The sequence below is a fragment of the Haliotis cracherodii genome, unplaced genomic scaffold, assembly GCF_022045235.1.
Source record: "Haliotis cracherodii isolate W230 unplaced genomic scaffold, xgHalCrac1.p SCAF_14, whole genome shotgun sequence".
Lineage (NCBI taxonomy): Eukaryota > Metazoa > Mollusca > Gastropoda > Lepetellida > Haliotidae > Haliotis > Haliotis cracherodii.
Window position 1 is genome coordinate 10,868,562 of NW_027266269.1, and position 72,089 is coordinate 10,940,650.

Below are 72,089 nucleotides of genomic sequence, written 5' to 3' on the forward strand. Positions count from 1 at the left end.
GGCGGGCTGTAAATAATCAATGCATTGATGGACATAACCAACGCCCAACGCCATCGGTGTACAATGACACGTTATCAGTCAAGGCCACCAGTCGCTTTAGTCGCTTTCAGGGACAAGCATTTAATATTCGCGGGGATGGCCAGTGATTGATTATTTCAGATATACGCATAAGACGAAATATATTTTATTACATGAAACAGGTTATCCCCGGTTTTACAAAAATCCCCATCCTGATTATCAAATGCTGAAACTCTTTCGAGAAGACATTTCATAAAGGGCGCCAGCTCTAACCCAGAACCCAAACGTGGATCCACTCTCCAACCGACCGGATTTAATTCCATAGTTCTAGTGATCTCTTTGTAATTTGAAAAAAAAACGGTAAGGAAGTTGAACTCCGGAACAATTCACACATAGGTACTATGGATCGTGTTCACTGCTGCTGTGGACCTGTGAAGATCCGGGTAGAGAATAGGTTTTCAGAAACCCATGTTTGCCGTAATGGTCGACTGACGGGATCGGGTGGACCAGCTTCTGGGCTTGGTTGATGCATGTCATTGTATCCCAATTACGTAGATGAATGCTCATGGTGTTAATCACTGGATTGTCTGGTCGAAACTCGGTTATTTACAGACCACCGCCAAATACCTGAAATATTGCTAGGTGCGTCGTTTAACAAAAAACAAAACACTAATAAACATTCCTGTTGTGCTCTGTCGAAATATTGCTGAACCTTTTCTGAAAGCGGTGCAAATTACCATCGTGAGATGAACGGCTTAGTGAAACGCACATAAAATCCTTGAATATGTTATCTTCATTGTTACTGGGTTACTGGGTTGTCCCGACATGACACGAGTGGTCACGAAACAATGGTTACCAGTCGCTATCCGGCCGGTCCCGTATTGTCCGAGAAACATGCAACTATGTCACTTCTCAATTAATGCTGTTCATATTTACAAGCCGCGATACAGAGGTAAAGAGTGGCGCCTTCATACCCAAACATTGGCTAACAAAGTGGTACGCCAATATACTCGGCAGATGGAAACACGAAATTCAGGTCCATTCTAAAATCCCAATAGATAGTATGTCTTCCCATGAGTACGAAAGGACAGATCAGCCGGAAGGCGACCTCCCTTGCACATAAAACAACAACACGAAGTGAAGCGGTCTCATCCTTGACCCAGCTTGGGTTAGACAAGGTTCTCCAGGGGCACCACCACCACCACTACCTCATGTGCTGACCTGGCACATAGTGGTCCTTGTATATATCTACATGTAAATAGTATTGCTTGTATATACCCCATCCTGCCGGACCCGTGAAGATCCGGGCTAGAATAGGTCTTCCATGCTTGCCGTAAAAGGCGACTAACGGGATCTGGTGGTCAGGCTCGCTGACTTGGTTGATGCATTTCATCGATCCCATTTGCGTGGATCGATGTTCATGATGTAGATCACTGGATTGTCTGGTTGAGACTCGATTATTTACAGACCGCCGTCATATAGCTGGAATATTGCTGAGTGTGGCGTAAAACAACAAACCAAAACCAAACAAAACCAAATCATACTGCTGACTTGATAGTGTCACTTCATAGTGATAACAGTACGTACGTCGATCCCTCGCATATGAATAAATGTATGAAAAACATTTAAGCAGTTGAAGGAATAATTTGAATGAATCATCATCATGTTAGATGAACAAGCGTTTTGGTTACCCTTATGGTGAAATGTGATTTTATGGTTTTGTGGTTTTATGCACATATTTATAAAGGCGGATTTCGATGACTTTCTCTTCCAGTTAATTCATCACATATTCATGAACGATTCGTTCTTTTTTTCAGAAAAATCGAAAACTACATCCCATCCACCCATACCACCCTAAAGCATGACCCCGCCCCCAACCCACGCCCAAACACACCGTCCCTGCTACAAATATGGTACCCTAGGAATAAGGCCGTTAGTCTGTCCTGTAGACCCTGATATGAATATATCCAATAAATCTCATGCAAGTCTAATTGTTTCGCAAGTCTAGGAAACTGCACTATCTGAAAATGAGGAATGTCTCTGGGCTCCTTTATTATATTTTGATAAGGATTCTTTTAGAACTGTTTTTTTCTGTAAGATACGTTCATTTCAGAGACCGGATGTCAGTCTTGGGTTGGAATTATGTCACAGACGGAGACTTTGAGAGCGCTCCCTGACCTCATCGCGCACATGTCGTTTCATTAGTGTCAGGTTGAGACTTACATTATTTGTGTTACGTGTGAGGGTGGTGGGGGTGGCGCTCTCGCTATGCTTTGTTTCATTTCCATCCCAGCTCAGTCACACGTGTTGTCTTAAGAAGAGCGGTTGATGCAATACAATAACCATTCATTTGGATCTGGCGTCTAGAATTATATATATGTGTTAATTATCGTTATCGTTACTCTTCGTCGACAAACATGTTTACTATGTTGGCGTCGTGGCAATGAACTCTAATGACCTGACGCACTGTATATTATGTTAACATAAGTTGTACCAGCCTGCAAGTGTAAATATAATACATCATAGCTAAAATGGATAGAATTATCATTAAACCGCCTGCATGTTATCAAAAATGAGCGGGCAACTCTAACTTGATAATGCCCTCATAACTTGACGACGGGCCTTTATCACGCCCGTTGTAAGGTGACGTCATAGGATAGGGATAGGTGACGTCACGTTCAATAGTGACGTCATCAGGTTTGTTTTATGACGTTTCCATATTTGCAAAAGTGGGTCAATGACATTCGTGTTGATTGCAGTAAATGTTTCAAAACCGATATTGTTATTTCTTTTATTTGATAATAATTCCATCCATTTTAGCTATAATAACAGTAACGCTATTTTTCAGGGCATTATCATTTGCAGAATCCCTCGGGCTTTTCAACGCCCTCCTTTGTCGGGCAGTAATGGAAGACCTCGGGCTTTTGCAAATGATAATGCCCCGAAAAATAGTGTAACCTTTATAATAAAAGTGCGATATTTCGTAGCATATTTAGTCATTATATTTAGAAGATAATGATTTATCATTCACTAGATTGTGAGAAATTCCAAATATTTGTTTTCAACGTATATGTATTTTTTAATTCTTTAACCTTTTCTAAGTCTGTACGTTTTCTAATGATTTTAGCTGAGTTATCGTCGTTGTCATTGCGTTCTTTAATCAGAAACAGTGGTGGACAGATGCAGATGGAATGTGTTACGATGATGTGAAGTGCCAGCGAAAAGGCTCGCATGTATAGAACGGCAAATTTCAGCACGAAAGTACACATTCCACGAGGCCATGTATGCACATAGCATGTGGTACACCCAGTATCTGCAAGGGAAATGTTCAAGAATCGAATTTGACATTACGCCTTGTAACTACTCTCTGCTGATTTAAAACTATACCTTAACCGCGCGGGATGCTATGAAGTATTCTGTTGCACTGTCATTTGATTATTTAGCATACAATTAGCCTCCCTGCTTCTATAATTGCAAGCAATATCAGAGACGAATTATCGGTATATGGTCTCTGGTAATATGTACCAACGGTCACCACCTACAAAGATAAGTTGTGGCAGCGGGCAAGGTATTCAATTGCACTTTACAATTTTTTCTTTACGTATTTGTTGGTTATACACTCTTCAAAAAGTAGTATGTACTTCATTGTACCTGACTGCATAAAAATCCGGTATAGCAATTGGATATATACTCTAAGAAAAAAAAGAGTTAAGCACACCCCTATTTCTGACCCATGACGAATGGCGAAAATCATGGCATTGGATGACAGACCACTGGAGCTGGGCGATATCAATGTCATCGGATAGAACAAACATTTGACAACAAATAAAGAAGATATTGGTAAGTTTGGTAAGATTGAAGTTTACTGTCAAAAATGGTACTGTTCTTGCGCTTAGAAAATACTTCAAAACGTATGGAGCTGCCGGATTAAGTAAACGAGTTACGTTTGATGTTTCAAGTGAAAATGTTCCTGAAAGTCTGTACTTGACATAACACGTGAAACAGATTTAGTAGAGGGTATAACCGGATGACACATTCCAACCTACGTCTCATGCCCCCAGTCAGACGTTGGATCTGTTGATGGTTCAACAACAACCGCTCCTGATTCAATGCTGCTTCCAATTGGCGTAAATCTTATGCAGGAGGATCTCGTGCCTGTATGCGCCGCCCCAGAATATCCCAAACATGTTCAAGGGGCTTTAAATCTGGGCTCATTGCTGGCCAGTGTAGAGTCGTTATTGCATTGGCCCTCGTAATCCACGACTGAATGCGAACGATGAGGCCTGGCATTGTCATCCATGTACTGAGGTCGAGTAGCATGAGGGTGGTTGTCAAAATGAGGAACGACGACTGGCCGCAAAACCGTCCCGGATGTACCCCTGTTATGTTGCCCCTTATGGTGACCAAATCCAACCTGCAATCATGAGAGATACACCCACAAACCATTACCGAGCCCCCGCCCTGTGCAACAGTCGGTTTAATGTGGGGTGGTGGGCCGTGTTCCGGTGCCTCCAAACTCATCATCAGTGACGTGGAGCAGAAAGCGACTTTCGTCTGACCAATGGATCCGTCTCCAGGTTCTCAGATTCCAGTCCTGTCGGGAAATACATCATGCTAAACGAGAGGCTTTGTGGGGATCTCTCAACAAGGGACTCTTTATGGCCTAGCCCTTAGTCTGCTGCTTAAGCCGGTTCCTGACGGTTCTTGTACTGAAACGACGATTGGGCAACCACAGCTGTTTCAGACGAGTACTTGTTAAAAAGGGTTTGTATTGGACGAAGAAGGTCCCTGTCTTCGCGATGTGCCGTCACAGGAGGTCTTCCGGATCTTGGACGGTCCTGTACATCACCTGTCTGAGCATGTTTCTTGACTAAACGGCTTACGACAGTGTGATGATACCCCACATTCATACCAATGGCATTGCAAGACATTCCTGCGTTATGCATGCCGATTATTTGGCATCTTCTGGCGTTTGATAATCGCCTTCGTGCCATGGTCACACAATGTCACGGACTAACTGTTTAAAACCGAGCTTAAGAGAGCAATTTTAACGTTTGGAATTACTGCCTTTAGAGATACTCGAGGGTAGCATGCTGCACGGGCATACCATGCTTGGCCCGTGAGATTTCGTCACGCATGACTGATTACATCATCTCGAGAAAACATAACCCTTCCCGTAATTATATCTGTCATGACTGTTACAAATACTGGGACCAAACAATAATGAAATATATAAGGGTTCCGACTTGCAATGTCTTAAACGGCATTTGTTCAAAAATGTCATGGAGAAAAAACAGTAAAGCAAAATGCACGTGCAAGTTATGGCATTCGTAACTCATTTTGTAAAATGACTCGGAACATCGCGATAGGACGTATCGAAAGAGGGGAATCGCAGTCTTCTTTTGCACGCAACTTCAACGTTCACCACAGCTCCATTTGCCGTCTTTGGGACCGATACACACAGTTCAATTCCACTGCAGACCGTCCGAGAACCGGCCGACCAAGAGTTAACACCCTTGCACAGGATCGCTACATTCGACTGTTCCACCTACGTTATCGCAATGACACAGCTACGGAGACTGCAAGACGCATCCCTGGTTTGAGGAGGATATGGGACCAGACTGTCAGGAATCATCTTAGTGAAGGTGGAATCCGATCCCGAAGACCAGCTATCATCCCTGTTTTGCATCAGATCCATCGACAGCGACGCTTGCGTTGGTGCCATACCTTACAGACTTGGAATTTGAGAAACTGGAGACGAGTGTGGTTTAGCGATGAATCACAATTTCTTCACCGACGAGATGGAAGACAATGTGTTTATCCTCGTCGAAATAAGCGTTTTGCCCCACATTGAGTACGTGAATTCGACAATTTCGGTAGCGGTAGTGTCATGGTAAGAGGGGCTCTATCCTACACCACGGGATCTGACTTGGTTGTGGTTCAGAGGAATTTGACAGCAAATTTTACCTCCAAAATGCCAACATCAATGTTTTGCCCTGGCCGTCGAGATCTCAAGATGTCCACCCAATCGCACACCTCTTGGATGAACTCGATCGACGTGTACGTCAAGGCCAGAACACGCCGCAGACATCCCCACAACTGGCCAATGCGTTACAAGCAGAATTTTGCAGAATTCTGCAGGACAGAATTCGTACACATATCCAGTCAGTGCTGAGGAGATGCAGAGCCGTGATTGCTGCACGGGGCGGTCACACGAGATACTGAGTTCAGCTCCACCTTGTTGTCTTATGTGACATGACAATGAACAGTTTTCAGTGCCTTTGTACAACGACAACTATCGAGCTCCAAAATGTCATATTTGCATCTGTGATATCAAATAAAAATATATCTACTTTATAAGGTACAAAAAAATTACTAATAATCTACCTGTGCGTTTCTTTTTTTGGAGAGTGTATGTGATCAGGAAACAGACAGTAATATTTACGTGTCGCCGTTTCTTCAACATTCCCTCTTCTAATAATGTTGACAGTATGCGGCATAAGCGTTGTCTTAGATGGATTACGTGTTGTAAACAAAGCGACAAAACCCTTTCCATATCCAATATAAATCTCTGCATAAAGCAGAGTCGATTGTATGATTCCGACTATATCATGAGCATGTGTTTATGAATCACTATCAAATAGTGATGATACCAGGTGTTCGCGAAAAGGTGAGAGTATCTTGCCCTACCGGTCACACCCGTCACAAACACAGGCAAAGGCAAGTAAATTGTTCATTAAACAAAAACCACAGGTTCATATGGTAGAAGTCGAAATAGGGAATTGCATAGGACATCATTTTGGTCACTGATACGTGGAATGTGTCAACCATATGTCTACCATAAAACATTTTGAAATTTTTACTGAGGCCTTGAATGTTGTAACCTTGATCAAACAACTTCTGAGCAAGAGTTGTATGACGCTCTTTGGAATCTACCGCGCCAAACTCAGAGCAGTAATCTAACACGCTAGAACTGGCCAAACGATCAGACATCATCGGTAAAATGATGACACCATGTGCAAAATGATATACGTGAAATATGTTATCCGTGGCTTTGGCACGTACATCTCGCTCTTTTAATGCTCAGGTTATGAAATGCAAGTCTCGGAGAAAATATACAATTTATGCAGGACAAACTCGAGCACATATATAAATCACATAAATATTGTTTGCAATGATGATGGGCAAGCGTGAACCTTATCAAGAAAAACTTTAAACAAAAAGCTACCAAGTAACACGTGCGTTTAATATACAGAATAACATACCAAACACATCACACATATATCCGTTCATAAATGGATCAGCTATTCGTCTTAATGTCAGTTAATATATCATTGTTAATTCCACATGGTTTCCTCCTTTTTCATCAGCTTTCGGTACGGGAAGCATGGGTTTGAATTCCGCCGGCGACAGGCGATATTCGTGAAGTTATTATCATGAAGGTAAATTAAAGGTTGAAAAAGAAGTTTCGTATTTGCTAAGTTGTGTTACACAAACAATTCAGTAAGCTGATGCAGGAATCGTCTGTCCAATATGCCTCCTGTTGGGGAAACACTTGAATATAATGACAGCGGTGTCTGTCCAATATCCCTACAGTTGAGGAAACACTTGAATATAACCACAACAATGTCTGTCCAATATGCCTACAGTTGGGGAAACACTTGAGTATAATCACACCAATGTCTGTCCAATATCCCTACAATTGGGGAAACACTTGAATATAATCAGAGAAATGTCTGTCCAATATCCCTACAGTTGGGGAAACACTTGAACACAATCACAGAGATGTCTGTCCAATATCCCTACAGTTGGGGAAACACTTGAACATAATCACACCAATGTCTGTCCAATATGCCTACAATTGGGGAAACACTTGAACACAATCACAGAGATGTCTGTCCAATATCCCTACAGTTGGGGAAACACTTGAACATAATCACACCAATGTCTGTCCAATATGCCTACAATTGGGGAAACACTTGAATATAACCACAACAATGTCTGTCCAATATCCTTACAGTTGGGGAAACACTTGAACATAATCACAGAAATGGCTGTCCAATATCCCTACAGTTGGGGAAACACTTGAATATAATCACACCAATGTCTGTCCAATATCCCTACAGTTGGGGAAACACTTAAACATAATCACAGAGATGTCTGTCCAATATCCCTACAGTTGGGGAAACACTTGAACACAATCACAGAGATGTCTGTCCAATATCCCTACAGTTGGGGAAACACTTGAACATAATCACACCAATGTCTGTCCAATATGCCTACAATTGGGGAAACACTTGAATATAACCACAACAATGTCTGTCCAATATCCTTACAGTTGGGGAAACACTTGAACATAATCACAGAAATGGCTGTCCAATATCCCTACAGTTGGGGAAACACTTGAATATAATCACACCAATGTCTGTCCAATATCCCTACAGTTGGGGAAACACTTAAACATAATCACACCAATGTCTGTCCAATATGCCTACAGTTGGGGAAACACTTAAACATAATCACACCAATGTCTGTCCAATATGCCTACAATTTGGGAAACACTTGAATATAATCACAGAAATGTCTGTCCAATATCCCTACAGTTGGGGAAACACTTGAACATAATCACACCAATGTCTGTCCAATATGCCTACAATTGGGGAAACACTTGAATATAATCACACCAATGTCTGTCCAATATCCCTACAGTTTGCGAAACACTTAAACATAATCACACTAATGTCTGTCCAATATGCCTACAATTGGGGAAACACTTGAATATAATCACACCAATGTCTGTCCAATATGCCTACAGTTGGGGAAACACTTAAACATAATCACACCAATGTCTGTCCAATATGCCTACAATTGGGGAAACACTTGAATATAATCACACCAATGTCTGTCCAATATGCCTACAGTTGGGGAAACACTTAAACATAATCACACCAATGTCTGTCCAATATGCCTACAATTGGGGAAACACTTGAATATAATCACACCAATGTCTGTCCAATATGCCTACAGTTGGGGAAACACTTAAACATAATCACACCAATGTCTGTCCAATATGCCTACAATTGGGGAAACACTTGAATATAATCACACCAATGTCTGTCCAATATGCCTACAGTTGGGGAAACACTTAAACATAATCACACCAATGTCTGTCCAATATGCCTACAGTTGGGGAAACACTTAAACATAATCACACCAATGTCTGTCCAATATGCCTACAATTGGGGAAACACTTGAATATAATCACACCAATGTCTGTCCAATATGCCTACAGTTGGGGAAACACTTAAACATAATCACACCAATGTCTGTCCAATATGCCTACAATTGGGGAAACACTTGAATATAATCACACCAATGTCTGTCCAATATGCCTACAGTTGGGGAAACACTTAAACATAATCACACCAATGTCTGTCCAATATGCCTACAATTGGGGAAACACTTGAATGTAATCACACCAATGTCTGTCCAATATGCCTACAATTGGGGAAACACTTGAATATAACCACAACAATGTCTGTCCAATATGCCTACAATTGGGGAAACACTTGAATATAATCACACCAATGTCTGTCCAATATAGTATATTTATCTTATGATGGCCAATGGCGTGTCTAATGCCTGGGCAATACCTCTTTTCCTACGTAGTATGTGTTTAATCCCCTTCCTAAAATCTTCCATTCTGTAGGTGTAAATGAGAAGGTTGAAACACGTTCCAAGTAGTAGACACACACTCGTGATTAGGGTCGGGGGAACTTCTATTTCAAACATGAACTTCATGATTCTCAAACATACGATTGGACTCCAGCACAGCCCGGTCACTGAAGCCGTTAATACAGCTGCCATTGCCTTGCTAAGTCTCACCCTCACGCCGTGCTCTAAATCACGCGCAATCCTCTGGCGACGATATAGATCCGGGCGTAGATCACCACCACCAGCACCAGCCAGGTTACGGCCAGCGGTAATTCTACATACCTAAGGTCATCATACTGTCGTATTGCCGACATAATCCCAGAGGAGACCCACATTCCAATTGCGACTGCAACACATCGCGAGTAATTAACATGGGCAGTATATCGATAGGGAAACTGAATTGCAATGAAACGTTCACATGCCACTGCAGAAGTGTTCAGGAAGTTGAGGTAGGTGGACATAAAAAAACACGCTGTTTTCGCCGTAGTGAAGCCTGTGTTGTTATGCATTTCAATGCAAAATAAAAACACAATCTGAAAAGCACACGCAAAACAACTGAACAAATCTCCTAGTACAATGTTAATTATCAACACATTACATGTCTTTCGTAAATCCTTCACACGAGCAAATGCTGTGATGATGATGATGTTACAAATAACACTACAGACTTCAAGGGCGATGCAAGTTCCCCCTAAACCATACCGCAACGGCTTCGACAACTGCCTGAGTGGATTACTGTCGTTCATGTCGTGTTGGTGACCTCTGACATAAAGATGGGCCGCGGTGGCGTTTTACTGATGCGAAACTGCTCTCATTTAAATATCAGGTGCACTCATCGGATACATCTTAGCCACAGATACACACATCAGTCTCACAGCTCATTACATAGTAGTTCATCTTAATAGTAGACACACGGATCATTATCACACGACCATCACAGGTACATCATAGTCACAGTTCCACAGGGTCACAGGGTACAACTCAGATACATGACACGATACCATCAGAGGGTACATCTCAGCCACACATATACACGTCAGTGCCACAGTACCATCAGAGAGTATACATCTCAGCCACAGATCTACACATCATTGTCACAGTACCATAAGAGGGTACATCCCAACCACAGACACACGTCAGTGTCACAGTACCATCACAAGGTATATTTCAGCCACAGATATACACATCAGTGTCACAGTACCATCACAAGGTATATTTCAGCCACAGATATACACATCAGTGTCACAGTACCATCACAAGGCGTCTTGGTACTAGAGAAGATGTACCTGCCTTTGACAAGAGCAAACGTTTCTGAAAATAGTGTGGGCTTCACACAAATTAATAACAGACCCCCACCTCTACTCTCCCCTGAAACATGAATCCGTGTATTACAGCATAAGGAAGTAACTCTAAACCGTATCATTGTCTTCAAGATGTAAAGGAAACTTCATCTAATTGGCACCATGATATAGTCGGAATCGTACAATCGATTCTGCTTTATGCACAGATTTCTATTCTATTTACGCAGCACTCAGCAATATTCCTGCTGTATGACGGGGTTCTGTAAATAATCGAGTCTGGACCATGCATCATAAGCGATAATTCAGGCAATTGTCATACGATGACATCCATCAACCAATTTAGCGAGCCTGCCACCCGATCCCGCTAGTCGCTTTTTACGACAAGCATAGTCGCCTTTTTAAGGCAAGCAAAGTTTTCTGAAGATCTGTTCTAACCCGGATCTTCACGGGTGGACCAATGAGTGAAACCGTTAATGTTTTGCTCCAGAAGCAGTGGGAACTAATTTGTAAACAAACGTTTGTCGTCTTTGCGTTCATAAACTACAAAATAAAAGTGAGACAGGGACTACCAGCTTACGCTACCATACTTTTCATTGACATTAAAGTCATCCAAGAGACGTTTTACGTCATGAATGTACAGAAAGGTCAGTACCTGTTATAGATCGCTATTTGATAGTTCGCCAAGTCATCTCGCCAACAAGATTTATACACAAATCCAAGCCCCTTTATTTACAAAGAAATGATGTGAGGTAAAAGGAGGTTTAACGTCGCGTTCTCGTGCGTGCGTGTAAAAAAGTCTTACTATACCCGATAAAAACATCAAGATGACGTTTGCCCTAAATTCGATTTATTCACAAACAATAGAATCTGTCGTATCAGATGACAACGTGACGGCAAAGAACCTTCTGACGTGGAATCGAAAACTAAAAGGCTTACCCCATGTGTGTTGCAAGTGACTGCACAGCCTGAAGTCGGCTGACTTGGTTGACTGCTCATAGTATCAACCCCTGGTTATTTACAGTTGGACATAATGCAGCAAAAATGAAGTAAACATAACATGTGCAGTGTACAATTGACTGGGGCAGTACTGGTTCGACAACGAGAGGTCAGACATGAAAGCCCTGATTTGATGAAAACCAGATCGAGTCATGGCAGTTGCAGTTTGAGGTAGCCAAAACATAGGGACATTGACTACATACTATTATTGACTGTACATATGCTGTACATATTCGGGTAAAGAGTATCATTTATATACGACAAATGTGCATACCAGAAACTTAAGAAGATTCTTATGAAATAGAGATTACTACACGAGTGTCTATCAGATACCATTGATCTTACAACGAGTTGTTTTAAACTGTATCTAAAGAGGCACGAAGTTTGGTAGTTCCAGTTACCTACGTTGTGACGAGCATGTCTTGCCCTGTCCAACTGCTTGTGTATTTAGAAATGAACTAAAGTTAGGTAGAGTTTATGTGAGTATCAAATCTTGTGTTGTGTTAATAATGGTATGGGTGTGCGCCGGAACATGATGCTTAGGTAGGTAATTATGAGCAACGATAGTCGGACCCCTCGCTCTTTGACGTAGCGAGGTCCCCTGACCAAAGAAGTCAAAGAACTCTGATTAAATGCATCTGAGGATCCATTTCTATCACCACCGCCTCTCTATCTACAGCAAACTGTACAACGATTACTGTTAACTTTTGTCATTGTATTTGTGTATGATTGTGTTAGTATATCGAGTGACATGTTTTAGGCGATTTAGGCATTGAATTCATGAGCTCTGGATATCTTTGTGGCTTTGATGCACATCTTCCTCGTTTCAACCTGTACTAAAATTTAAAATCAAATCGGGGTCGATGACATGCATCAACCAAGTCAGCGAGCCTGACCACCCGATACCGTTAGTTGCCTTTTACGACAAGCAATGTCTCCTCTTACACCAAGGAGTGGTTGCTGAAGACCTACTTTACCTCGATATCTTCACGGTTTTTGAGGTGAAAGAAGGTAATATTAATGTTTTTACGGTACAATTATTGGTAATATCTAGATTAGATGAAAGAGAAAATTACGAAATTTCGATTAAAGTAGTGTTCAATGTATATACGTATATTCACTATGACCACTAGAAAAACATACATCCTTGTATTTGGCTGCAAATTAGACCTATGCCAAAAATATACTTGTATGGCCAGTCCATGAAAAAGATTTATTGTCTTTCATATTGTTTTATAAATACGACTTTAGAAGTGTATTTACACCTAGGCATGTAAATGTATGTTTATTTCCACAACAGTTTCCCGTTTCACTCCGTTCTACAAAAGGAAAGTTTGAAATAGGTCAATTAGAGTAATGGAATAATATGTCATAAAAGGAAAAATATATTCTTGGTTTTGAACTTCGAAAATATGACTAGCAATTCAATTTCTGTCTTTCTTTTTTCTTTTGACCCAGCTGAACTACAGTTTGGAGGATATATTTAAAATTGTGAAAACAGAACCACAAGAATGCATTTATTTTGCGCTTAGACAAGATTTGTTTTACAAATTCTATTTCTTACTAAGGATACAAATCAAAGTAATTATCACTAAATACATATATGCAACTGATCGACGCATTGTCATTCTTATACATTAAACCATGCGAGGTTCTGATATATGAAGCTAAGATATTTAGAAGGTTGTTTAATATTGGATCCATTTTGACAGCTGTCTCACTGTAAAACATTCCATTCCCTTCTCAAGTATATGCACATTACTTTCATGGAATATCACACCTTCAAACAGAAATGAAAAGCACCAAAATCAGAAAAATGCGTCAAATATTCTAACAGTGTTAGTTAAGCGATAAACGGTCTCATTCACTCGCGGTCGCCGTGGTAATCTTCCCAATCGTGATGTACTAGATATACTTTCTAGTCCAGTCAAAGAGAATATTATTATTTGAAGCTATAACCACCTGTATCCATTATACTATCACAACATTATGTGGCAATTACAGGTTTTGTTTGACTGTCAACTAACCAGAAATAATTTAGTGTCAGTATTAGTCTATGGTGTATATGTGACATAGTGTAGTTAGTATAAGTATTGATATTAGCATTAGTTTTTTGTGTCAGTATTAGTATAAAGTGTATGTAATACATAGTGTAGTTAGTATTTGCATTTAATATTGGTATTTAGTATTAGTATTTAGTATTAGTTTTTAGTATTAGTTTTTAGTGTTAGTATTTAATATTAGTATTTAATATTAGTATTTAGTAATAGTATTTAGTATTAGTTTTTAGCATTAGTATTTAATGTTAGTATTTAATGTTAGTATTTACCATTAGGTTTTAGCATTAGCTTTTAGCATTAGTATTTAGTATTAGTTTTTAGTATTAGTTTACAGTATTGGTTTTAGGGTTTTTATGACGATTTGATACTACACCTTTTTACTCAGTTATGCTTGGGTCAGTCACTACCCTATCAGCTCCTTTGTGTCAGCCAGGGCAAATGTTCTGGTTGAGTGGTTGACCCTGTTGTTTTCCTCAGAGTCAGCTTTCCATGCTTTTTAACCCTCAATTGCACCTCAGACACAACGCTGACACGTCATTGACAGACCACAGCAAGTGGGCACATTTTACAGATATTTTTACTGTCAAGGTATGTTTCCAATTAAATACGTAAATATATATAAACCTATCTTTTCATAAATAAGATTCTATAAAAAGGTGTACGTTAAATAAGGTATTTGTTATGATGTGTGAGAGATTTAGTCAATGTCTGATTCTCCTTGACAGGTGAATATGTTTATGAGGCTATTATCATATATACTGAGTCAAATTAAAAACTTCACATTTTTAAAAGTAATCCCTTATATGATATACAACGGATAAATGTATCAGAGAAGGTAATTTTTTATCATTAATGTCCAAAGGACGATTTTAATTATCGGTGGTAACCATAATTTGTTCCTAGCATCTACGGTATTCGGTAATAACATCAACAGTTTAAATCATAAGTCCCAAGCACGATAATCTGATGGCACACAAGTTCAGTAGCGTGTATGGCCACCATGTGCGTTGACAACTGCCACACAACGCCTCCGCATGGACCTTGTGATGCTTGTGAACACATGATTGGGAAGACAACGCCATTGTTGCTGCAAAATGGTGCCAAGATCTTGCAAATTCTGTGGTTGGTTCTGGAGAGTGCGCAGACTTCTGCCAAGAGCATCCCAGACGTGTTCGATGGGATTGAGGTCGGGAGACCTTGACGGCTAGTCCATTCTGTAGGCAATTCCTTGTCAAAAGTGCTGTTTTGGGTCTGGCATTGTCATGTTGGAAGATCAAACCGGGTCCATGTGCTGCCATAAAAGGCAGAAGTTCTGGTGCCAGTACCTGGTCGCGGTAAGCAGCAGCGTTGAGGTTGCCACGGATGACAAGAAGCCTGGAACGTGCATCGCCACAGAAAGCACCCAACACCATGACATTTCCGCCTCGAAATCTGTCAACTTCCTGTACGCAACACTTGGCGTAACGTTCATGACGGCGCCTCGACACCCTCGCCCTACCATCAGCAAATCGAAGATTAAATCGGGATTCATCACTGAAGACGACTTGATTCCAATTCCTCTGAGTCCATCGTAAGTGTCGCCGTGCCCACAATTGACGTTGACGTCTGTGTTATTGAGTCAGAATCGGCCCGCAGTATGGCCGTCGTGCTTGAAGGTGAGCAGTTCTTGGACGGTTTCGAACAGTTTGCGGATTCAGTCTACCCCTAAACAGTTCATTTCTGGTTGATGTAGCCGTCAACAATCGGTTACGGAGGTGACATAAGACAATCTGGCGATCCTCTGGATGTGACGTCATACGTGGTCGACCTGGCTGAGGGCGATCAGCGGTGGTACCCGTTTGCTGTAAACGCGTCTGTAAATCATAAACAGTCCGTCGACTACAGCCCATCGTCCTTGCGACTTCAGCTACGGACGTTCCCGTCTGCAACATGCCGATGGCACGTTCACGTTGCACATTTGAAAGGCGTGGCATGACAAATGACCGTAAAGACTTTTGTTTTCTTGTGTTTTTCTTTTTTTGTTAATGACTGCTAACAAGTATGGCTAAAAACAAGTGCGGTATTACGGCCACGTGACCAGTTGCACGTGAAAAAAACACTTTTGCCACTACAGTGCTGTGCACATGATTTTGATCGATTCACCTGCACAAAAACGGGTGTTATCTGAACACCATACGTGGCCATTACTGTTTAAATACACAATAAGGGCCCACAATGATAACTGGTCAAAATGTTAAAATTGATAATAATGTCCACACATGCAAGAGCATTGTGTAGGGAAACTAGTTTTATTGTACATTTATAATCATTTCAATATGTTTAGGTATTTTGATGTCACTGTAGCCCTGGCAATGTAGTCGTGACAGACTAAAGTGTCACCTACACCTAGAGGTCATACTTCTCGTATGTTTACTAATCACCACATGTTAATATATAATATTATTATGTCCATCTATTTATTGCGTTTTACACGACCTAAGAAGTGTTTTGATTTGGCGTATGCATATACTATATGTAGGTATAAGGTAATCCTAATTAAGTATCATGTTCTCATTTTAATTGTCATAATTTACAAGATTCTTATTGAGTGTTATTGTGCATTTCAGGATTTTAAAAGGTATACCACACATACTCGTCATCCAATAAAACGAATCACACCCGTAGCCGTGTTTTCACATCATTCAGCGATGCACACACACATTCAGCTGTTTGACGAGACGTCATCCACGTCACAACACTCGAGGTCAAATCACGCGCACCTGTCCAGACAACAAATTCACAGCGGCGGGAAATCACCGGCCGTCAATCAGCCAACACAAATAAAATTGCAGATTGTAAAGCCATTGAACGGAAAAAAATAGAACTTAAGCGTTTACACATTGCTGACATTTCAGATAACAAGACTTGCAAAAGATTATCATACGTTAATCGAGAGTACAGTCTACATCAATGATTTGTAAATATAATATCAATTAGATCTATTATCAATGGCAAAATGTTGGAAATATACATACACAATTAGTTATCAATTATCTTGTACAATCACAGCATGTACCATGTACATAAGACTCACGGAAAATACTATTTCAACAAACCAATCACAGCGCCATTATCACAGTTTCAAAGAAAGGAAAAAAAATCGAAATCGAACTTTACAGCACATCGTATCAATAAGCGGTAAACCCAAATGCAAAAAAAAGGTATTGCTGTCATCATTTTCAATAGTATAGTGTAATGTTTGTATCGCGTGTAACGTCGACAGAAAAGAGTGCCGAGCTACTACAGATGAAACCGACCTTGACATAATTTGAAGTGAGACGAGTTCTATGGATGAACAACTTCTTTATTACAGCTTTTTTCATACGAAATGACTAAGGGTCGTGTGTTTTTGCTCAAACTACCTGACCGTGTGAATGAATTGCCCCACCCGTTTCACATCTTGTCGCAAAAGGAGATTTTAATAGTGTGGCCGCGACATCTTACCCGAGTCGACGTCATATTGTAAACAAATTGTGTCAACTTCTTTCAGTGGCATTTAGAAGTTGGTGTGATGAAGTAAGACGAGTTCAATGGATGAACAACTTCTTTATTACAATAAGTGCGACATTTCGGTGTAGATCCTAACACCTTTATCAAGCAAGTGATGGATAGTGCTAAACAACATAGGTATATATACTTATTAACATCAATGTTTATACAGTTAATTGATTGATGAACACAGAGAGCTGATTAAGCACTAATTCGATCACTTCGGGCTTGTCCATTCAATGTTTACGTTTTGATCATGAACTTCCTGCCCATAAATATACACTAAACGACCATAATATTAACGACCATAGCTATCTTTCCATATCTAAGATTTGAATAATTTCTGTAAATCAGCATCATAAACAGAAAGACATTATATTATGCACTGTTTCGTCTCTAGCGCCGTGCTAAATCACCATGACAGTCGATAACAATATGCAATACTTGAACAAAAAATTTCCAGTAGTCTCATGCCAGTAACTGTACAGCAAATCGTTCTGGCCAGTCTGATAGATTTCTTTTTTCAAATTGGCTGTCTGATATTATAATAATTACGTGTATGTGACATGGGTGCATAATAAAGAAATCGCCATCATTCGGATGAAGTGCAACACGGCAGAAAAAGGTCGAGAAGCAAGGTAACCACTTTACTAATCTCCCCATATTTCGCAATCCGTAGCACTGTATAGCATATGAGCTACACGATATTAAAGCTGAGATGATTAGGGTGATGATGGTTTTCAGTATTTGACATCTTAATTTACAGTTGAAAAGGATGATTTTCACCAAGAAGGTTAACGAAGGGAATATTGCTGTGGTGACTAAATACTGTTATTGGTGGTCACGCCACAACGTTTTCCGTGATGAGATTGAGCTCAAGTTATGGTCTATAGTTCAATATTGATTCGTATCGAGTAGCAAGGCACTTGTTTGAAGAAGGTTTATCCAGAGACATACATACCACAATTCCCGTCTTCATCAGCCGAAGATAAACTGCTCCAAGCACCAAACCTAGACTTTTGGTTATAGATTTAACTATTCTGTGAAAATATTTCAGGTCATATCAGGGCTTGTGAACACAGTGTGTTCCAAATAAACATAAATGACAACTTACCTTTTTGTGGTAGTAGAGTAGATTTTGAAATTTAAACTAGGAAGGGTCTCTCGGTTATTTTTCCTTGACAAGTAAACAAGTTGTTACCGGTGGTGTACCGTTGTTGGCGAGGCTATGGTGCCAACTAAAATCCTGTGGGTGGGCTGACACCATTCGTCCATATGACCACACCCACTGTGTCACATCCAAACAGCGTCACATACTAGCAGCGTCACACACTAACATGATCACATACAAAAGTGTCACATTCTATGTTACATCCTGATAGTGCTACATACAAACAGGGCCACTTACCAAAAGCGTCACATACTAACCGTGTCACTTACGAAACGTGTCACATACTAACAGCGTGACAACCTTACAGTGTCCCGTACTAACAGTGACACATACTTACCGTGTCACTTACTAAACGTGTCACATACTAACAGCGTGACAACCTTACAGTGTCCCATACTAAAAGTGTCACATACTTACCGTGCAACTTACTAAAAGTGTCACATAACAGCGTACCATACTAACAGTGTCATATAACAGCGTCCCATACTAACAGTGTCACATTCTTACCGCGCCACTTCCTAAAAGTGTCACATACTAACAGCGTGACAAGCTAACAGTGCCCCATACTAACAGTGTCACATACTTATCGTGTCACTTACTAAAAGTGTCACATAACAGCATACCATACTAACAGTGTCATATAACAGCGTCCCATACTAACAGTGTCACATTCTTACCGCGCCACTTACTAAAAGTGTCACATACAAACAGCGTGACAACCTAACAGCGCCCCATACTAAGAGTGTCACACTCTTACTGTGTCACTTACTAACAGTGTCACATACTAACCGTGTCACTTTCTAAAAGTGTCACTTACTAACAGCGTGACAAGCTAACAGTGCCCCATACTTACAGTGTCACATCCTTACCACACAACTTACTAAAAGTGTCACATAAAAGCGTACCATACTAACAGTGCCATATAACAGCGTCCCATACTAACAGTGTCACATACTAACCGTGTCACTTTCTAAAAGTGTCACTTACTAACAGCGTGACAAGCTAACAGTGCCCCATACTTACAGTGTCACATCCTTACCACACAACTTACTAAAAGTGTCACATAACAGCGTACCATACTAACAGTGCCATATAACAGCGCCACATACTAACATTGTCACATTCTTACCGTGTCACATACTAAAAGTGTCACATACTAACAGCGTGAGAACCTAACAGCGCCCCATACTAACAGAGGACAACACGATGTCCGGCAGATGACCTGTCACAGCCCGTGATCTACACAAAGAGACACGAACAGAGTGTATGACGACGACACCAAGAATAAGTCTACCTCAGCCCTGGATTTCAGTTGGTACCACAGCTCATCAACAATGGTAAGCTACGTTTAACAAATATATCAGCTATTCAATGAACAATAACCGAGACCTTTTTTCTCCTATCGCGGACCCTTTATTGTTTTATTTCACCAAGTCCTACGTTTTCATCTATGTTCAGTTTGAATAGACGGATTTTCACAAGCCCTGATATTAACTGAAATCCTGAAGCATCAGAATTTCACTTTCACAGAGTAGCCGCGAGTCTGGGTTTGGTGCTTGTATCCAAGGTAATTTTAAGATGTTAATTGATGGTAATTGTTATTAATTAAAGGTAGCAATTCGTGTACCTCTTCACCTGAGCTACGGTAATCCCCTCGTTCTTGGTGCTGACAGTCTGGGATGTGCGAGAGGTACAATGTCAGAACCCGAGGGCCTTGGACCTAATACCGTAGTTCCTCCAACAAGCACAAAGAGTGATCTTCGTTAACAGCTTTTATTCCCACTTTGTGTTGCCGGTCAACCCACTCTATTTGTCACTTAAATACGCGACTTCGGCCGCAAAGCTTCAATCCCAGTCGAAATGCCGCTTCCTGAATTTGATGTCTGGTTCGAAAGATCGTGACAACAAGCCGAGAGCGAGACACCAGTCCTGATGTAGTCTCCCCAGCCGCTCTCTCGATTTGGAGACTTTTTGGACGAGAGCGGAGCACCAGTCAAGATGTAGTTTCCCCAGCCGCTCTCTCGATTTGAGGCTTTTGCCCCTTTTTAAACCGGTACCTACGTCACAGTTCTACTCATTTTTCCATCTATCATTGTGTGGCAGTTACAGGTTTTGTTTAACTGTCAACTAACCAGTAATATACCAGTAGTATATATTGTATATAATACATAGTGTAGTTTGTATTAGCATTAGTATTATTATTAATATCAGTATGTAGTATTAGTATTCATTATTAATATTAGTATTTAGTATTAGTATTTAATATTAGTATTTAGTATCAGTATTTAGTATTAGTTTGCAGTATGGGTTTTAGGGATTTTAATGAAGATTTAATACAACACCTTTTAACTTAGGGTAGTGACTGACCAAAAACATAACTATCAGCTTCTTTGTGTCAGCCAGGGTAAATGTTCTGGTTGAGTGGTTGACCCTATTGATTTCCTTAGGGTCAGCTTTGCATGCTTTTTAACCCTCACTTGCACCTCAGTCAATACACAGACAAGTCACTGACAGACCACAGCACGTGGGCACATGTTACAGATTTTTATAAATTCAAGGTATTTCCAATTAGATACATAAACATATATAAATCTATCTTTTCATAAATAACAATATATAAACAGGTGTACGTTGAATAAGGTATTGGTTAGGATGTGTGTGAGATTTAGTCAATGTCTGATTCTCCTTGACAGAGTTGTAAGTGTGTTGACATGTATGATAGTTTTAGGATGTTTCGTAATTTATTCTGTTTTATGGTAGTGCTGTGTTCAGATCTGTAAATATGTATAAACAATAGCACTGATCTGATAATAATGTCCACACATGCAAGAGCATTGTGTAAGGAAGCTTATTGTACATTTAGAATAATTTCCATATTTATAGGTACTTTGATGTCACTGTAGCCCTGACCATGTAGTCGTGGCAGACTAAAGTGTCACCTACACCTAGAGGCCATACTTCTGGTATGTTTACTTATCACCACATGTAGATATATATTATTATTATGTTTATCTATTGATCACGTTTTACACCACCTAAGAAGTATTTTGATTTGATGTATGCATAAACTATATGTATGAATAACGTAATTCTAATGATGTATCATGTTCTGACGCATACATATCCTCTATAATATGTACAAGGTAATCCTAATGAAGTATCATGTTCTCATTTTAATTATCATAATTTACAAGATTCTTATTGAGTGTTATTGTGCATTTCAGGGTGTGAAAGAAGGGTATGCCACTCGTCATCTAATAAAACGAATCACACCCGTAGCTGTGTTTTTGACAACATTTATTGATGCACACACATATTCTGCTACAACTGCTCCACCTACACTAGATCATTCTAACCCACTCTTGTATAATAACAAGATCCTTATTAGGACTTGTGGTAATGTGAACTCCTCAAACCCCAGAATCCCCCCGCCCCCCCCCCATACTATTGCCCCTCATTGCCTACTTATATAATTACTGTAGATGTCTTAATTAGTTGCTAATTACCATTATTTGATGCCAATAATACGACCCCCGTTCTGACGAAGAGTGTGTCTTGTTATAATATCTGGTAAACATTCCCTCTTATTTCTATGACTTATTGATTTATCCTCCCTTTAATTATCTAAATATGTAATACACTTTCATGCTTATAATTCTTGGAGCAATATATCTTCAGTTAATGAAGACGAGGATGATAGTATGGATGTCCCTTGTATGTATGTATGTATGTATGTATGTATGTATGTATGTATGTATGTATGTATGTATGTATGTATGTATGTATGTATGTATGTATGTATGTATGTATGTATGTTGTGTGTGTGTGTGTGTGTGTGTGTGTGTGTATGTATGTATGTATGTATGTATGTATGTGTGTGTGTGTGTGTGTGTGTGTGTGTGTGTGTGTGTATGTGTGTGTGTGTGTGTGTGTGTGTGTGTGTGTGTGTGTGTGTGTGTGTGTGTGTGTGTGTGTGTGTGTGTGTGTGTGTGTGTGTGTGTGTGTGTGTGTGTGTGTGTGTGTGTGTGTGTGTGTGTGTGTGTATGTATGTATGTATGTATGTATGTATGTATGTATGTATGTATGTATGTATGTATGTATTAGGTTCTTTTGAAATATCGAGTGACCAGGTCAGATAAGTTCAATTTAGTCAGAAATATTTTGTGATAGCATTTCAAGCGGTATAGTTTTCAAATGACACAGGCACACATTGCATATTGCCGTGGTGCTGAAAGTACTGGCGTGGAACAATGGGCTCCGTCAGAGCGGTTTACAACATGTCAGCAAAGAACATGGAAATTGAGGACATTGTGGCATGTATTAGAACCGTTTGCCGTAAAATGGGAAACAAAAAGGATTTACCCTACATGAAATGTAAGCCCTTGTGCCTACTGTGATGGTGACTGGACCAATTATATCCAAAGACTTAGGCTTAAGGAATTATAAATTCAAGAATTTTGATACGTTTCGTGTCTGTCGGAGAAAATCTGTTGACATTCCGAAATATTTTTCACACACACACACACACATTCATACCTTTCTGTATTTCTCCTCTTTCCATTCTGTCATATAACATATTTCTAAAACATTTAAAAGAAATTACAAAAACGCGAACAAGATGAAAACAGTTGGAATGCTTATGATATCAAACACAGAAATTCGCACATTTTTTAAAGGAGATTTATGTATACATACTTTCTGTACATATAGTTGTGTAGAATGTCTCTTGAAGAATGTCATATGGATGACTTTAAACTCTATGATAACGACCGTATTACAACTTGTATTCGGCGGCAGTGCAGTGTGGTTTAGGGCATCCCTGCTGCTGCTGCTGCTGGTGGTGGTGATCTATGGGCGGATCAATGGCGTCACCAGAAGACTTAGAGCACGATGTGAGGGTGAGGCACAGCAAGGCAATGGCAGCTGTATTAACGGCTTCAAATACCAGTTGTTTGTTCCATGAGTATGAAGTTTATGTTTGAAATAGGAGTTCCTCTGAGCCTAATCACAGAGGTGTCTCTACTACTTGGGGCTTGTTTCACCCGTCTCATTTACACCTACAGAATGGAAGATTTCAGGAAGGGGTTAAACGCATACTACACGACATTGGCCATCATAAAATAAATACCCTACAAAAAGACAAACGTCTTTGATTGTATGCAAGTATTACACGAATATTGTATTCAAGTGGCCCCCAAACTGTAGGGATATCGGACAGACATTGCTGTGGTTATATTGAAGTGTTTCCCCAACTGTAGGGATATTGGACAGACATTGGTGTGATTATATTCAAGTGTTTCCTCAACTGTAGGGGTATTGGACAGACATTGGTGTGATTATATTCAAGTGTTTCCTCAACTGTAGGGGTATTGGACAGACATTGGTGTGATTATATTCAAGTGTTTCCTCAACTGTAGGGGTATTGGACAGACATTGTTGTGATTATATTCAAGTGTTTCCTCAACTGTAGGGGTATTGGACAGACATTGGTGTGATTATATTCAAGTGTTTTCCCAACTGTAGTGTAATTGGACAGACATTGGTGTGATTATATTCAAGTGTTTCCCCAACTGTAGGGATATTGGACAACCATGCTGTGATTGTATTCAAGTGTTTTTCCAACTGTAGGGATATTGGACAGACATTGATGTGATTATATTCAAGTGTTTCCCCAACTGTAGGGATATTGGACAACCATGCTGTGATTATATTCAAGTGTTTTCCCAACTGTAGGGATATTGGACAACCATGCTGTGATTATATTCAAGTGTTTCCCCAACTGTAGGGATATTGGACAGACATTGGTGTGATTATACTCAAGTGTTTCCCCAACTGCAGGGATATTGGACAGACATTGGTGTGATATTCACAAGTTTAGTTACAAACATAACACCTACATTTGCCATGATTTTGCTTTGATCGTTGCAACTTTTGGCTGATATATAGGTTGCTGAGACAATGAGAAATTTAATTAAGAGGAAAGTTCCACCAACTGTCTTGGGTTTGATAAAACGTTGACATGTGCAAATATTTGAACATAGGTGAAATAATTGTCTCTTTTGTTTTATGATTTGTGCAAAGATAATGATAAATTATTTAATTTTATAAAGCTCCAGTGACTTCCTACTATCCTACTATCATCTTAGTGCCTCATCAATCCCAAACTTGTGCAATTCCCGTGATTATAAACATAAATCACGGATCTTTTTAATTTTAACTCTGGAAAAACCGATGTTTTTTTTTTTTTCATTTTAGTGGATCGAACATGCAACCTTCGCATATGTAGCCTTATGAGGGAAACGAAGGCTCGTGAGGCCCCGTCATGTGCCTGAAAGCAAGCTAGAGATATTTTACGTCCGTTTCACGGAATATGTGTAAGAAACATGAAGGTGTTGCTAAATGTTGGTATATGAGATTTAAATCCCTCATTATCGGGATGACGATATTAGCATGTATAAATCTCCTTTAAAAATGTGCGAATTTCTGAGTTTGATATTATAAGCATTCCAACTGTTTTCATCTTGCTCGCGTATAATTGTTTTCAAAATATGTATTTATATATTTATCGATCTAGATCTCAATATTGTCAATATACTTGTAAGATCTCTTTCATTTTATCTTCTTTTAATGTTGTTACTTTTAACATGGTGTATTCTCATGGAAAGGATTGGGCACACAAGATCGCAGAATGCTCGCTCCTGTAGATTTAATCTATGCGTATTTATATGATTATTTAAATTATACATTATATGGCAGAATGGAAAGAGGAGAAAGACAGAAAGGTATATAATTGACATTACTCATGTATGTGTGTGTGTGTGTGTGTATGTGTGTGTGTGTGTGTGTGTGTGTGTGTGTGTGTGTGTGTGTATGTATGTATGGTTAAGTGCTGAGTTTCTCTGAATGTTAGCCATGGTTTATATAGGATTGAGCACTCGGACCATGGTGTCTAATCGTTTAAATGGCTACTAAGATTCCGAAGCCTTTTGCTAACCATTTCGGGGCGGTCTGGTAGCCTAGTGGTTAAAGCGTTCCCTCGTCACGCCGAAGACCGGGTTTCGATTCCCGACATGGGTACAATGTGTGAAGCCCATTTCTGGTGTCCCCCGCCGTGATATTGCTGGAATATTGCTTAAAGCTGCGTAAAACCATGCCTGCTTGCTCGCTCGCTAACCATTTCATAGTGCATCGGACTCCTGCAACGATTAAGCAACAAGTCCTCATGTTCTAACCTATACTTACTGATTTATTTAGGTCTCAGTATTGTTAATCCTGAAGTGAAGCATTGAATGTCCAACACACCTGTTCAACATCACTGTGTTGTCTTCTAACCTGGCTTGTATTGGGATGCTTCCTTTCATTGTTGGTTGTTTGATTGATTGCTGTTTTACTCCAGTTACATGACGGCGATCTGAAAATAATCGAACATCGATCCACACAATTAAGATCGATGACGTTCATCAACAAAGTCAGCGAGTCTGACCACCCGATCGCCTATTGCGACCAGCATAGTCGCCTCATAATTCAAACATGAGTTGCTGTAGACCAATTCTACCCCGAATAAGTGGACGGATTCAGGGTTATCTATTAACCGGAATTGAAGAATGTCCCCTAGATGCTCCAATATCGTCATAGTTGTGTACATCAACTTGATCATGTTCAGTTCCATAAACTGAAGCACCTGCTGGACCAACACAAGGTGAACTGAACTGAAGCACCTGCTGGACCAACACGTGGTGAACTGAAGCAACTGCTGGACCAACACAAGGTGAACTGAACTGAAGCACCTGCTGGACAAACACAAAGTGAACTGAAGCACCTGCTTGACCAACACAAGGTGAACTGAACTGAAGCACCTGCTGGACCAACACAAGGTGAACTGAACTGAAGCACCTGCTGGACCAACACAAGGTGAACTGAACTGAAGCACCTGCTGGACCAACACAAGGTGAACTGAACTGAAGCACCTGCTGGACCAACACAAGGTGAACTGAACTGAAGCACCTGCTGGGCCAACACGAGGTGAATTGAAGCAACTGCTGGACCAACACAAGGTGAACTGAACTGAAGCACCTGCTTGACCAACACAAGGTGAACTGAACTGAAGCACCTGCTTGACCAACACATGGTGAACTGAACGGAAGCACCTGCTGGACCAACACAAAGTGAACTGAACTGAAGAACCTGTTGGACCAACGCAAGGTGAACTGAAGCACCTGCTTGATCAACACAAGGTGAACTGAAGCACTTGCTGGACCAACACAAGGTGAACTGAACTGAAGCACCTGCTGGACCAACACAAAGTGAACTGAACTGAAGCACCTGCTGGACCAACACAAGGTGAACTGAACTGAAGCACCTGCTGGGCCAACACAAAGTGAACTGAAGCACCTGCTTGACCAACACAAGGTGAACTGAACTGAAGCACCTGCTGGACCAACACAAGGTGAACTGAACTGAAGCACCTGCTGGACCAATGACGTTTCCATATTTGTAAAAGTGGGTCGGTGACTTTCGAAATTCGTTGTGTGTTGATCGCAGTAGATGTTTCAAAACCGATATTGTTGTTTATCTATATCTGATAAAACATTCTATCCATTCTATCAATTATATCTATTTAATGGAAGACAAATGGCAATGATAATACCCTCGAAAATAGTGTTACCCTTATATGACTGTTTGTTCTATCATAGGCATACAATACAATTGAGACGCATAGTGATCAGTGAGTGAGTGAGTGAGTGAGTGAGTGAGTTGGGTTTAACGCCACTTTTAACAGTATAACAGTTATATCACGGCGGAACAGCTTAATGTAGGAGGCAAGCCTGAAGTGATGCACGTCTCAGACGTTTACCACTTCGGTGATACCCACGAGCACGGTATGGTGCTGACAAACCTAGAAACATAATCAGGGCGAACCGGGATTCGAACCCACAATCATAGGTTTCTGGCGTGCCCAAGGGACGCAACTCTGCGCAGCGAATCGCGGCGCCTTAGACAAATGGTCCACCCGTGTCCCCTGAGACGCGTAGATATGTAACTAGAGAACACAAACTAAACTATGTATGATTTGTTATCTGAGCGATGTAGAGACAGAGTACCATTTTCTGCTAATCTACAATGTGTACAAAGATCTCTTCCAAATTTACTTACTCCAGAAATAGTGTGTCCATCCGTCACTTGAGAATTACACATGATCATGTCTACCTGAAATATAACGTTTTTAATAAATCAAGTTACCTTTATCTACTCTGCAATGGATGCTTCCTGACTTATAGTAGTACGTTCTGCAAGTTCTACTCTATGCAGTGTTATAATGTATGGCTGGACGGAGCTGTATGCTGTCTTCGATAATAAACCACGGGCTGATGGCCTACATCTGCACAAATAAAGAATCGAATTGAATAAACTTGGGGTACTAAAAGTGGGGCGATCTATTTGGAGTGTATTTGAAAAGATATGGCTGTCGGACAAAATCTCGTTCACAACGCATTATGTGTTCAGAGAAGGTTTGCGTTTCAGTCATAGTCTCGGTCTCAAGCCCGACAATGACACCAGAATTATTCTAACCCAGTTCGTCGCGGGTCAGGCGTATTAGGAATCCAGGCGGTCTGTATAACAATTTGACACTTATTAAATGAGTCAACGTCCTGAGAACGCGCAATCTTGCTGACGGTGATAGATAAACAAGCTGTATGATCACGTCTGGAACAGACTACCCAGTGATTGACAACATGAGCATCGATCTACGCCTTTGGGATTACGGTGATATGCTTCAACCAAGTCACGTAGTCTGACCGCCAGATCCTGCGTGTTCAGCCTACATGGTTACATGTAACAGGATTCATAAACCATACATAACTTCCCCTTGGAGTATACCGTGTTCGACGTAATAAGCGCCTAGGGCGCTCTCAAAATTAGAAATCGGGGCCTCTTATTGGAATATTATTTTAGTGAAAAAAACTGAATTGAAAGATAAATTTCGTGGTTTATGCTGACAGCCTTAAATATTTATATACGACAGATATATTTTTCAAGAATTTAATTGCCCATAATTAAGGGTGCATATAACACATGAGTGCGTAAAATTATAAATTATCTGAAAGCAGAGTCCCTTGTACGATTGGGACAATATCATAAGCATATGAATCACTATCAAAGGATTCATCGGTGGCACCCGTCACAAACACATGCGAAGGCAAGCCAACTACTCACCTGAAACAACACGGGAAGATATGGTACAAGGCAAAATAAGGACTTGAATCCGACATAATTTTTGTCACTACTGCATCAAATTTGGACATGTCCTCCATATGTCTACCATAACACCTTTGAGAACTTTAAGGCCTTGAATTGTGTACCTATTTCGGTAGAAACAGGGAAATGGTTAACCCCTTCACAACAGACAACCGGTTGCGATAAAATAGAATGCATATTGATTGCACGTTTCGACAGCTCTATAACTGACATAACTACAATATACAACGCAGTAAAATTCCTTTAATGTTTCTGCGAGAAGGTAACTCCGAATCTATGTTAACTATTCATAATATTTACCATATGCCAACATCAACAGATCTATGGTTTACCCAGTGTTTGTGAAAGATCTTTCAAATATTTGTACGCTCTCTGATCAGCATTTTAGTTATGTCACGCGTGTCAGCTTGATGTGGGAGGAAAAATGGTAGTCCTGTAGGTCAAAAACAAGAAACATAATCAGGACGAACCAGCAATTCGAATCCACCATCATAGGGTCCTTGCCGAATTCTTTGATTTGAGCGAGTTAGCGAGTTTAGTTTTCAAAATTAATAAAAGTCCATTTGTATGACTCTTTTTCATGCTGAATTGCCAGATCATTCTACCGGGTACCCATTCACTGCTGGCTGAACTGTGCATATTTCGAACAAAGTCACTTGCCGAAAGAGACGCCACGTGTGTCCCATGTGCTTCAGTCTGGGGCCGGACCGAAGCCCTAGAAACTCTTATGAGGAAAGCAGCCCATCACGGCCACTCCGCCTGTGGTTTAACGCCGATTTGAACAACACTTAAGTTACTTCCAAGCATTTCAGCTTGATGTGGTAGGAAATCCCTAAGTGACGTATGTGTTGTTATGTGTCAGTGTATGTTAGTGTTGAACAATGATTGTAACTGTGCTACATTGTTTCTGTTGAGATTCGATAGAAGCTCATTGCATAGTGTTGGGGCAATGATTATTTGTCAGGAATGTAGTACTACTTAATGCAAGCAGTCGTAAGGTAGGTACAATATTTAGATGCTAGACTGGCGTGGTAACTTCATGAAACGGCGAGACTCGTCCAGCATTGTAAAGTGCCTTACAGCACTGTGTAGAAAGTTTTGGATGCTAGTTAGGCAGTATGTAAGGGGACAAGAGCATGCCTCTCGCATCTCACACATTTCATCACACATTTTCATCTGAGAATACACAAGACCAGCTTTCGTGTGAGGATCACCCCAGATCTCAGAACCTTGACAACTGCGGCTGGGGTAATATACTATCATCACTGACTTTTGCAATCACCACTGTACTTTTTTATTTGACATTGTCCACTGCCATCATATTATATATTGCCATCGCATTCTGTACAACCACTATATCGAGTACTGCCACTGTAATTGTTGTGCGGTAATTTGTGTTGATTTGTAAACCGAGTTAAATTTGTAATACAAATATTAATTGTACACCATTTGTTGGGTGTTTGTTGGTTTCACACAAAGCACTTTTACGTAATTTTTTCAGGACTAACATATTGTTTCAATTTGGGAATCGACACGTAACAGTGTATGGTACTGGGATTCCAAACCACGATCACAGTTTTCTGGTACGTCTCGGGGATGCAACTCTGCACGACGAATTGCGCTGTGTAATACGACCGTAATCAGATTACATAGAAATACAAAGTGTTTGTTTCTTGTTGTGAAAACACGTTTGGTTTATGAAAAACGACAAAGACAATAACGATATATGAACTAATTTCTAAAGCAATGATGAAAGATGTGCTTAATTTTGAGAAAGGCAACCCACGCTGCCATTGCTACTTTGGTTTTAGAACAATGGGAGCAAGCAAAAGACCACTGGGGTTTGAAAAGGAGTATAACCATTGCTGCGCATGCGTAAATTAATTCACTTACAACACATGCGCACCATAAATCGAAAAGGGAGGCAACTCGGCAATGCGACATAATCAACATGTCGAATTTTTGCGCATTTTAACGCCTTTTTTACACATTTTTTATGGGAGGACAACGCGACATATTTTGACCTTGAGAGATGTCGCGTTGTCGCATTGTCGCCCTTTGGTAAAATGAAAAGCGATATTATTCAAGGCGTGATAACGCGACAATGCGACAAATGGCGGTAATGTCGCATTGTCGCAGTATCGTGCTTTAATTTTAACACTTTTTGCTTGTTTTTGTAAGGGCGACAACGCGACAACGCGACAGTGCGACAATGTCCCTTCCAGGATTCCATACTGAACCAATATCCATTGAAAGGCATAGTTCAGCTCGTCCTTTGACCTAAATGATATTGTGTCTCTAAAGAAATTCCACCTCCCCCGACTAATAGAAGGCATAACCCGTGAATGTCCTATAGGTCAAGTGTAACTTTAACACGCCTAAGGTTACGCACATTCAGCACTGATCCAGCACGTAGTGGATACACGATGGAAGTCGAAAAAGAAGAAGGGACGTTTAAGGGGTAAGATAATTACATTCAACAATTACTATTGGAAGATCCCATCTCCCATCAGTTCTCAGTGTGAAAACGTTATCACTTCTTAAAACAATGTGCATTTTATCAAACTTGAAAAATATCATGTTCAATAGTATAACTGCCATTTGTGAAGAGAAGCTAGTCCCTGGTATGTCATAATTGATAAATAGGAGCTCAGCGCAACTACGACAATGTGCAATTTCACTCTGTCCATAAGTTTGTTTGTTTGTTAGTTTGTTTGTTGTTTAACGCCGAACTCAGCAATATTCTAGCTATATGACGGCGGTCGGTAAATAATCGAGTCTGGACCAGACAATCCTGTGATTCACATCATGAGCATCGATCCACGCAATTGGGATACGATGACATGCATCAATCAAGTCAGCAAGCCTGACCACCCGACCCTGTTAGTCGCCTCTTACGACAAGCATAGTCGCCTTTTACAGCAAGCTTGGGTAACTGAAGACCCCTTCTACCCCGGATCTTCAAGGGTATATCCATACGTATATCAACTATATTAAAAGATTTAAATAAATGCAAGACTCTGTTTCCTGCTGCTTCTCTGTATATAGCCTCTGTCTTGTGTTCACGTCTCAATTGTGATATGTCATAACGCCAGTCATTTAAATATTTCGGGAGAGGGTTACCAAAGTTGTGAAGACATGTGCCCAATCCGTTCGCTTGTGGATAATATAAAATGTATGTTTAAATCAAACGGTACCAAATGAAGTAGCCTTACTGTCCTATCACGACTAAGCAAGCAGTCTTCTAATATCTGCATCTGTAGTCTAAAGCTGTTAAAACGCATACAACTCTATAAGGTTCATGCGACCAACGACCACCGATACCCGATAGACAGGGCGTCAATATCCATCAAGCCAGTCAAACCTGTTTAGCGGTACCTACAAAGCGAAAACCGGACTCTAACAACTGAACCATTTCACAACCTAGTTGGCAAACCTTCAAGTCGTTATCAGACCGTGAAGCTATGAAACAGGGAAAGTCGAGATACAAAGGAGTCGTCGTTGGCCACAATCTCGGTAGATGCTTCATGTCACTCTCTTTTGTTGTGTATTGAAGACACGGAAACCGTCCTATTTAGGGGACCGTTTATGCCTAGAATTGTTGCAGGGAATTAACTCCGGGATCTCCACGCCTTCAAAAACAGACAGAGAGGTTTTCAGGCGAAATGCAGGAATGTTTATTAGATATGACGTCAAAAGGGCACAACATATATTCACATCATCTCAGTATTCTCTTTCATAGTTTAGACATCATAATAAGCAATTAAATAGTATAGCATTAAGATATTGAAATCAATAATTTAGAAATGATAATGAGTTACATAAAAGTGGACTCATTAAGATACCATGTTATCTTGTACAATGAGTTCATCATTACAGTATAGTAAAATATTTTCACTTAATAATTCATTCCGAATATTCTTAAACTTAATTACCTCAGAATTGAATTTAATTAATAAATAAGTAAAGTACTTTACTGGTGCCTTGTTGAAAATGTACAAAGATTACATAGTTGTAACCAGGGTAACTGCGGCACAGATACCTGGGGCTTAAGCCGGGCGTAAATCTCCTCTCCTCTCCTGTCCTCTCCTCTCCTGTCCTCTCCTCTGTTTGAACAGCACGGGCGCTAATCTAAACAACGGTAATCCGGTGTTTTTATAGCAATTACTCATTTCTCGCCTTCGTAGGACAAATACCCCAACTTGGGTTTTCGCTTTACTGATACTAGGGAATATTAGATTTTCGCTAACCCGGCACGACACCATAACGAGGTAACTGCCAACACTTACTTCAAGATAATGATGATTAAACATTTTAACACTAATCAAAAACTTCTGACGTTTACCAATTATAAGTAAATAACTTATAACATAAGAAACAGTTTATAAAAGAAATGCTGGATATTGTATTGTAACTCTTATCTACTAGACTGCCACTGAATTGCCTGTATCTTCATAGACTATTCTACGATATGAAACACAAAATCTACCGGCGCTTCACGATAGTGCGAATGCACTTATGTGATGAATAGTTAAAAGATATTGTCGAATCTGTGCGTATTCAGCTATAGAAACAGTGTTACTTTTCGTGTATTGTGTTCTAGACATATACGGTCACAGACTGGTTATCTTTAAATACATACATTTAGCTGCCGATGCTATGATACTCATTATATTGAAACAAGAAATGTTTCCCGTGAAAATACAAACAGTGAGACTAATCAATAACATGACCAAAAATATGAATGCAGAAAATAGAACACGTTGACCAACAAGTCACTTGATACAGAAACGTTATACACGTTGAACATAATGTTTAATAAGCATCCACGACTTCCATAACTTAAATGGTGTAATATGTTAGATTGATATTTAAACGACTAGAATACTAACGCTAGTATTTTATCCGGGACGCTCTATTATTCTCTATTATTCAGTATAGTATTTGATTTCTAGATGAACTGTATGAAATTAAAATTTGGCAGCCAAATCGTAGATTTTGAACAATGCATTTTGATTAACTGTAACATAAGTTCATTGTACCAGCAGAGTAACAAAGTTAGAATTATTTACAGCACGTTTAACAAAAATAGAATATTGTTGACTGTGTTTGGCCTGGAGTTTGAGTTTCTGCCACTGATGGCCTGAAGTGCACTTAGCGAGTCTGATAGGACGACTGCCTTTGCTTCCGGGAGTTCCGGTATGAGTTTGAGTGCATGATGAATTGCCTCCAATTCAGCCGTGAATACTGACTGACCATCAGGCAAGCGAACTGAATGTGCTTGGGGTTTGGAGCTGTGGATATGGATCCCGTAACCAGCACTGTTGTTGATAGGATTCTTGGATCCATCAGTGTATATATGGGCCCAGCTGTCCCAGGTAGTTCGAATTTTAGTGATAGCTACTGATCTAAGTAGGGTTGGGTTTTCTCTTTTAGTGACTTCTGATGTTAAAGCAGTGTCAACTTTGGGAGTGTTTAAAGTCCAGGGAGGGTGTAACCCTTTGTAGGGACTTTCTGGAGGCTGAATGTCATCGCAATTGTGACTTCGAATGAGTTCACGTACCAATATCCCAGATGGCTTTAGTGAGGGATTTTTTCGAGCTAGGGCTTCATCTTGAGTGTCTTTGTCTTGCCATATCTTTTTAACCAAAGGGTTTGATGTTCGTCCCCAGAACGATAATATTGCCTGCTCTCTTCTTTGTTTCAATGGGAGTTCTCCCGTTTCTACTTGTAGTGCTTCTAGTGAGGTGCCTGTTGCTGCGCCTGTGGCCAGCATTAGGGCTTTGTATTGTATTCTGTCTAGGCGCCTCAAGACAGTATTTGATGTTGAATGAAAAGCCTCACAAACATAGCCAATTTTTGATCTGATAAGAGATTTGTAGAGGTCCAGCTGAGTGTCTCTCGATGTGCCCCAAGATGTGCCTGAAATTGCCCGTAATACGTTCAGGTCTCTTTGACATCTGTTTTCCACATATTCTATATGCTTGCGCCAAGTGAGGTGTTGATCAAGGATCACCCCAAGAAATATTGCAGATTTTTCGAATTTGATTGGTTTGCCTTTTATGGAGACACGGGGTATCATAGCATCTTTCCCCCGGCGTTTGAATAGAACTCCAACAGTTTTTTCACTTGAAAGGGTGAATCCCCATTTATTGCACCATTGATCTACTCCGTCCAGGGCTGACTGGAGTTTTTTTCTGATTTGTGAAATATCTCTGTGCTTTACCCATATTGCTCCGTCATCAGCGAACTTAGAAGTTTGGGTAGGAGAGTTGACATGGTCAAAAAGATCATTGATCATGATATTAAACAGGGTTGGGCTTATAATGCTGCCTTGTGGCGTGCCATTGTCCAGTGCCATAGGATCAGATCGATTGTTCCCTATTTTAACTGATAGCGACCTCTCTTGCAGGAAGATGTCTATGAAGTTTGCCATGTTCCCTTCTATTCCATTTTGTGCTAGTTTTGAAAGGAGTCCGTCATGCCATACCATGTCGAAGGCTTTGCTGAAGTCCAGAAATACTGCGGCTAGGTATTGTCTGTTTAATTGAGTTTTTTTTATTGCATTTTCCAGTCTTAGAATATGATCTAGACACGAGTGTCCCTTCCTGAAGCCACTTTGGTCAGGTTTTATGTGGTTGCCAGTTTCAAGGTGATGCATGAGCCTTTTTGTAACCATGGCTTCCATGGCTTTGCACATGTTTGAGGTGAGTGAGATCGGTCGATAAGAGTTTGGTAGGGCTTCGTCCTTCGACTCTATGACAAGATACCCCTGCATTTATACCCGAGACCTCCAGTCCACGTTTGAAAGCATGTCACTACCCATCTGTCCAGTTTGGAATTGATAACAATGGTTTCCCACATGGTGGTCAAATTATGCAAGTTTTGATGTGCTGACTTGCTTAGTTAATTGTTTATTGGCTGGTCGGCTGTGTCTGAATCTGGTCAGCCGGGTCTAGAATTTCAATAGCGCCAGCTGATTAGCCTCTTCCAGCTCGTTTGACTGGTTTCGACAGCTTGCATCTCCAAGCGTTACGTATTATGATAGACGTCCTGTAAACTATGTAGCATTTACTGGCTTGGGAATGTGAAACTTAAAGTACTAGAATATATTTGATTTTGATAAAACTTGAAGAAAAATATAATAATTTTCGCACTGTTATAGTACCCCTGGACGTCATGGAGCTTTTGACTGCAAAAGCTTATTACTATTTTCGTTATACAGGTGTTGACGTAAACATAATACAATTGTACACAAAAATACATAAAACATTTTAAAGTAATATAGCAAAAATATAAGAACATGACAAAGGATATGCACTGCTTAGACAGCCCACTTAAAATACCTTTAACATACAAGAAGGATCTACAATTTGGTATCTACCATCATGAACCATAAGAATGTAGGCAGTGAAAGGTTGATTGAACATTTACTGGAGTTTACGGGCAGTAAAGAAAGAGACTCGAAGCGTGTTCGGGACCGAGAGAGACGTTTTGGTTAGGAGGTTAGTCACAGTAAAGGCGGGCCATTCAACAGTAAGGGTGGGAAAGAAATACCCAGAGATTCGGAGCTGTTCCACTGTGAATGGGGGTGGAATATCCCAGTAGGAAGGACAGAGACTGAGAGCCAGAATAGGAACAAAGACACATTCTGGACCAGTGGTGAGTTCAAGAACAAGACCATTGTGAGTCCTAAGATTGCGTCCATAGATGAGAAGGAGAAGAATAGAAGCCACAGCAAGTGTGATCACTCCTAGAAGGATTGACACATGATAGTCGGCAAGATCAGACACAACAAAGCTGGGACTAGAAGTGGTTTGTGCATTATAATTTAGTACTGGAGGCTGTACTGCTTTAACTGGCGCAACATGAGTAACCAGCAATAGTGCATCAGAGAGTGCACGAACTTTGAAAAACATCCAAACAACTAAAATAATTGAAAGAACTGACATAGCCGAAGCGGCGATGGTTATAATTGCATTTGTATCAGGCCAAGAACTTGGTAAAGTGATTTCACCATCAAGCAATGGTTCCGTAATAGACTGAAATATGGTTTGATCTTTTCTTGCCCTTTCAGCGACACGTTTAAGACTGAGATGGGACTTTTGATCATTGGCCAAAACATTGGAAATTTCATGAGAAAATATATCACATTTTGGAATGGTGAAGTTAACTGCTTTTCTGAAAGTTGTATCACCAGCAATACTAGAGAGGGTAGAATCCTCGAAGAAGAAGGTTGACAGGGTGAAGGTGTGAGATCTGGTGTTGTGAAGGGCGACAAGAACCAAAGGGTGCAGGATAATACAGATCTCCAGGGGACAAAGAACAGTAACATGGAGTAGCAATAAGACAGAAGTTACAACCGGGAATCATACGATGAGTACCAGGACAGGTGAGGGTAAGGAAGGGTATTCTATATACGAGAACATTTGAGGTATCAATAGAGATAAGCTGAGGTGGCTGAGTTTTGGTGACGTATCGAAAATCACAAAGAGATTGGGTCAGACTCTTACTATTTTGAAAGAGTGCCAGGCTACATGATGGTTTGGGGGAGGATTGTAGAGCTATTCTGATAGGACAGTGTAGGACGAATTCATCACCAGAGCAGTGTGCTAAGGTAGAACTGTCCATACTGAGGAAATGTCGAGAATCCAAGGACAGGGCAAAGTAAGGAGGAATATCAAGGAGTTGAGTCGAGTGGGATGATGTATTGTTCACAGGCACTGGGAGAGAAATAACCTTATACATTTGGAAAGGTTTAGGCAAGGATGATAAGGGAAATTTAACAGATACATAGACATGGGCCTTTGTACGCGCAAAGCAGAATTTTGCTTGAGAATAGTAATATGTTGGGTTGGTTTGGAGTAATCGAAAGTTTGGATATAATTGAGGCAATATGATGAATAGTTTGTTCCAGAATTTGTGGGGCAATTAGCAGAGGGGATAATTTATTTTTAGCCAAGTCTAAAATGCCTAATTTAAGCTCTTCCAGTTGATGCTCCACAGTATTTGAATTTTGAATTTGGTCTATCAAAATTGAAGTAAGGGAAGCAAAAGTAGCTTGACTATTTCTAGCATTATTCTGGATCGCAGTGGCTGTGAACGTAAGGGCATCATGATTGGCCTTAACACCTTTTAGCGCATTCTTAAATCTATTGTCTACCAATTTCATAAAGGAAGAGAGATGGGAAGAATGTTGTTTTAGGACATTGGATAGATTTGGATATGTAAGGGCATTAATATGTTTGGCAAGCAGGTTGACGTCGTCAATGGTGGCTGTACCAAACAATGTTTTGGAAAGGGACCCTACAAAACTTAGAACTGCTCATTTGGAGCGACTTGATGAGGGGACCTTAGATTAAGGGTTTAATGATTTAGTGCCTAGTTTCATTTAGCAGTGAAACACACCTGGTTTTGATGACGTTAAGGTGCATTTGGATTTGGTGCAGTATAGCACACGTTCCATTGCTTTGGTGGCATCCACTCATGGTTGTAATGCTTGGGACATGGGGAAGCTTGACCTCGTAGGTATGGACCCAGTATTCAGTTGCAAAATGGACTTGTGTGGTTGGCTTAAAAACTATTCCATAGTTGAGTTGCTGAACAGGGCTGGTGCCGAGGGCAGGGCGGGCAAACAGAGCCATACGCCACAGGATAATCAAGCTCCAGGATGACCCTTTGATGAAGTGAAAAGGCAGCCATTAGAAGTGTTGACCTGGTTGAGAAGAATGTTGTGGCCAACAACACCTAAACAACCTAGGACTATAAGACACAGAACACTTGGTAACTGCAAAGGGATGGTCACTCATATCTTATGGCCATGCAATTCACGTCACAAAAGATGGGGGGTAGCTTGATAACACCTATGCGAATGAATCACTGGAAGTACTTATGTCCGTGTTTGCGCTTCTTACCAGACATTGTTCTAGACCTATGGAAGAGCTTGATCAGGGATGGATCAAGATTGGAGGTGGGCTCCCAGGTCGTTTCTGAGTAGCCTAACCACTTGATTTGGTACTGTTTGGTACCGTTTGCCATTTTACATCTGATAATTCTGTCAACAGGATGTGTTTGATTATCTTGAGAGTTGTCATCATGTTGGCGGTCACTGGGTGGTGCAGAGCCTGTATCACTGATGTGTGGCTCTGGAAGAACCATCTGTGTGTCTGAGGATGTGTCAGCATCAGCAGAAGTGCGGGGACAAGGAGCATGTGTGTCCGTTTCAGCAGAAGTGATGGGACGAGGGGAATGTGTGTCCGTTTCAGCAGAAGCGCTGGGACGAGGAGAATGACGACCATGGTTGGGAGTGTGATCTGGAAGGCGGTCGTTGGGAGTGCGAACATTGTGGGGCTTCAGGCGATTGGCATGGATAAGTGCCTTGTGCGTCTTGTTCGTTTGAACATGTTGTAGCTTTGGTATGATTGGGACCAAGCTCAAGTATGGTGTAGGGACCTACCCACTTAACTGACAGTTTTGGGGAGCTACCAGGGAGAACATGGGAATTTTGCATCAGGACTAGATCACCTACTGAGAATTTGGGATCTTTAGGTTTTGAGGCCAGTGCATTCTTTGTTGATTTCTTGATGATTTCTCTTGTCCCGTGTATGGCCTCAGCCTGACATGTGGTGTGTCCATTGTATGAGATGGAAGTTCAGCTGCTGATGATGAGGCTGTTGATGCAGAAGAGGAGGATGGAGATGGCGCTGGTAAGGATGTTGTCCTGGACGTTGATGTTTTTGATGTTGATGCCGTTGATGACGTTGTTGCCGTTGATGACGTTGTTGCGGGGATTGTTAGGGAGGGGGAGGCTGGAAGGGGTGATTCCTACGCCTTGAGCAAACTGGTTAAGTTCAACCTTGGCTCAGGCCGTCGAAGCTTCTGTTTGTAGTTGGTAGGCGTGGCACCGATCACCTAGGATCTGGTCAGCCGGGTCTAGAATTTCAATAGCGCTAGCCGATTAGCATCTGCCAGCTCGTTTGACTGGTTTCGACAGCTTGCATCTCCAAGCGTTACGTATTATGATAGACGTCCTGTAAACTATGTAGCTTTTACTGGCTTGGGAATGTGAAACTTAAAGTACTAGAATATATTTGATTTTGATAAAACTTGAAGAAAAATATAATGATTTTTGCACTGTTATAACACTATAAAGTGGTTGTTGACAGGAAGCCTAGTTCACTAACAAAAATGGACTTAATGTCACTGTCATTGACGACAGTATAGTGGATGTAGACAGAAAGCCCAGTTCACTAACAATAATAGACTTAATGTCACTGTCATTGACGACAGTATAGTGGATGTAGACCGAAAGCCCAGTTCACTAACAATAAAAGACCTAATGTCACTGTCATTGACGACAGTATAGTGGTTGTAGACAGAAAGCCCAGTTCACTTAATGTCACTGTCATTGACGACAGTATAGTGGTTGTTGACAGAAAGCCCAGTTCACTTAATGTCACTGTCATTGACGACAGTATAGTGGTTGTTGACAGAAAGCCCAGTTCACTTAATGTCACTGTCATTAACGACAGTATAGTGGTTGTTGACAGAAAGCCCAGTTCACTTAATGTCACTGTCATTAACGACAGTATAGTGGTTGTTGACAGAAAGCCCAGTTCACTTAATGTCACTGTCATTGACGACAGTATAGTGGTTGTTGACAGAAAGCCCAGTTCACTTAATGTCACTGTCATTGACGGCGGTATAGTGGTTGTTGACAGAAAGCCCAGTTCACTAACGATAATAGACTTAATGTCACTTACATTGACGACAGTGTCGTGGTTGCAGACAGAAAGCCTAGTTCAGTTTCGCAGTTTTCATATGTGACACGTGATAGATAACAAATAGATTTCAACAGTGCATCTCGTTTCCCCAACGTATGCCAGAGAATGCGGCAATAACGCTGAACGCTCGCAATAAAGTCAAAGACACAAATACTTATGCCGTACCTGTTCTTTCGTACTCTGTTGGTGTTGTTGATTCGCCGAAACAAGACATGTCAACCATGATCAATAGCTTATATTTGCCAGTCATTACTGGGGGCTAAGTCTGGGCTGAACAGTTAAATCACCCACCCTACAGCCCAGACTTAGTCCCCAGTGACTATTGCCTGTTCCATACATGTACCTTCTCTCTAACATAATTATCTTCCTGATCGTCCATCCCTTCTGTCTAACATGTATGTGTTCCTGATGGTCCACCCCTTCTGTCTAACATATATATGTTCCTGATGGTCCACAGCTTTTGTCTAACATTTATATGTTCCTGATGGTCCACCCTTCTGTCTAACATATATATGTTCCGGATGGTCCACCCCTTCTGTCTAACATATATATGTTCCTGATGGTCCACCCCTTTCTGTCTAACATATATATGTTCCTGATGGTCCACAGCTTTTGTCTAACATTTATATGTTTTTGATGGTACACCCCTTCTGTCGAACATATATATGTTCCTGATAGTCCACCCCTTCTGTCTACCATATACTTGTTCCTGATGGCCCAACCTTCCGTCTAACAGGTATATGTTCCTGATGGTCCCACCCTTCTGCCTAACATATAAATGTTCCTCTCGGTCCACCCCTTCTGTCTAACATATATATGTTCCTGATGGTCCAACCCTTCCGTCTCACATATATATGTTCCTGATCCTCCACCCCTTCTGTCTAACGTGGATATGTTCCTGATGATCCATCCCTTTTGTTGAACATATACATGTTCCTGATAGTCCATCCCTTCTGTCTAACATATATATATTCATGATGGTCCAACCCTTCTGTCTAACATATATATGTTCCTGATCGTCCACCCCTTCTGTCTAACATGTACTTGTTCCTGGTGATCCACCCCTTCTGTCTAACATATACTTGTTCCTGATCATCCAGCCCTTCTGTCTAACATCTATATTTTCCTGATCGTTCATCTTTCCGTCTAACATATATATGTTCCTGATCGTCAATCCTTCTGTCTAACATATATATGTTCCTGATCGTCCACCCCTTCTGTCTAACATATATATGTTTCTGATCGTCCACCACTTTGGTCTAATATATATATGTTCCTGATCGTCCACCCTTTCTGTCTAACATATATATGTTCCTGATCGTCCACCCCTTCTGTCTAACATGTAGCTGGTTTGATCGTCCATCCCTTCTGTCTAACATATATATGTTCCTGATTGTCCATCCCTTCTGTCTAACATATATATGTTCCTGATGGTCCACCCCTTCTGTCTAAAATATATATGTCCCTGATTGTCAATCCCTTCTGTCTAACATATATATGTTCCCGATGGTCCACCCCTTCTGTCTAACAAATATATCTTCCTGATTGTCCATCCCTTCTGTCTTACATATATATGTTCCTGATGGTCAACCCCTTCTGTCTAACATGTAGCTGGTCCTGATCGTCCACCCCTTCTGTATAACATGTATATGGTCCTGATGGTCCACCCCTTTTGTCTAACATATATATGTTTCTGATGGTCCACCCCTTCTGCCATCATGTGGCTGGTCCTGATTGTCCACCCCTTCTGTCTAACATATATATGTTTCTGATGGTCCACCCCTTCTGTCTAACATGTGGATGGTCCTTATTGAACACCCCTTCTGTCTAACATAGATATGTTCCTGATGGTCCACCCCTTCTGTCTAACATGTAGCTGGTCCTGATCGTCCTACCCTTCTGTCGAACATGTGGCTGGTCCTGATCGTCCAACCCTTCTGTCTAACATGCAGCTGGTCCTGGTCGTCCAACCCTTCTGTCTAACATGCAGCTGGTCCTGGTCTTCCAACCCTTCTGTCTAACATGTAGCTGGTCCTGATCGTCCACCCCTTCTGTTTAACATGTAGCTGGTCCTGATCGTCCAACTCTTCTGTCTAACATAGATATGTTCCTGATCGTCCACCCCTTCTGTTTAACATGTAGCTGGTCCTGATCGTCCACCCCTTCTGTCTAACATATATATGTTACTGATCGTCAATCCCTTCTGTCAAACATGTAGCTGGTCCTGATCGTCCACCCCTTCTGTCTAACATATATATGTTACTGATCGTCAATCCCTTCTGTCTAACATGTAGCTGGTCCTGATCGTCCACCCCTTCTGTCTAACATATATATGTTCCTGATCGTCAATCCCTTCTGTCTAACATATATATGTTACTGATCGTCAATCCCTTCTGTCTAACATGTAGCTGGTCCTGATCGTCCACCCCTTCTGTCTAACATGTAGCTGGTCCTGATCGTCCAACCCTTCTGTCTAACATGTAGCTGGTCCTGATCGTCCACCCCTTCTGTCTAACATATATATGTTACTGATCGTCAATCCCTTCTGTCAAACATGTAGCTGGTCCTGATCGTCCACCCCTTCTGTCTAACATATGTATGTTACTGATCGTCAATCCCTTCTGTCAAACATGTAGCTGGTCCTGATCGTCCACCCCTTCTGTCTAACATATATATGTTACTGATCGTCAATCCCTTCTGTCAAACATGTAGCTGGTCCTGATCGTCCACCCCTTCTGTCTAACATGTAGCTGGTCCTGATCGTCCACCCCTTCTGTCTAACATGTAGCTGGTCCTGGTCGTCCACCCCTTCTGTCTAACATGTATATGATCCTGATCGTCCACCCCTTCTGTCTAACATATATATGTTCCTGATCGTCAATCCCTTCTGTCTAACATATATATGTTACTGATCGTCAATCCCTTCTGTCTAACATGTAGCTGGTCCTGATCGTCCACCCCTTCTGTCTAACATGTAGCTGGTCCTGATCGTCCAACCCTTCTGTCTAACATGTAGCTGGTCCTGATCGTCCACCCCTTCTGTCTAACATATATATGTTACTGATCGTCAATCCCTTCTGTCAAACATGTAGCTGGTCCTGATCGTCCACCCCTTCTGTCTAACATATGTATGTTACTGATCGTCAATCCCTTCTGTCAAACATGTAGCTGGTCCTGATCGTCCACCCCTTCTGTCTAACATATATATGTTACTGATCGTCAATCCCTTCTGTCAAACATGTAGCTGGTCCTGATCGTCCACCCCTTCTGTCTAACATGTAGCTGGTCCTGATCGTCCACCCCTTCTGTCTAACATGTAGCTGGTCCTGGTCGTCCACCCCTTCTGTCTAACATGTATATGATCCTGATCGTCCACCCCTTCTGTCTAACATGTAGCTAGTCCTGATCGTCCACCCCTTCTGTCTAACATGTATATGATCCTGATCGTCCGCCCCTTCTGTCTAACATGTAGCTAGTCCTGATCGTCCACCCCTTCTGTCTAACATGTGGCTGGTCCTGATCCTCCATCCCTTCTGACTAACGTGAAGCTGGTCCTGATCCTCCATCCCTTCTGTCTAACATGTAACTGGTCCTGATCCTCCATCCCTTCTGTCTAACATGTAACTGGTTCTGATCCCCCATCCCTTCTGTCTAACATCTATATGTTCCTGATCGTCCACCCCTTCTGTCTAACATGTATATGTTCCTGATCGTCCACCCCTTCTGTCTAATATGTAGCTGGTCCTGATCGTCCATCCCTTCTGTCCAACATGTAGCTAGTCCTGATCCACCATCTGATATGTGCAACATGTATGATAATTAACATCATACGTTATGTTACAGATCCGCCCGTAGGCCTCTGATATACACTATCCTCGCCGGGTCGATGCTGATAGCTCTCGGTCTAGCATTTGGTCTTGGCTACGGTCTAGGGCCACGTCAGCCGGCGGTTGCATCAGCAGAGATGACGACAGCGGCTCCGCCATCGGTACAAGAAGGGAAATCTAAAACAAGAAGTTTCAGATTTGCTTCTGTCGCCTCTGATACTAAGCGCTGCTCCGAAGTTGGAACGTAAGTCCCTGGGTGTATCATCACCATACGTACACGTCCCATAGTGTATCATCACCATACGTACACGTCCTATAGTGTATGATTACGTTACGTACACGTTCCATAGAGTATCACCACCATACGTACACGTCCCATAGTGTATCATCACCATACATAAACGTCCCATAGTGTATGATTACGTTACGTACACGTTCCATAGAGTATCACCACAATAAGTACACGTCCCAGAGTGTATCACCAGCATACGTACACGTCCCATAGTGTATCATCACCATACGTACACGTCCCATAGTGTATGATTACGTTACGTACACGTTCCATAGAGTATCACCACAATAAGTACACGTCCCAGAGTGTATCACCAGCATACGTACATGTCCCATAGTGTATCACCAGCATACGTACACGACCCCTAGTGTATCACCACCATACGCACACGCGAGATAGTGTATCACCACAATACGTACACGTCCCAGAGTGTATCATCACGTTACAAACACGTCCCATAGTGTATGATTACGTTACGTACACGCTCCATAGTGTATCACCAGCATACGTACACGTCCCATAGTGTATCATCACCATACGCACAAGTTCCATAGTGTATCACCACCATACGCACACGCGAGATAGTGTATCACCACCATACGTACACGTCCCCTAGTGTATCATCACCATACGTAGAAGTCCCAGAGTGTATCATCACGTTACTTACACGTCCCATAGTGTATCGCATCCATACGTACATATTTCAGTATGTATCGTCACCATACGTACACGTCCCAGAGTGTATGATCACAATACGTACAAGTCCCAGAGTGTATGATCACAATACGTACACGTCCCAGAGTGTATCGTCACCATACGTACACGTCCCAGAGTGTACAACCACCATACGTACACGCCCCAGTGTGTATCGTCATGATACGTACACATACGCCCCAGAGTGTACCAACAAACCATCGGCCATATGTTCCCGGTACATCTAAGGGACGCCACTCTATACAGTGATTTGATGCCACCAGTGCCTCTTTTGATGGTAGGGGGCACGGGTGGCCCAGTCGTCTAAGGCGCCGCGATTCGCTGTGCAGAGTTGCGTCCCTTGGGCACGGCAGAAACCTATGATTGTGGGTTCGAATCCCGGTTCGCCCCGATTATGTTTCTAGGTTTGTCAGCACCATACCCGTGCTCGTGCGTTTCACCGAAGTGGTAAACGTCTCAGACCTGCATCACTTCGGGCTTTCCTCCCACATTAAGCTGACACGCCGCGATATAACTGGAATACTGTTAAAAGCGGCGTTAAACCCAACTCACTCACTCACTCACTCCTTTGATGGTAATCCCCTCTGTTATGCCTTCTCAATTAGATGTGTTTGTTTCTCAGGAACGTGTTGGCCAGAGGTGGATCCGCAGTGGACGCAGCTATAGCCACTGCAGTATGTTCCTGTGTTTTAAATGCACAAAGTTGCGGACTAGGTGGAGGATTCTTTATGACGGTTTACAACAGGTAAGACAATTCCAGGAACCCAGGGAAATAACTCATAAATTATAAAAGGAATATTAAAGAATGTTCCAGCAAAAGGTGTCTTTCTTTACTTTGAAACTGACATTCGCATTAAATCCTAGGAACGTTCAGAGGGGGATGTTAAAATTACAACGCAATGGAAATTGAAGTCAAAATGTTGATTCTTCAACGCGAAATCGTTCATTGTGTAAGCTATAAAAAGAACGCGTTTGCAAATTATGTAAATATAATTGATGAAGAGGAGTACTATTCTTTCTAAAAAGGAAATGTTGCCAGATTCGAATTTGTAAAATTTATACCAAGAAAATATTACGAATTTCAAACCATTCAAAACTTTAGCATATTAATGTCATCTGTCCATAAGAAACTGTACACTGTTCCTTGTTCATTATTAAAGAACAATGTTGCCAGACAGTCTGTAAAATGTATGGTTTACAATACACTTGTATAAAGAATACTGACTAAGAAATGATTGATTTAAATAGATAGATAGATATAAATCATATATTGCCATAGGATTGTTTTGAATTCTATCTCCAGTAACAATAAACATGAACGAAAATCAAAGGAGAACCTGACAAAAAAGTCATATTATCTTGACAATGTGGGCGGTGGGGTAGCCTAGTAGTTAAAGCGTTCACTCGTCACGCCGAAAATCCGGGTTTGAATCCCCACACGAGTAGAAAGTGCTAAGCCCATTTCTGATGTCCTCTGTCGTTATGTTGCTGGTATAATGCTAAAAACTTAACTCACTCACTGAACAGCAATACAGGACCTGGATAAGGACCAGGAATTATATTATTGAAATAATAGTTCATAATTCCTGTCAAAATATAACGCTGTGTTCTGAGATTTGAGGAACCAAACATTTATCTTTGACCCACAACATATTTTTCTTTTGTTGACCCTGAGGCGAAGTAATTTTTTAAAAGACAAGTCCCCGCTATCTTCCTTCCCCAAGTTTGTTTTGTTTGCTACTTTGAAATGAGTTCTTTGAGACGTTACAATGTTAGTCTTGTCAAACATTTCTTCTTTTGTGTGACTAGAACGTCGGGTATGTCCCACGTTTTGGATGCTCGAGAAAGGGCGCCCTTGGCCGCCAACAGCACCATGTACGTTGGACGCGAGAAGGGTGCATCCCTCAACGGTGAGTTGCAAGAAAACAGGGCATCTAACCGTCACAGGTCCATTTTGCTCTCAGAGCAGATACAATCATCTTGTTGTGATTGCCTTTGAAGGAGAATGTATTCTTTGTCGAATGTCATATCATGACTTTCGTCGCCAGGGTGCATTTTTATAATTTTATAAATGAGAAATATTTGTATACATATGATATTAAGTGTGTGTATTAAATCAAATTTATACAAGTGAGATTTGTATAGCTTTTTGAAAAGCATAACAGAAGATAGTTTGAATATAAAATCTTTTATCACACTTTTATAGAAATCCGCAGATTTGCCCTCTAACCACGCCTCTGTGGGTGGATTTCATTTGCCGGAACAGAAAATAGTCACTGGGGGCTAAGTCACGGCCGTGCAGTTAAATCACCCGACCTTCAGCCCAGACTTAGTCCCCAGTGTCTATTTCCTATTTCCTGCGGATTTCTATAAAAGTGGTTTTAAAAGCTTGAAGGACAGATTGAATAAGTGTATTGAGGTGAATGGAGATTGTATTGAAAAATAAATGTGCAAAAGATATTCTGCGACTTGGTCTTATATTGAAGTTGCAAAACTTATTGAACGCCCCTCGTAACGCTATCGTTTTGAACTTTGCAGATAATGTTAACATTGTTGTACAACTGTATCCTAGACAACTAGACAACTAGAATTTGTCTGCTGTATAGGTCTGTAACTACGCTTATTTAGTATATTACATGTCATGTTACTCTTGTAAAAATAGGGGCGGTCGGGTAGCCTAGTGGTTAAAGCGTTCGCTCGTCACGCCGAAGACCCGGGTAATGAAATGGTGAAGCGTAACGTACTGTAAGATTTAATAATTACTTTAATTACAGGAACAATGTATGCTTTTGCCAAGAATTTAGTGTTATATATTTGTTTCTGCGTCCATTCTGTACATTAGTGCCTTCTGGGGGCACATTTCTGCTTCGCGGCCGCCTCTGTGGTCTAGCTGTAGAGAGCCCGCCAGGAGATAATTTGGAACACGAATTAAACCCAATCTCACCTCACTTCACCTCACCTCACCTCGCCTCACCTCACCTCACCTCACCTTTCTGCGTCGCCTGAAACCCAGCAGATGTCATTTTGTTACAACTCAGATTACAATATGATTTTGTAGCCTAATATGAATAGAGATTATATCATGGATGTTTCAGAATTCTCCGTCACATCTCTCTGTCAACAGTTTGTTTAGAAATTATTAACCCCTTCATTAGTCGGTGGAATAAGATTTGTCTGGAAACGCCCTATTTTGCTGTTACCGCTTTTCTGTCCCTCTCATCTACTTCAGACACGGTTTATCGACTGTATCAATCTCCTTGTTTAGAACATCCGATACATGCACCAATGGCCTTTTTGAAGTACTTAAGAAATAAATTTCGTACTCTGGTTATTACCAATTACTTTGGAATACAGTGACCAAAGTGCAGTAGAATTGTTCTACTCGGGGATGGCCCATGAAAAGTAGTTCCGTTATCTCTTGTCATACTTTGTAAACGTCACTTTTTAAAGTTTCTTGTATATCAACTGGCATTGTGAGCATCAAGTAAACCAAACATATCACCGGAAATCCCTTAATCTTCGAAATAAGACCGAGGAGGTATGTATGAGTGAGTGAGTTTGGGTGAGTGAGTGAGTGAGTGAGTGAGTGAGTGGGTGAGTGGGTGGGCGGCTGGCTTGTTGAGTGAGTGAGTGAGTGAGTGAGTGAGTGGGTTGCTGAGTGAGTGAGTGAGTGAGTGAGTGACTGTGTGAGTGAGTGAGTGAGTGGGAGGGTGGGTGTGTGAGCGAGCGAGCGAGCGAGTGAGTGAGTGAGTGAGTGAGTGAGTGAGTGAGTGAGTGAGTGAGTGAGAGAGTGAGTGAGTGAGTGAGTGAGTGAGTGAGTGAGTGAGTGAGTGAGTGAGTCCAGTTTCAGCAACATCCCGACGGGGACACCATGAATACTATTCACACATTTCCTTAATCAAGACAGAAAAGGGAAAATGTCGACTTATGGTAGTACAAGAAATATCCAGTACGTTTAACAAACCTTTCCGGACATTTCTGCATCCAAACCATAATCATTTGTTAATGAAATAGGATCAATTTTCACCCCGAAGCGCAGGTAAAATCACTATTCAAGAAGCACAAGTTGTTGTCGGTCACAAGTGAGGCTGCACATGCGGCAACGCGAAATAATCTACGACGATGAAAATATTTCGATTTTGGATTTTTTGGTGAATGAAATACTGGTATTTTTCTACAGTATTTCTTGCCAAATGTTAATATCTTTTTATGGGATTGGGAGAGGGGTGGATTTGAGTGAGTGAGTGAGTGAGTGAGTGAGTGGGTGGGCGGGTGGGTGAGTGAGTGAGTGATGCTAGTCTCTATATATACGGTGTTGACAATATCATAATAATATGGATGTTTCTCCAATATTTAAAACCATATAGCAGGCTGAAAGTGTCAACATGGCGTCAACAGTGTTCGGTCTTGATGTGACGTCATCTACTGTGACGTCATGCATTACGTCACCAATGGTCTCTGTATCATGAGCCATAGCGATAATAATTATATGACACAATATACAATTTCAGGTGGCCTTGCTATTGCTGTGCCGGGGGAACTAATGGGGTATTGGGAGGCCCACCAGAGATTTGGTAAATTACCGTGGAAACATCTCTTTGAGCCAACAATCAAGATGTGCAGAGAAGGAGTGAAGGTAGCAGAGGCAACGGCTTATGGCATATCCAGATCCATCGACCTACTTCGAAACGGATCATTCACGTAAGCACAACGTGTTTCTTTGTTGCCTAAAATATAGTTGCAGTCATGCTTGTGACCTGTACAACAAAATGAGACGGTATGAGAACTCCTGGCTCGAATTTAATGGCCGAATCAACCTATGCTTGTCGTTCGAGACCACAAATATTTCGGTTGGTATGACTCGGTGAGTTATGTGAGTACGTCTAACTGAACGACCCAACGGCGTGGGACGTTGGTCATAAAGCTCCCATGTGATGTACAGACAGCCTTCGCATTAATTGAATGTTGCTGGTCAGATGGGCACGAGCGATTATCAGTCTGTCATGACAACTAGTGTAACGCATTAACCTGTCTGATTTCTGGCTTGATGAGGGTTGTCGTGTTGTCCATTCAGGCTGCAAACAATTTGTACATATCAATATATCAATGTTTTGTTCTATTGGTGCATAACTGTTCTATACCAGAATGGCCGCCTCTGTGGTATTGTGGTAAAGCGTCCGCCCGGAGAGCGGAAGGTTCGGGGTTCGAACCCCGGCCGCGTCATACCAAAAGACCTTAAAAGATTTTACTTGTTGTTACCCTGTCTGGCGCTCGGCATTAAGGGGCTTAACCAACGACTGGTCGGCTCGGAGTCCGTGTACTGTGTCTGAATGGGGTATTCCTGTTAAACTGCGGCATGGTATCTTATTGAGCTAGCACTATAAATCGGCATCAGTCCGGACTAGTACAAACAGCCACACACCCACACGTGCATGCACGTCGCTATATACATCTGTAGGTGCAAAAATCTTGGACGCGACGTTAAACCCAATTGAATATGTCAACGTTTTATTGTATTACTGCATAACTGTTTTATTACTCCACACCAGAATGTACTTCCACCCTACATCTGAATATGTCAACGTTTTATTGTTTTACTGTATAACTGTTTTAATACTCCATACCAGACTGTACTTCCACCCTACATCTGAATATGTCAACGTTTTATTGTTTTACTGCATAACTGTGTTATTACTCCACACCAGAATGTACTTCAACCCTTGATCTGAATATGTCAACGTTTTATTGTATTACTGTATAACTGTTTTAATACTCCACACCAGAATGTACTTCCACCCTACATCTGAATATGTCAACGTTTTATTGTATTACTGCATAACTGTTTTATTACTCCACACCAGAATGTACTTCCACCCTACATCTAAATATGTCAACGTTTTATTGTATTACTGCATAACTGTTTTATTACTCCATACCAGAATGTACTTCCACCCTTGATCTGAATATTTCAACGTTTTATTGTATTACTGCATAACTGTTTCATTACTCCACACCAGAATGTACTTCCACCCTACATCTGAATATTTCAACGTTTTATTGTTTTACTGTATAACTGTTTTAATACTCCATACCAGAATGTACTTCCACCCTACATCTGAATATGTCAACGTTTTATTGTATTACTGCATAACTGTTTTAATACTCCACACCAGAATGTACTTCCACCCTACATCTGAATATGTCAACGTTTTATTGTTTTACTGCATAACTGTGTTATTACTCCACACCAGAATGTACTTCAACCCTTGATCTGAATATGTCAACGTTTTATTGTATTACTGTATAACTGTTTTAATACTCCACACCAGAATGTACTTCCACCCTACATCTGAATATGTCAACGTTTTATTGTTTTACTGCATAACTGTTTTATTACTCCACCCCAGAATGTACTTCCACCCTACATCTGAATATGTCAACGTTTTATTGTATTTCTGCATAACTGTTTTATTACTCCCATCAGAATGTACTTCCACCCTACGACTGGTGCCATGGTGAAGGCTGGCGACACGGTGAAGTATCCAAAACTCGCAGACACCCTGGAGACGGTCGCTACTGAAGGGGCCTCGGCCTTCTATAACGGCAGCCTGACTGATGCCATAGTGTCTGAGATAAAGGAAAATGGTGGGTGTTGTTGAATGGGCAGGGTAGGGGAGAAGCTAGGTGAGATAGAGGTTAATGGTGGGTGATGTTGAATGGTGTGATGGAGGAGAATGGTGTTGAAAGGTGTGGTGGAGGAGAATGGTGTTGAAAGGTGTGATGGAGGAGAATGGTGTTGAAAGGTGTGATGGAGGAGAATGGTGTTGAAAGGTGTGATGGAGGAGAATGGTGTTGAAAGGTGTGATGGAGGAGAATGGTGTTGAATGGTGAGATGGAGGAGAATGGTGTTGAATGGTGAGATGGAGGAGAATGGTGTTGAAAGGTGCGATGGAGGAGAATGGTGTTGAATGGTGAGATGGAGGAGAATGGTCAGAGGTGTTGAAAGATGAGGTGGAGGGGAAAGGTGTTGAATGTTGAGATGGAGGAGAATAGTGGGTGCTGTTGAATAATGTGATGGGGAGAGTGTTGATTGTTGTTGAATGGTGAGATGGAGGAGAATGTTGTTGAATGGTGTGATTGAGGAGAATAGTGTTGAATGGTGAGATGTAGGAAAATGGTGTTGAATGGTGAGATGGAGGAAAATGGTCTTGAATTGTGTGGCGGAGGAACAAGATGAATGTTGTTCAATGGTTTGATGGAGGTGACGGGTGAGTGATGTTGAATGGCGTGATTGGGGAGTGAGTTGAGTGTTGTTGAACGGTGTGATGGAGAAGAATTGTCTGTGGTGTTGAATGATGAGGTGGTGGAGAATGGTGAGTGTTGTTCAATGGTTTGATGGAGGAGAAGGGTGAGTGGTGTTGAATGGCGTGTTTGGGGAGAGTTGTGAGTGTTGTTGAATGGTGTGATGGAGAAGAATTGCTTGTGGTGTTGAATGATGAGGTGGAGGAGAATGGTGAGTGTTGTTGAATATTGCGATGGAGGAGAATGGTGAGAGGTGTTGAATGGTGTGATGGAGGAGAGTTGTGAGTGTTGTTGAATGGTGTGATGGGGAAGAATAGTTTGTGGTGTTGAATGGTGTGATGGAGGTGAACGGTGAGAGGTATTGAATGGTCTGATGGAGGAGAATGGTGAGAGGTGTTGAATGGTGTGATGGAGCAGACTGGTGAATGGTGTTGTTTGATAAGATGGAGGAGAATGGTGAATGGTGTTGTTTGATCAGATGGAGGAGAATGGTGAATGGTGTTGTTTGATCAGATGGAGGAGACTGGTGAATGGTGTTGTTTGATAAGATGGAGGAGAATGGTGAATGGTGTTGTTTGATCAGATGGAGGAGAATGGTGAATGGTGTTGAATGGTCTGATGGAGGAGAATGGTGAAGGATGCATTCCAGGGCATCATTGTTAATGTGTCGGTTGTTATCTCAGAGTAGGCTAAAACCATAACAAGTCCGATCTCTCTCAACTGTGGTTCATTCCAGGTGGCATCGTATCAAAAGAAGACCTGAGTGGGCATACGGCCTCATGGCGAACACCAGTTACCTTCACCCTGAGAGATGGCAACACAGTGCACTCAATGCCCGCACCAGGAAGTGGAGCTGTGTATGCATACATCCTCAATGTCCTAGACGGTATGGCCTTGCCTTTAATGTCCTAGACTGTATGGCCTTGCCCTCAATGTCCTATACGGTATGGCCTTACCTCAACGTTCTTGACGGTATGGCCTTGCCTTTAATGTCCTAGACTGCATGGCCTTGCACTCAATGTCCTTGACGGTATGGACTTGCCTTTAATGTCCTTGACGGTATGGCCTTGCCTTTAATGTCCTAGACTGTATGGCCTTGCACTTAATGTCTTAGACTGTATGGCCATGCGCTCGATGTCCTAGGCGGCATTGCCTTACCTTCAATGTCCTAGACTGTATGTCCTTGCCCTCAATGTCCTAGACTGTATGGCTTTGTCCTCAATGTCCCTTGCTGTATGTCTTTGTCTTCAATGTCCTAGGCGGTATCGCCTTGCCCTCAATGTCCTAGACGGACCCTTACCGTCAATTGCCAAGGCGGTATTGCCTTGCGCTCAATGTTCTACGCTGTATCGCCTTACCCTCAGTGTCCAAGACGGTATGGCCTCGTCCTAAAGTCCTAGACTGTATGGCCTTGTCCTCAATGTCCCAGACGGCATTGCATTGTCCTCAATGTCCTAGACGGTATGGCCTGACCCTCAATGCCCTAGACGGTATAGCCTTGTCCCACATGTCCTAGATGGTATGGCCTTACCCTCAATGTCCTAGACGGTATTGCCTTGTCCCCAATGTCCAAGACGGTATTGCCTTGTCTTCAATGTCCGAGACTGTATGGCCGTGTCCTCGTGTTCCTTGAATGTATGGCCTTGTCCTAAATAACCTAGACTGTATGGCCTTGCACTTAATGTCCTAGACGGTATGGCCTTACCCTTAATGTCCTAGACAGTATGCCCTTGTCCTCAATGTCATAGACTGTATGGCCTTGTCCTCAATGTCATAGACTGTATGGCCTTGTCCTCAATGTCCTAGGCGGCATTGCATTGTCCTCAATGTCCTAGACGGTATGGCCTGGCCCCCAATGTCCTAGAAGGTATGGCCTTACCCTCAATGTCCTAGACGGTATTGCCTTGTCCCCAATGTCCAAGACGGTATTGCCTTGTCCTCAATGTCCTAGAGGGTATGGCCTGGTCTCCAATGTCCTAGACGGTATGGTCTTACCCTTTATGTCCTAGACGGTATTGCCTTGTCCCCAATGTCCAAGACGGTATTGTCTTGTCCTCAATGTTCTAGACGGTATGGCCTTGTGCTCATGTCCCTACACGGTATGGCCTTGTCCTTATGTCCAAGACTATGTGGCTCCTTTCTCAATGTCCAGGCTATATGTCATCATTGTCCCCAATGTCCTAGACGATATAGTCTTCTTTTCATTCTTTATTCATGATCAAGCACTTAAGTCAAAAGTCCTATAGTACCTTTAGTACAGAACCGTCATATACATTTTAACTTTGCTTCTATACAGCAATGCATGGCATATGAAGACCTACCCACCTACACACCTTCCCAACTACCCACCTACCCACCTTCCCACCTACACACCTTCCCACCTTCCCACCTACCCACCTAACGACCTACACACCTTCCCATGCTTTTAGTAGCATGATATGTCAATCCTGTTCAAAGATGTACTTTAGACGTGACATTAATACAGATGATGGTCACCTGTTAAATGGTCTGCACTTCATGAGTGTCTGTAACATGTAATATTGTCAGCTGGCATCGTGCCCCAGTGTGTATGTATAACGTTACATTTGCAGGGTACAACTTCACGTCTGAAAGTGTCTCCAATGATGACAACAGCATACTGACATACCACAGAATAGTGGAGGCTTTCAAGTTCGCATATGCCAAAAGATCAGAACTTGGGGATGAAGATTTTGAAGACGTGGCAGATGTAAGTTTGTTTCCTTCTTGTTTAACGCCGCACTCAGCAATATCCCAGCTCTATGACGGCGGTCTGTACATAATCGAATCTGGACCAGACATTCCATTCAGGAGTATCGAACTACATAATTTGGATACGATGACGTGCATCAAACAAGTCAGTGAGTCTGACCACCCGATCCCATTAGTCGCCCGTTATGGCCAAACCTACATGCGAAAATGGCAATTCACCTGCATGTAATTTCCGACTGGAATGCCTCTTTAATGTCATCTGTGTTTGTGATCGTGTTTAAGTTGATGAAAAACATGACATCTCGGGAATTTGGAGATTCTACCCGGGCCAAGATTGATGACGCAGCAACTCACGACGCCAAGTACTATGGTGCTACCTTCTCCAGTGCGCTAGACCAAGGAACCACTCACCTCTCTGTTGTAGATGCGGAGGGAAACGCCGTTGCGATAACATCAACCATTAATTACTTGTGAGTCCAACTTGACATCGATCAGTTTTAAGATGTAAGGCAAACAATGGTGAAAAACATATTTTTACCCCTTTGGCGAAAACTGGGGACATCACTGTCCTAAGAAAAAAAGTGCAGGGACTGTTTTGCTTCGAGACTACCGTAAGTTCGACACGTCAAAGTTCGACATAACGGTGTGTGACTGTATATTCCCTCTTATACTGATAATTTATTGTATCTGATTGTCTAAGGTTCCGTTAAAAAGGATTAAAGGATGTTTATTATTCGTATGTATAATGTTGGTCCCAACTTCTTTCCTATTCAGTTTTGGATCGAAAGTTCTTGGTAAGACAACAGGAATAATTTATAACAATGAAATGGACGATTTCTCGACACCCGGTACTGTCAACGTGTACGGTGTGCCAGCATCACCCGCCAATTATATCAAACCCAGAAAGCGCCCTCTGTCGTCAATGTGTCCTACTGTTGTGGTAGATAACTCCGGTGACGTCATCTTGGTTTTGGGAGGAGCTGGTGGCCCAAAGATTACAACAGCAGCAGCATTGGTATGTTGAAGCACACCATCACTAGCACAACACGAATCACCATTCCAGAGTTTAGACATAAAATTATGTAAACATGAATTTAGGCTTGAAACTATTATACCATATGGGGGCACGGGTGGTCTAGTCGTCGAAGGCGCAGCAATTCGCATGTGTAGAGTTGCGCCCCATGTCATAACAGCAACCTTCGATCGTGTACCCGGTTAGTACCTACCAATGAAGTGACTTACAAAAACTCGACAACAGCCATTCAGTGAGCTTCTTTCTCGTGCTTTGAGGCACGAGTTTCAATCTGGCGGCTTTTAAATCCCGACTAGGCCGCCTCCGTGGTCTTGTCGTAGCGCGTCGGCCCAGAGAGCGGAAGGTCGGGGGTTCGATTCCCAGCGTCATACCAAAAGACGTGAAAAAGATGGAACTTATTGTTACCCTGCCTGGAGCTCGGTATTAAGGGACTAAAACAAGGACTGGCCAGCTCGAAGTCAGTATACTGTTTCTGAGTTAAAGTACGCCACTATAAAAGTAGTCCGGACTAGTACAAGCAGCCACACACACACACGCACGCACGCACGCACGCACGCACGCACGCACACGGACACGCACACGCACACGCACGTACACACACGCTCACATGCACGTAGCCATATAAGTGCAATAATTTTGAAGGCAACGTTAATTCCCATTTCATCTCACCTCACCTCATTCCGGACTGGGCTTTGAAACACATTCCGACTGTCTAGTAAGCGCCGTTTTGATTGGTAGAAGGGAGGGCGTTCTGACGTGACCCGTAATGGGATGTGTTCAGATCCTTGCTTAGCGGTAGCGAGAATTATGATTTAATCTCAAACATTCAGTCACTCGCTTTATGTTCACATTAATGTTAGTTTGGCAAAATATATGGTACAAAATGGCGACGCCCGTCAAAACGATCTCATCGATAATCAAGATCTATATTGTAAAAAAAGGGGTCTTCCTTCGCGAAGTGCATCAAATCATTTGAGCAGCTTGATTGAAAACATGTCGATGCCGAGTTGGCGGGACACATGCTTTGCAAATCCTGGAATCTGCATGTTAAAAGTCCATGTTATTTACGAACGGACGTCTGGTTCGTTCAGCGCTCTTGATTGGACTATGCAGTGACTGGTTGCTCCAGCCATAATGTAACTCCAGAATTTTATAGTCAGTTAACGCACATGTGTGCACATGATAATTAACGATGTTAAATCACTGACGGAATATGTTGCACATACACCTAAACAATTTTGTGACACTGCAGAACATTGATGCACATCAATCATGACGTGTCACTGACTGAATATATTTCAGATGCACCCGTCTTCACGTTTGTTTCTGTACAGGTAACCCTACATACCCTCAAGTTTGGGCTGAGTGCTGGAGAAGCCCTGGACCACAAACGTCTTCACCACCAGCTTTTGCCGTCGACATTATCAGTTGAAGATAGCTTTCCAAAGGTGAGGTATATCACATGCATATGTGTGTCACTGTGTGTATTGAGGATGACGTTCAACAGGTGAGGTTTATCACATGCATATGTGTGTCACTTTTTGTATTGAGGAGCACGTTCAACAGATGAGGTTTATCACATGCATATGTGTGTCACTGTGAGTATTGAGGATGACGTTCAACAGGTGAGGTTCATCACATGCATATGTGTGTAACAGTGTATATGGAGGTGAGATGTCCCCCACTATATATTTAGGATGACTCTTTGAAGGCAGCTTTCCAGGCGAATCAGGGCATTGTTGTCAACGTTTAAGATGCTATCTTTTCTAAAGAGCAACAGTGTTCCGGTCCTTAGATTCTATCGTCATCGATATTCCATATCTTATTCCATTGCAGGCAGTGGTGAATGGCCTCATTGCTAGAGGCCACAACATCACAGGCTACGGACTCTCATCAGTTGTCAATATAGTCCGGGTCAAGGACAACATTCGGCACAGTGCTTGTGATGTACGAAAGGGTGGCCAGCCAGACGGATATTAGTGAATGAAACCACATTAATTGGGAATCGGTTATGTGGTGAAATAAGCCCTGCCATCTTACTGAGTATAATGTGTTCAATTTGACATGCCAATTACATATACGTTCCTCTTTGCCTTTGTGACCTTGAATGTATATAATTTCTTTGTAAGTCTACGACGACCTTACGATATAACAATAAAATGTACGGTGAAATTTATATTCCTTCGCTTCTTGGTCAGTAACGTATGGAGTGAGTGAGTGAGTGAGTGAGTGAGTGAGCGGGTTGGTGGGTTGTTGGGTGGCTGAGTGAGTGAGTGAGTGAGTGAGTGAGTGAGTGAGTGAGTGAGTTCTGCCCACCCAAACAGAGTATTGATACGCGATTTCTAAAGTTACTGTATTGAAAAAAAATAGTTTTGTAAACATTGATTATTTTAAGAAATACATGATATGATAAAGATCTTCTTAGCCTCGTTCGTTTCGGTATCGTAAATATCATATATTAGGAATAAAAACTATGTAAACTGAGAAGCAAAGGAAACAAAAACTTATCAAAAGCTACCGATATAATGTTCAGTGTGTTATCTTTGAAAATCAATATATTTCACTTTAGTTGAGCTTGCGTTTACAACTTTTCCACTTTATCTCCATTGAACCAATACACTATTACACAGAACGGTGGGGTAGCCCACAGGTTAAAGCCGTCACGCCGGAGACCCGAGTTCGATTCGATTCTCCATATGGATACAATGTGTGAAGCCCATTTATGGTGCCCCCAGCCGTGATATTGCTGCAACATTGCTAAAGCGGCGTAAAACCATACTCACTCACTCTTCTTTTTACTTTCTTCAATCTGTTGCAGCAACGAGTGCTAATTAAATAGACATTATCAAATTTAACAACAGCTCTTTCAATATGCAACTGCATTATAAACCCAACTCAGCATACTTTCTATTAGCCCCCAGGTTATTACTCTCGCCAAAGGCTCGCATATAACATTCCTAATTTATATTTGTCTGTTATTGAAATACACTCAGCTGAACATACCCGCTCTGCCCTGTGCTACAAACATCGGTTCGAAATAGAATAAGCAGAACTATTAAGCACCTAAGAATACATTTCTGAAGGCGTGATCTTTATTCTCAGACTTTTAGCTTCACTGGTCATGTGTGTGAATGGTTTCGACAATAAATATATACTATTCAGTAGTAATTTCCAAAACTGTCACTTTCTAAAAGAGATCATTGAGTTGGAACTGATGTCGGTCTCCTCCAGGATATATTTATCACCTTTATCACTTGAACCATATATATTATTTATGCATTACTGGATGGAACTGGTCTGGTTCTATAAGCAGCATTGTGTTTCTGTCGTGTTTCTGTCCAAGGTTGTATAGAGACAAAAGATGGCACCAAATCATATAAATGTCGTCCTTCTTGCTTTTGTCCGTGGAATCGCCATTGTATGCCAAGCTGTGAACCAACAGAAGCAGCCAATGGGAACGGAAATGTGCAAGGATTATTGTTGACAATATACTTGGTGTAAATATTGTAGGTTTCTTCTGAATACATATGTCTACAAGGTCAACAGTGTCAGACACCTACACTAATACAGCATTTTGTTCTCTGTTCACAAGATTGTTCTGTACATTTGTTGGTTGTCTAACGCCACAATAGGACATATTCCTGGTCTATGAAGGTGGTCTGTAAATAATCGAACTGGAGCAGGACTGCCTGTACGACCAGTAAAGGTTGTTTTTGACCTCTTGTAAGCAGACGTCTACCCCACACACCCCCCACCCCTAAAAAAACAAAAAAACAACAACAAACAAACCAAAAAACAATAAATCACAAATCCATTATTAACACAACAATTTTGTGGAAAATGTAAATGTAATATGTGAGTTTGTGGAAATGTGCACGGAGTATTGTCGACAATAAACTTGGTGTAAATACTGTAGGTTTCTGCTGAATTAATGCGTCTGCAAGTCCAGCAGTGTCAGACACCTACAATTAGCACGGAATCAGCAATAAATCACGTTGAAGACTTGCAATGTAAGACGCAGTCTTGTGAGAACAATTGTATTATCGTGGTTTCGTGTATTATTAAAACACCATTTTGTTCTCAAGCCACAAAATTGCTCTTTTATGTTTGTGTGTTGTCTTAAGCCGCAACTGGACATATTCCAGGTGAATGACGGTCTGTATATAATCGGGAAGGACAAGTCGTATCCTGCTTGTAAGACTAGTAAATGTTGATTTAGGCCATTATAACATCCAACATTGTCCATGTTTCCAGAAGAGATATGAACTACAGCAGCATCATTTATGCTCGAGAAAACTCTCTCGGATTGTCTTTACAAGATCAGGAAATATCCAATGTGTAGAATGGAAGTATATTTGCTAGCAAAAGTTTGTGGACAGACACAGAGCTAGCATTCTAACTCCCAGCCGACCAGTCGTTGTTGTACACCCTCAATGACGAACGCGAGGCAAGGTAACACCAAGTACCATCTTTTAACATCTTATGGTATGACTCGGCTGGGGATGGAACCCCGGACCTTCTGTTCTCCAGGGACACGCTCTACAACTCGACCATGAAGGCGTCCTGTGTCCTGTCTGAGCGAAGAAGTGTATCATATTAAAACATAGACATAATGCACTGGATAATGGCTCTTAAGAACAGTCACAACAATGATATTTCAAACCAGTACGATGGGTTCTATTTATTATTCAAGGATTACATCTTTACAACAATCTTCACCCTATCGGGCTTAAAGTGGCAACACGCTCCCACGTTTATCAGATTCCACGGCAAGCAAATTGGGGAAATATACTGAAACGCAAAAGAAACGTCACCCCAAGTAACATTGCATAAAAAGTTGTCATTTAAATACCTGGGTAATTTTTGTCAAAGTTTCTAAAATTTAACATTACCTTGTCCGGAAAAATTAAATTTGATGACAATAAAACCGATCGCCCAAACGCATCACGGCAACGGCCATGGTAGCCTGATGCACGTGAGTTCCGTGAAAATTGAAATGCACATGCGTTCCCCCATTTTTTGCCCTATAAAAATCCACCCAGATCGGATAACATTCATTCGTTATTGAATTGCTACCACATGTCAAGATTGACAAGAAATCAGCGACGCCAAGCCCTTGAACGATTGTAAGCTGGACAAACCGCCCGGCAAGTAGCCAATGCATTTCAAGTCCAAGTAAGCTTCAGCAACGGTACCAGACCACCAACACTACAGATGGCCGACCACAGAGTGGAAGACCAAGGGTAACCACCCGACGTCAGGATCGTCAGATTGTGCGACAGCATCTCGACAGACCATGGGGACACAACAGCGACACATCAGTGCGGACACCGTGCGTCGACGACTGACGAGCAGATACCTCCTCTGTCACAGGGCTCACCGAGGATCCATTCTGACACCACGTCATCGCTGGGACCGCCTTCAGTGGGAAACCAGCATTGGCGCCACCAGCAGTGGAGAAGAGTCCTCTTCTCAGACGAGAGCCGTTACTGTATCTCAACAGCAGATGTCAGAGAGAGAGTCTTGCGTCGCCGTGGGGAACGTTATTCGGATGCTTGTGTTGTTGAGAGAGACTTGTGGGGTGGTACGAGCATCATGGTGTGGGGTGGAATTGGTCTTGCGCTGCAACTGCTGAACTGAGCCAGGCGTTCCTCAGGGTGTGGGCTAAAGTGCCTATGGCCTTCATCAACCGTCTCATCTATTCCATGTATCGATGTTGCACGGCAGTCATCAATGCACATAGCGGACACACGAGATACTGACTTGTGATGCCATTTTCTCAGAGACTAGTGTTGTGTTTCACTCTAAGAACATTTGACACTTTAATTTCAAACTTGATGATCAGTTTTGCCAATTTTCATCTTTTTAATATGTCTCAAAGTATGTTTACAGTGTTTGGACAAATAAGGTTTCTCATATGTCTATCCATGGAGACGTTTCTCTTGCGGTTCAGTATATGATGCCTAGTCCGCCATAACTCCAAGTAATTTACATGCACGTATCTTGCGCACGGTTGATAAGTGAATACGATTTCAATGGCCCATGCAAACTGATAGTTGCCTATGGTGGTTGATGAACACCAGAGTATGAGCAGGTTGTGTTTTTGCCTGAGTAGACAAACCAGTTTTGATTGAAACTTGTACTTAACGTCCCAAGCCGTCTCTGTAGGATGACAAGCCATCAACGACGTCATCGAGCCTAACATCCCGACCAATAAGTCACCACTTTCAACAAGCATCGTTTGCTTGAGAAATTTTCTAAACTGGAATGCCAACTGGAATCTCCACGATTGTTTCTTATATCTGAAAATAAACTGACTGCTAAAACGAAAGTATACATCCATATTTGATAGTGGTTTAAAATGAAAGAAACAATGAATGGTTCTTCGATGGTGATGTAATGCGCAAGTCGGATCAGGTATTGCCATGATCAGATTGAGTTGGTTCCCAGATACCTGACATTTAGCTTAGAGTGCTGTGGTGAAATACGGTGACTTGGTTAAATGTGTGTCATTGTACTGTGTGGGACGGTGCCATAACATCGTCGCTTACCCTGTTGATGGCGGGTATCAAGTGATGCTTAAAAGGAAAGTAACCGTCAGAGATATTGCAGTGGATGACAACCAGAATCTTGTGTTCGTGACCACCTTGAAACCACGTCGCGCTGTCTGCAAAATGACTCCCGAGGAAAAAGATACAGATGCTTTGTCAAACTGCTGAAGGTTGCTGTCTCACTTTGTCTTGATACAAATAATAAAATGATTTATATCTTTATATTATAAAGTTCTGTCATATACATATGAAGGTAAGAATAAGAAGATTTTTATTTGAAGGTACATGTACAAAGATATTTGACATCGCGTTAGATAAAAATGCACAAACCTTGTACTACAACAATGACAATATATTGATTCAAAATCATTTATCCAGTAACACGAGTGAAATCGTAGCTACTACTGAGTTCAGGCCAAAGAGTATTGTCTACCATGGCGGTGATATGTATATATCGTCTATGTTTTCTTCCCAAGAGGTCGGTGTCTGGAGACATTCCATTTATACCAAGATATTGAAGATGCCCGCAAAGACAGCAGCAACTCTCTTTATGATTGCTATACCTTAATAGGGACCACGACAACTTCCTCCTTGGTAGTGACAATGTGAAGGGGGTTGTTGGTTGAGGGTTGTGTGTGTGCTGATGTATATTTCCTGAGATTTCACCCCAAAAATACATTCCGAATGTTCTGTTGTTCTGATAGATATTGTGAAGTGGCTCAAATAAAATTGAACGTTGATTTTACACGTGTTTGTTTTAAAAACGACATTACCTCAAAGTCGAGGGCCAACGTGCCATTACAGGTTACTCATGACATATTGTTGCCTTATAGAATTGTGTTTTCCCTGCTCATCCACCTGTTGTCAGCAGCGATGGGGTAGCCACCATGATTAAAGAGTTTGTTTCGGATCCACAAATGGGTACAATGTAAGAGGCCTATTTCTGGTGTCCCCCATCGAGATATTGCCAAAAGCAGTTTGAACCGATATTCACTCACTCACTCACTCACCTTCTGTAAAGGAAAGTAATTTTGCCTCAGATTTCGCCCCAAAACTTACATTGTTTGCTGGATAGATATGACATCCTTCAAAACGTGTACTGTGAAAACATAAATGTTCGACTCCTTTCAATGAAATAAACGCGTGTTTTTAAAGAAGTGACTGAGCAAACTCCCATCACTGACAAAAATCCCACAACAATTATTGTTTCTAGCTAATTATTCGTCTTACTTTTGGTTATACAGTCAGCTACATGTTACGTTATTATACTGATAGACACTAATCGAAAATGTTGTGTTATGTTTTGTGTTTCAAAAGTTGTATTGTATCATCAGTTCGTACGTTGTATAACCCTTTTCATAGACTCAACGTGCTTCGTATATGTTTGAGTCAGGGAGAAGCACTGATTGTTTTTTTAAGAAGGACTATGAAGTTGATAAGCATGTCATCCATCCTATACCCCGAACTCATGAAGATCGATCTAGGAAAATAGGAAACGATGACGTGCATCAACCAAGTGAGCTTTTGGTTTTAACATTGGTGTAGTGGCAGTCAGTGGAGATCTGAATTCAGTCTGGCCTAGGTCATAATGGAGAAAGAACTCCGGGAGCTGTTGCGGTGGAAGGGTTTTCTAGTCATATGGTAGTCTCTGGTAAATAAAAAATACTTTCTGCACACAATAGGTTCTGTTAAATTTAGTCTTGATTTTGTAGGTTATCTTTTATTGTGAAAAATGTTGACGTAGAAATGTGTTGCTACACGTGGTTGAGCACTTCTTTTAGAACCGGACATTTTGCTGTTATTTAATAATCAAGATGCGATCCGATTTTGACTTGAATTTTGCTGTTCATCATATACTCTCCAGTATATTGTAAGTATTTAATACTCAGTGTGAAAACGTGTTGTAGTGTTTTTTTACTTGTATTTGTTCAACTTCGTGTTTGGTCAGCTCACTTCGGTGATCCCTACAAATAGAACTAAAAGTAGCGTGCTCGTGAGCAGAGTCTAAATTGTTTCATGGTTATAGAAACAAACGCAAGAACAATGTAGTGGTTAATCATAGAATCACTTACAATTTATTCATTTGGAAACTGCTGGCACGTATGGAAACGTATATGGACATTTTGATGTTTTTTTTATTGAATACTATGAAGCCTGTTTCTGCTGTCCCGTCCGCGATATTGCTGGAATATTGCTAAAGACGGCGTAAAATTACATTCATTCACTCATTCAACAAAAAGTTCTTTAGTCTGAATTTACAGTTCACTGTTCCTGTGCTGTTCTTACATCAAGAGAGAGTTGGTTACAGAGGAAGGGTCCTGCAGTTAGATGACCGATTACCGAATGTCTTAATATGTGTTGGTACAGTCCAGCAAGGATTGTTTTGATCTGATGAGATGACGTATTAGTCAGTACTTAGTACTAGATCCGACATATAATGGACCTTATCTGATAAATGGAGATGACGGAATAGCTGATATTTAGTCCAAATTCTGACAGATGTACTGGAGCTGATCAGATGATCTCAGATGATGTAACCGCTGCCACTTTGTAAAAGATCTAACAGATCTACCACGGATCATTAAAACTAATATGTTGTATTGGATTCTTTAATGGATTGTTTATTTGTATGTTTTTTGAAACCACACTCAGTAATATTCCATCTATATGATGTCACTCTGTAAACAATTAAGTCCGGACCAAACAATCCACTCACTGATATCAGGAAGATCGATCCAGGCAAATGGGAAACGATGACGTGCATCGACCAAGCCAGCAAGCCTAACCACCCTATCCCGTAAGTCACCTCTAATGACAAAATGGGTTGCAGACTTATTCAAAATGTTGCATCATAATGATTGTGAATATAAAACATCATGTCCATTTATATTCGTATTGATATATTAACTGCTTTTAACTTATCTGTACCCGTACGGATGTCAGTTATAGTAATTGCTTCCAGCCGAAAAGATCTAAATGGAAATAACAAAATCCTTTCGATAATCACGAGAAATATCTGCTAAGAGCAGATGCCATTGCTTGCAAGATCCCGACTCAATCATGAGCATATATTTATGAATCACTATCAAACAGTGATGATACCAGTATTCAGCACCACTGGTGGCACCCGTCACACACACTTGCGAGAGAACACATGGTTTACATGTATGTGCGCACTTATTCACTTCAACTTATTTTACCTCTTTCGTGAAAAAGGACAGTATGAAAACCTTGCAGGTGTATGTCCTACTCATAGTAATCGTTGCACAGAGAGCACAACACCATTTGCTACTGAGTAAAGCAACACTCATGAATGCACGTAAGCCCCATCAGCGTCAAAGGGTCACTTGACGAATAATGAGGTGGGTTCAAAATCGAAGTTTGCTGTTTGCAGCAAGCGTAACTGATATCTGTGCTTATGTGTGATAATTCATCTGTGCTCGAATTCTTCGAGGAATGCTTCTGATGAATCGACCAATGTCAGCTTGTATCATGTCTTCTCATCGGTGAGTTAACAGTGGTGGATGGATTTTGACATTTGACGTCTGCAATGTCATCTCAGACGGTAAAAGTTGACTGCCAATTTAATTAAATGTGAATTTGCACAGGCACATGTACAATTTGTAGGTAATGTTATAGGTGAAGGTCAGATACAGCCACAGACAAATGAAGCAAAGGTGGAAGTTAATTCACAATTCTTTGTTCAACTAAACAAAATAAAACCTATATGATTTCTGAGTATTGATGGTCACTAGAGTAGATCTGGCAGGGCGCAAGGTGAAATTTGATTCAGACTAGCAACTGTTCGGCTGCTTTTTTGCTTTTTGAGAAAAACTAACTGAATTCTACTATTCTCCAAACAAAACTTAAACAGACACATTTCTCATATTGGCTGTAGATGCTGGTAACATTGGTGCTGAGCTGTCCTGTTGTGGGAAGATGCATAGCAGCAGAAGTTCACAGCAGTGTGTTTAAACAATAAGTAGTTGTCAGGAATCTAATACTATCTAATGTAAGCAAATGGGTGGAAGTTACTGTGTTTAGATTCTTCTTGGGTCAAGTGGAATCTTCTAAAACGGTTATAGACTAATCCAGAATGTTATTGAAATTTCTAGAAGGGAATAAGACTAAATAAGTTGGCAAGAGATGATTTTCTCATATCACATTACATCAAGACCAGCGGGCGTGTGCAGATCATTGTTTTCACTCTGGATATCCAGTCTAGACCTAATTTGGAATAGCCAAGACATACTTTTTATCGCTGACGTTTTTGCTTTTATCTCTGCTATTGTATGTTATACTGCCATTGAAATTGTACTGCCATTGAATTTTGCACTACCACACTATTGTGTACTGCTATTGTAATTACTTTGCAGGAATTTGTATTGATTTGTAAACCTAGTCTATTTTATAATACAACTGTTCATTGAATAACATGTCTTTGTTATTTGTTGGTTCTACACTGAATTATGTTGCCCTACAGATTTGTGGGTGGGCTGATTGTTTCAATTTGGAAACTGAACGTACATGTAACAGTATACATCAAGTTTATGTCCTTTCAAAGGGAAAACATTGTTCCATTCAATACTTCATATGAAACGAATAGAAGTTCATGTACAAATGGGAAGCCCTCGTAAGACATGGAAGTACATGTATAAACGGGAAGCCCTCGTAAGAAAATGGAAGTTCATGTACAAATAGGAAACTTTGCTATGATATCGTAGCTCATGGACAAATTTGAAGCTCATGTAATAGTCCATCAATCATGGTTATCGTGACATTTCGACATTTCCCTCAATTAATTAACAAACCATAATTGTAAATGTTGCATATTTATTTTGCATTTGATCAATAAATTGTCCCCGAACATTTTTCAAAAAAATATTATGCTTCATATTTTTTGGTTGAATAAGAAATTGTTTTGCAGCGAAAATTACAGTTTTGCAAAGTGTTTTTTTGAAACAAATATTTGGCTCATAGTTTTCATTTAAAGGACATCTGGTCTTGGAAATGTGGATAAAAAAGATATCTGGTCTCAAAACAAAATCCTACAAAATACGTCTGCTTCAAAACACGCAAAATTTCTGTTTTCAGGACATCCTGCATATCCAGCGAACAGTCAGTTTTCTGGGGTAAAGCCTGAGGACAAATTATTGTTGTCTTCGTATTATATATTTGTAAGTCGTATATCTGCATGTTGTAAGTAACATTCTTATATATTATATATTATATCAATATCGTACATAGTTTTATTGGCGCGACATGAACCTAAAAAACTTGATATTACGATCAGATAAATATGCACATGGGGCCACATTGTTGGAACTCCACGAGGAACTACTTTTCAACTCCTTAAGTTCATACAATGTCTGGAAATTAATAAGCGTTTCACTGAATTGGGAGTTTCGCGATTTGTGAGTGTTTCTGCACAAAGGTATCGATGTTACATCCACTATCTTTTCTTTCAAAATCAATAAATTTCACTGTTGTCAGCAGAAATTGTAAACATTTCAAAACAATGTAGGGGTCATTTGGATAGATATTCATTTCTTACCCAAGTCTACTTTGAACCAATGCGATTTTACACGGGATGGTGGGGTAGGCTAAAGGTTAAAGTATTTGCCTGTCACGAGGAAGACCCGAGTTCCATTTTTCTCCATATGGATACAATATGTGAAGCCCATTTCTGGCGTCCCCAGCTCTGATAATGCTGAAAAATGGCTGAAAGCGGCGTAAAACCATACTCACTCACTCACCAAGCAACAAATTATTTTCTACAATCTGTTGCAGCAACGAGTGATGATTAAATAGACATAAAATAATTTAAAAACAGCTCTTTCAATTTGCAATTACATTTATAAACCCAACTCGGCATGCTTTCTTTTGGGCGTGATCTGTGTTCTCAGATTTTTCGCTTTACTGGCCATGTGCGCGTGAATGAGTTTGACAATAAAAATACACTATTCAGTAATTAGTTCCAAAATTGTCACTTTTAGCAAAAAATCAATGAGTCGGAAAAAGTTCCTCCAGAATATATTTAGCACCTTTTTCACATTAACACCATTGATTATTTTACGTATGACTGGATAGAAGTGGACTGGTCCTGTAAGCAGCAATGTGCTTCTGTCGTGTTTCTGTCCAAAGTTGTATAGAGACAAATGATGGCACCAAAACATGTCAATGTCGTCCTTCTTGCTTGTGTCAGTGCCATCGCCGTGGTATCTCAAGCCTTTAACCAACAGAAGCAGCCAATGGGAGTGGAAATGTGCAAGGATTACTGTCGACAATTCTCGGGGTGCAAATACTGTAGGTTCCTGATGAATACATATGTCTGCAAGGTCAGCAATGTCAGACACGTACAATTGGCACAGAATCAGCGAGAAATCACGCTTAACACCTGCAATGTAAGACGCAGTTTTGTTAGAAAAATTCTATTATTCACAATATTGTTTTTTTTATGATTGTTGGTTGTCTAAGACCGCAATTGGACATATTGCAGGTATATGACAGTGGTCTGTAAAAAATCGAGCCGGACAAGTCATGCCCTGCTTGTACGACCAGCAAAGGTTGATTGGGACCAAAACAATCACTACAATAGCATTCGAAAATCACCGAAATCATTGACAAAACGTAATACGTCACAAATAAATCATTAACACCACACCTTTGGATGTAAATGTGAGGTTGTTTCCAAGTTTACATCCAACATTGTCCATGTTTCCAGAAGGGACATGAACCACAACTACAGCAGGAATGCTCGGGAAAACTCTCTCGGATTGTCTTCACGAGATCAGGAACCATCCAATGTGTAGAATGTAAGTATATTTGCTATCAAAAGTCTGTGTACAGGTACAGCGTACTAACTCCCAGCCGACCAGTCGTTGTTGTAGACCCTCAATGCCGAACGCGAGACAAGGTAGCACCAAGTACCATCTTTTAACGTTGTATGGTAGGACGCGGCCAGGGATGGAACCCCGGACCTTCTGCACTCCAGGCAGACGCTCTATATCTCGACCACAAAGGTTTAATGTCTTTCTAAGTTATGTATCATATTAAAACTTAGACATACTACGCTGGATAATGGCTCGTATGAACAGTTGCAACAATACTATTTCATATCAGTAAGTTCAGTTATATATTATTGAAGCATTGTGTCTTTTCAACTTTGAAACTTCAAGAGAACTTTGTTGAACATAAATGATAACATTAATCGTACTTTTGGCACCAGGTTCCCTAACAGTGAATGAATGTTGTTTAACGGCACAAGAAGCAATATTCTCGCTATATGACGGCTGCCTGTAAATAATGAGGTCCGGGTCAGTTGAACTCAGTTGGACTCGTAATATGAGCAACAACTATGTCAAGTATCGCTCCTAATTAATTGACTGATAGGATTAGCAACAATGTTCACCCTCTTGGGCTTAATGGTACACAGTCAGCTGAAAGTGGCAGCTGACACACTCCCTCCTTTGTCAGATCGAATTGCAAACATATTAGGGAAGTATGATACCTATTTCAGTCCGCCATAACACCACGTGCTTCATATGTATCCATGTTACCCAAGGTTGATAAGTGAATTGTTTGATAGGCATTAATTAGAGGCTGACGGATAACAAAGTAGACACAATTTATGTACTTCTACTTCTTTAATACTGTAAAGGCGATGTTTCGGTATAGATCCTTATACCGTTGTTAAGCAAGACTGAATGAGGAACGTCGTTGTTACTGTTAGTTCTCCACCTACTGTACATATTCCTTACAATGTTCCTTATTCAGTCTTGCTTGACAACGGTATATGGATCTATACAGAAACGTCGCCTTTACAGTATTAAAGAGGTTGTGTCTACTTTGTTGATAAGTGAATAAGAATATGCACAAGGAAACTGATGGTTGTCTGTGGCGGTTGATGAAAGCCAAAGTGTGAGCAGTCATATCGGTGTTTTTTTGTTTAACGCCACGCTCACGGCTACTCCATACGATAAATACACGTAAGTGATTATGTCAGACTCATTGACTTGGTTGATGCGTATTATCGTATCCCAATTGCGGAGATCGATGTTCATTATGTTAATCACTGGATTTTCTGGTCTAGACACGGTGATTAACAGATGTGCACCGTGTATCTTGATTATGGCTGAGTGCAGTGTTTAACAAACAAACGAACATACTTACTAACAAACAAACTAACAAACTCCCTACCTAATAAACACATTGTTTTCAGATCCTATCAATCCCCCGATGACAAAAATTCTGGTGGCTTCAGTTTTGAGACCATTCAAAAAACCTTTCTACCAGATAAACCTACAAGACAACTCATGGAGGGTGTACCATAACTTTAAGTCATTGAATGTTGTTTCCTTTGCCTATGTTCACTATTCAAGAACACTGATAATAGCTGTTAACCGACCGGATAACATCGTCGCTTACCCTGTTGATGGCGGGCAGCCAGTGATGCTTAAGAGGAAAGTATCCGCCAGAGACATTGCAGTGGATGAAAACCAGAAACTTGTGTTCATGATCATCTGGACTCCACGTCGTGCTGTCTGCAAAATGACACTCGAGGGGATAAGATACAGGTGCTTTGTCGAACTGATGACGAGTGCCATCTCACTTTGTCTTGATACAAATCATAAAATGTTTTATATCGGTGACAGTCGTAAAGTTGTCTCATATACATATAAAGGTAAAATTAAGAAGAAGTTATTTGAAGGTAAAAAAATATTTGTTTTGGAGTTAGATGAAGATGCACAAACTTTGTACTACAACAATGGCCATACATTGATTCAGAATCATTTATCTAGTAACACGAGTG

The 72,089-nt window shown here is 41.1% G+C and overlaps 2 protein-coding genes across 2 annotated transcripts; one reads left to right on the plus strand and one right to left on the minus strand.

Moving 5' to 3' along the window:
* Positions 1-31,390: 31,390 nt before the first annotated feature.
* On the plus strand, positions 31,391-58,706 carry LOC139460537 (glutathione hydrolase 1 proenzyme-like). The gene is made up of 12 exons (XM_071242005.1): positions 31,391-31,506; positions 44,672-44,899; positions 46,284-46,406; positions 47,471-47,571; positions 50,173-50,362; positions 52,146-52,306; positions 53,700-53,849; positions 55,555-55,691; positions 55,976-56,163; positions 56,468-56,708; positions 58,061-58,174; positions 58,563-58,706. The coding sequence occupies exons 1-12, from the start codon at positions 31,391-31,393 to the stop codon at positions 58,704-58,706; spliced, it is 1,893 nt and encodes a 630-aa protein (XP_071098106.1).
* On the minus strand, positions 33,095-38,689 carry LOC139461259 (uncharacterized). The gene is made up of 5 exons (XM_071242896.1): positions 38,530-38,689; positions 38,150-38,366; positions 37,679-37,905; positions 36,603-36,798; positions 33,095-33,176 (listed from the first exon to the last, which is right to left on the minus strand). The coding sequence occupies exons 1-5, from the start codon at positions 38,687-38,689 to the stop codon at positions 33,095-33,097; spliced, it is 882 nt and encodes a 293-aa protein (XP_071098997.1).
* Positions 58,707-72,089: the final 13,383 nt, after the last annotated feature.

Excerpts from the sequence above, each read along its gene's own strand:
- LOC139460537 (XM_071242005.1), top strand. The coding sequence starts at position 31,391 with ATGTCCTATAGGTCAAGTGTAACTTTAACACGCCTAAGGTTACGCACA. Across the intron at positions 53,850-55,554 it reads CATCCTCAATGTCCTAGACG|GGTACAACTTCACGTCTGAA; the intron begins GTATGGCCTTGC and ends TTACATTTGCAG. Across the intron at positions 56,709-58,060 it reads TTACAACAGCAGCAGCATTG|GTAACCCTACATACCCTCAA; the intron begins GTATGTTGAAGC and ends GTTTCTGTACAG.
- LOC139461259 (XM_071242896.1), bottom strand. The coding sequence starts at position 38,689 with ATGGCTCTGTTTGCCCGCCCTGCCCTCGGCACCAGCCCTGTTCAGCAA. Across the intron at positions 38,367-38,529 it reads CCCAAGCATTACAACCATGA|TTCTAAGTTTTGTAGGGTCC; the intron begins GTGGATGCCACC and ends CCAAATGAGCAG. Across the intron at positions 36,799-37,678 it reads GGATTCTCGACATTTCCTCA|GAGTGATCACACTTGCTGTG; the intron begins GTATGGACAGTT and ends CAATCCTTCTAG.